The following is a 72,089-nucleotide window of genomic DNA, read 5'->3' on the forward strand; positions in this document are numbered from 1 at the left end:
TCAAGGAAAACTGCCCTGATGTTATAGAATCAGAGGGCAAAATGGATATTGAAAAAATTGACCCATCACCTCCTGAAAGAAACTCGAACAGAGAAACTCCTAGGAATATTGTGCCCAAATTTCAGAGTTCCCAGATCAAGGAGAAAATACTGCAAGCAGCTAGAAAGAAACAATTTGAGTACTGTGAAAATACAATCAGGATAACACAGGATCTGGCAGCTTCAACATTAAGGGATCAAAGGGCTTGAAATGCGATACTTCAGAAGTCAAAGGAACTGGGATTGAAACCAAGAATCACCTACACACACACACACACACACACACACACACACACAGACACACACACACATACACATAGTTATAGTTATATGAAAATGCTCTAAAATGCTCTAAATCACTTTTGGTAAGAGAAATCCAAAATTAAAAGAGCTTTGAGACATCATTTCCCATCTATCAGAGTGACAAAAATGATAGAAGGGGAAAGCAATTAATGTTGGAGGGGATGTGGAGAAATTGTGACTTTAATTCACAGTTGGTGGAATTGTAAACTGATCTAACCATTTTGTAGAATGCCAGGCCTAGAGGCCTGAGGGCTACCCGAGTCTTACCTTACCTGTCCCAGGTCTTCAGTTGGCCAAACCGGATAAACGTATGAGAGAAGAGACTTTCCGGAGTCGAACAAGGGTTAGGCTTTATTCAGGGTCCTGGTTACATGTGCAGGGGGAGCTCTTCCTTAGGAGGGAGAGAGAAATCTCCCAAGGAGGCAAGATCTTACAGTAAGAGATTGGAAGTAGAAGTGTAAGTGGGGAGAGAGGGGGAGGGGAGAGCGAAGAGAGGAAAAACGGAGCTTTCTGTCCTCTAAGGGCCCCTCCCACGCTAAGAGCGCCTTCAGGCTTTCCTGACCCTAATTAAGCTCTCCGGCCGTGTAGTTTGCACCTGAATACCGTGCCTGTTAGATAACAATAGGTGTGCCCAGATCCGGGACAGTCTCGAGGGCGGGGATGCTCCTCCCATCACGTTTCTCACGGGAAGAGGCGGAAATACACGAGATAGCTCAGTCTCACTCCTCGATTCCCTGCTGTTTTCTGGGGGGCCTCATGAGAACTCTAAGATTTAGAAGTTCCCACCTTTACCCGCCCGAGACTGTCCACATGGAATTGAGCTTCCATCCTCAATAGTAGAACAATGTGGAATCATGTCCAAAGAGTTATAAAACTGTGTATACCCATTGACCCAGAAATAGGTCTGTTTTCCAAAGTGAATGGGCAAAAAGGCAAGAACATATATGTTCTAAAATATTTATAGCAGCTCTCTTTGTTGTGGTAAAGTAGTGGAAATTTAGGGGATGTCCATCAATTGGGTAATGGCTGAACAAGTTGGGGCATATGATTGAGATGGAATATTATTGCACTATGGGAAATGATCAGCTAGATTATTTTAGAAAAATATGGAAAGATTTTCATGAAATAATGCAAAGCAAAATAAGCAGAACCATGAGAATGTTATACACAGTAACAGCAATATTTTTCTAAAGACAACTTTGAATGATTAATTCACTTGTGCATTATAAATACTTAAATCAACTACAAAGGAGCTATGAGGAAGATGCTATCCACATCCAGAGAAAGAAGTGATAAAGGAAAGCTTATATAGTATGGTTTTGCATGTGTGTGTACACATACACACACACATACATACATGTATGTATGCATTTGTGTCTAATAGTGATGGTGGCCTTTTCTAAGGCAAGGTGGGGAGGGAGAGAGAAAAAAATGAAAAGTGCACAGCAGAGAACAAAATAAAACTTAGAAGGAAATACAGAAATTCAGGGTATCCTTGAAAATAATGTATAGTATTTATTACATAGTTTTTCCAAAAAAAGCAAACAGTGTGAAATGAAAATTCATGGTTTAATATTGAATCTCCTATTATGTTGTACTATATATATATATGGAAATGTTCTTTTTTGTCTTTTTGTATTTAAGTTTAAAATTAATTTTAAAAATTTTAAGTGAGAAAAAATATAGAAATAGCTCAAAATAGACTAGACAAATAAGAATCAGAAACAATGAAACTCACTACTCCAGTGGATGAAAACATAAACTGAGTAAGGAAAAAAAATTTCTATTTGATAAGAACTGCTGAGAAAGCTCAAAAACTCTATGGGATAAATTAAAGTTATGCTAACATCAGACACCCAGTTCCACAAAAATTTCACAATGAATATGTGATTTTAATATCAAGGATCATATCATTAAAAACATGGAAGAGAAACAGATCATATATATTTTTAGCTATGGGTAGGAGATAGATTCTTCACCATGCAAGTGACAGAGGCTATTATAAAAGAAGGACTAGACAGTTCTGATTATGCAATATTGATATACTTCATACAATTCAATTTAACGGACCTAGGGTTATGAAGGGAAGTGGTAGAATTGTGGGGGGAAATCTTTCTTATCAAATCTTTCAGTTAAGGGCTTGAAATCAAGATAAATAGAAATGTAATACCCATACATGCATACACATTTCACATTTATGTACATATATATACCCCACACATATGTACATAAATCATACCCCAATAGAGAAGTGGTGAGAAGGGATAACAATATAAACAAATAATTCTCAAAAGAATTTCAGACTTTTAATGGCTAAGTGAAAGAATCCTCCTAATAACTAATAATAAGGGAAATGCAAATCAAAACAATACTTTCTCACTTCATATCCCCCTCCAAAAAAAAAGGATGACCAAAAATGGGAATAGTCATTATTGGAGGGGTTGTGAATTATTGCCAGTCAGTTATTGGTGGATCTGTATATCAGCACAAACGTTTTGGAAAACAATTGGGAATTAATACAATAAAGAGATTGAAATATCCATACTCTTTGACAGGCAGTTCTACTTTTAGGCATTTACCCACAAGGAGGTTACTGAGGTGAAGAAAATCCTCATTTACACCAAACTATTGCTAATAGAAGCAGGCAGCTAAATGGCACAGTTGGATAGAGCTGTTGGTTCTGGGGGCAGGAAGGCTGAGTTCAAATCCAGTCTCAGACATTTACCAGCTGTGTGACCATGAACAAGTTACTTGATTTCTCTCATCCTCAGTTTCCTCATCTGTAAACTATATGTAATAATATTACCCATCTCTCAGGGCTGTTGTGGGGTCAAAAGGAGATATTTTCTAAACTAAAAACATTATATAAATGCAATTATTATTTTAAAATATGATCTGTCATATGCAATGGCTCCCTGGGAGGGAGACACATTCTCACTATCTCTCATTCCCCAGGGAGAGACACTAGGAGAAATTCTGGCAATGCAGAAATAAAAGATACCAATACAAACTTATTATTTTAAATACAATTGAATTGAATTTGTCATGTTACTGTTTGAACCCCAATGTAAAGCTACAAGGGTCCTTATTCAATTGCATCATATTGAACTTGGCTCCATGCTCTGGCATTGGCTCTTTGGCTGTTGACCCTAAGCACTCTCTAAGGAGTAATTCTGTCCCCCCCACCCCAGTCAGCCCCATCCCCCAGCTTTGTATCACTGGCATTGTACATGATGCACAGCATGGTCTGCCTGATCCTTGAAGTCTTTGATAATGATGTTAAGAGCACAGAGACATGGCAGCTTAGGATCCTGGGGCCTAATTTGCAAGTGTGTCTCAGAGACCAAGCTTACTCCCCTTGGGGCCCTGGGCAGTTTTTAAAAGGGCTTCAGGTGTCTAGGTGCCAGGGAAGGGCTGCACTAAATCCAGCATGGACATCAGAGTGAGGTAAGCAAAGATGTGAGGAGGTAGGTGTAGCAGCAAGCACCCTCACATACACAGGAGAACCTGTGACACAGGTTCTTACATCTGCTTTTCTGAAAGGAAAGCAACTTTCGAGGGATCAAAAATCTATTTTCATTACATTCAAACAGAAAATACAAGCAGAGAAATAAAGGCCAGCAGTCAAGGTTTCTAACTACCTGACCATAACAAATACAAATATCACAGATCAACAGATAGATCCAACTGTCTGACAATTACATAGAGTTAAAGATCTTTCCCACCCATTAATAAGCCTGAGATACCTTTTTGTTAATTTCTAATGAGGCACTGGGTCACAAGAGTGGTGATGCTCTCTGACTCTGAAAAGAGTATATATACTCTGAGGTGAGGTTTTACTTTCAGGCTTACTCTTTGGAAGAAGGTTTGTGTGCCAGATGAGACTCTGGGAAGCCATTAAGGAGCCCCCCAGCTTTGAAAACTCAGATGTTGGTGCTTCTCTCTCTGGTAACTATGTATGTATGTAATGGTCAGACAGTTGGATCTATCTGTTGATCTGTGATCTATGTATTGCTTATGGTCAGATAGTTAGAAGCCCTGTGTGTCAGTCGTTATTTCTGTGCTTGCATTTTCTCTGTTGGTAAATGTAATTAAAGTAGATTTTTGATTCTTCAAAAGTTGATTTCATTTTAGAAAAGCAGATCTAGGAATCTATGCAACAGACCCTCCTGTGTATGCCAGGATGTTTGCTGCTACAGTAGGTCAACTAGTCATGTGCCTGGCACCCTGAGGAGAGTTGCCCTGAGGGCACATCTCCAGGCCCCATCTTCCTGTGCCTATTGCAGATTCCTAGACCAAGCCACAGTTAGTGTCCCTTCTGCCTCAGCAACCTGGGCTGGAGATCTAGGAGATCTGTTCCTGGGGCCCAAGTATTCCCTCTCATGATCTGTCTCTCTAGATCCTGCCTGACCAACCCCTTTGAAAGAGGGAGAGAAGTGAGATGCCTAGATTCTAGGATGACCACAGAGAACAAAGCAGAATAAAATCCAGCATCCTACAATAAATGATGGTGCTTCAGGGATAGAATAAGATGAGACTGGAGAAAAGCAACCTGGGGATGCAACTGATGGAAGACAGGACAACAGAGAAAAGGACAGAGGAGTGAATTCATGGTTTCAGGAGTGTGCTAGTAAATGTTTAACAATCAGCTTACCAAAGAAAGCTGAGAACCAATTTTTGCTCCATGTCTCTGATAAAGGCCTCATTTCTCAAATATATAGGGAACTGAGTCAAATTTATAAGAATACAAACCATTCTCCAATTAATAAATGGTCACAGGATATGAACAGGCAGTTTTCAGATGCAGAAATCAAAGTTATCTATAGTCATATGAAAAATGCTCTAAATCACTATTGATTAGAGAAATGAAAATTAAACAAGTCCGAGGCACCACTCACACCTATCAGAATGTTTAATATGACAGAAAAGGAAATGATAAATTTTGGAGAAATTGTGGGAAAATTGAGACACTAATGCATTGCTGGTAGAGTTGTGAACTGATTCAACCATTCGGGAAAACAATTTGGAACTATACTCAAAGGGCAACCAAACTGTGGACACATTTTCATACAGTAATACTATTACTAGGTCTGCATCCTAAAGAGATCATTAAAAAAGGGGTGAGACTACATGTACAAAAATATTTGTAGCAGTTCTTTCTGTAGTGGTAAAATATTAGAAATTGAGGGGATGCCCATCAATTGGGAAATGGCTGAACCAGTTCTGGTGTTTGAATGGAGTAGAATGCTAGTTTGCTATCAGAAATGATGAGCAGGTCAATTTCAGAAAAACCTGAAAAAACTTACATGAATGGATGCATAGTGAAGCGATCAGAGCCAGGTGAACATTGTACACAATGACGGCAATATTGTATGATGATCAGTTGTGAATGACTTAGCTATTCTCAAAAATACAGTGATCCAAGACAATTACAAAGGACTCATGACAGAAAATCCACATCCAGAGAAAGAACTGAAGGACTCTGGATGCAGATCAAAGCATACTATTTTAATTTTATTTTTTTCATGGTTTTTTTTTTTATTTTGGAAACTGTAATTGTTTTTTGGAAACTGATTCCTCCACAATATGACTAACATGGAAATAGGTTTTACATGACTGAACATTTATAACATATATCTAATTGCCTACTGGGTTAGAGAGGGGGGAAGAAGGGAGAGAAAGAGAAAACTTTATTTAAAATGAATGTTAAAAATTGTCTTTACATGTAATTGGAAAAAATAACATACTATTTAAAAAAATCAGTTTCCCAGAGGGAAAAAAGTACACAGGACATACTTTTCAGTTTAACCTGCATTATCAGTGTTTTCTCCATCTCCTTCTTCAGTCTAGACAAATTAATAAGACAATGAATCAAGCCATGATTTCTAGTGTTTACCAATTTCCAAGATGTGAAGGTTCAAGGTGAAAATTTGACAGCAGAAGCTGTTTTGAGCTGGCTCCAGCATGGTCTTGGCTGGATGGACATCAGCCTGCCTGACATGTCTATCATCAAGTAGACACTAAATAAACATTTTCTGAGGTCAGTGAAGTAAACCTTTGAAGGGAAATTTCCAATGAGTCATCCACGTTACATGGTCAAGAGCAGGGGTCCCTTGGATGGGTGGAGATGGCACCTCTGTCCACCACTTCCTGCATTCAAACTACTGATCTGACCCATCTTTCCTCTACATCAGAGTTCAAGCAGCTTCAGACCCTGCTGAGGGCTTACCATGTCTCCATTGCCCATGGCCCTCCTCTGCTTTGGTGAGTACTTGAAAGGTCTTAAAGATGCAAAAAGATCTTGAGAAGGAGTTTGGGGAGAGAACCCCTGATGGTTTCCTTTGTCCTGACCAAAGATGACTGAATGGGAATGGGGAGAAGAAGGGTGTTTGGCAGGGCAGAGGGGAAGCCGCCTATAATCAGTCTCTCTGACAGGTCTGTGTCTGGTCAAGAAGATGGAATCGAAGACAGGTGAGTCCTTCTTTCCAATCCATCACCCCACCCCACCCCAGTCCTCCTGCTGGCCAACCAAGAAGGAAGAATTGAACATTTAATACAGGTCTATGGGTCCTACCCTGAAGAGAGACAGCGAAAACAATTCTTCCCCAAATTTCAGGATCTAGGCTCTTCCAAAAACATTCCCCAGTTCTTCTCTTTCTCTCTGGACTGTGTCCAGCTCTGAAGTCTCTTGATGCCAGGAGACACAGGAGACTGAGAGTTCAGAGACCAGTATAAGATCATATCAATAGCCTTACAACAACCCTGAGAGGTATGCACTTATACAATCTCTATTTTAGAATTGAAAAACTGAGGCAGAGGTGAAGTGACTTGCCTAGTGTCACACAGCTAGGAGGTGGAAGAAGGTGGATAGGTAATGATAATGCTGAATTTGAACTCAGGGCTTGGTGACTCGAGGTCCAGGGTTCTGGGTATGTTGGCACCCTCAGCTGCCAATATGGCAAGGAGCCTACAGATGGAGAAAATCTGGCATCACGTAATTGAACCAGATGCCTCCCTTCCAGACCAATGAAGCAGTCAGCAAGCATTTATTTCATGTGTCAGACAATGTGCTAGCCTCTGGGAATACAGAGACCAAACTGAAAAGGTCCCTGACTTTCTACAGGTGACTTTCTTGTGGGGAAGACAATGAGTGCAGCCATCAGTGCACAGATTACATAAGAGACAAATACAATAGTTTGAGGGCAGAGGGAAGCTCCTTATAAGAGGAGACTCTGAAACAGAACTTTGGAGAAAGCCAGGGATTCTAAGAGAGGGAGAACAGTGTGTGCTGCCAGGGAGGATGACCAGAGGCAGGCAAACCAACAAGGACAATTGTTTGCCTAGGCCTGAGGGTGTGAAGAACATGCAGGAAGACTGGAAAGAGAGGGGGAAGAAAGACTGTGAAGAGCTGTGCCTACTGCACACGAGTTTATCTTCAGTCCTGGGGGTAATAGGGAACCACTGGTGTTTATGGAGTAGGAGAGTGACAGGTCAGAGCAGCGTTTTGGTAAAGTCACTGACCTGGGAGTCAATGGAACTGGGAGGATTGTCACCAGAATCTTCACAGCACCAGCAGCAACAATGCTCTGACATAGTCAAAGTCTTTGGGGACTGAGCTCAACAGCTTGTGGAGGGAGGGAGAAAGGGGAGGAGGGGTGGGGAGAGGTGGGCCTTCTCTCCCCAGTCTCCTTTTCCTTTCAATCGCAGCACTCTTCCAAAGCCTCCAGCATCTTGTGGTGCCTCCCTCCCTCTCTCAGCTCCAGGCACCTTCTCTGGCATCCCACAGGTCTGGAATGTTCCCCCTCCTCATCTCGGCTCCCTTAGAGTCCCAGCTAAACCCTGTTTCCTACAGGAAGCCTACCTCTCTCCATTGCGGTGCCTTTCCTCTCTTCATTATTCTTGATTTATCCTGTACCAGCTTGTTTATACATGGCTGTCTGCTTGTTGTCTCCCTCGTTAGAGTGTAGGCTTCTTGAGGGGAGGAACTGACTTTTGTCTCTTTTTGTACCCCAGTGTTTAACACGATACCTGGCACATTCTTGTTGTTGTTCATTTCATTGCATCTGGCTCTTTGTGACCTGATTTGGGGTTTTCCTGGCAAAGATACTGCAGTGGTTTGCCATTTCCTTCTCAAGTTCATTTTACCTATGAGGAAACTGAGGCTAAAGTTCAGTGACTTGCCCAGGGTCACACAGCTAGTAAGGATCTGAAGCCAGATATGAACTCAGGAAGATGAGTCTTCCTGACTTCAGGCCCAATTCTCTGTCTGACCACCTAGCTGGCACATAGTAGGCAATTAATAAATGTTTAATGGCTGACTATTGTGTAGACTCAGTCAAGCATCATTACTCTCTCTCTCTCTCTCTCTCTCTCTCTCTCTCTCTCTCTCTCTCTCTCTCTCTCTCTCTCTCTCTCTCTCTCCCTTTCGTCAAGAGGTGGACGCCAGGGGGACCGTTTAGCAACCTTGTAGCTTCCACCTCTGTTTGAAGGAATGGCACGGAGATGGAATGTACAGGTTGGAGAAGTGACTATCAAGTAAAGGCTAGGATTTGGGTTTGGAGGCCCTGGGGGGTAATCTCCTCTCTCCTATTGACTGCCCTTTGCAACCTTTTTTAGTTTATCATGCAGCAGAAACTGTTCTCTCCAAAGTTATGAATGATGCTTTCTCAATTCTTGGCCTTCTTGACATCTCTGAAGTATCTGACTCTGACAACTGTCACCATCTCCTAGGTACTCACCCTTTCTAGGGCTTCTGGGACACTTTCTACCTGTCTGATCACTCTCCACTCTTTGGTGATTCATCCACATCATGGACCCTTAACTGTGGATGTTCTCTACAGTTCAATTCTGGCCTTTTCTCCTCCTGTTTCTCCTTCCTCTTCTTTCTCCTCCTCCTCCATTATCTTCTTATTCATCATCTCTCTCTCTCTCTGTAATCTCTTCATCTTTCAGGAGTTTAACTATTATCTGTATGCAGATAACTCCCAGATCAATATATCTAGCCCAATGACAGAGAGAGCCTCAGTCCCCCACCACCAACTACCTATCGACACTTCAGAAGAAATGTTCCAGAAACATCTTAAACTCAAAAAGAACCCAATAGAACTTGATATCTAATTATTCATCAATTATTCCTCTCTTCTAGATACCATTCCTCATGTCCAAAGTCCCATCAAAGTTCCCTGGTTCATAAACTCTGCCTTATCTTGGCCTCCTCACTCTCCCTCACTCTACATGTCAATCAAGTCCCAAATCCTGCTGTTTCTACCATCACAGTACCTCTCAGTCTGACCTCTTCTTTCCCTCCAGTAGCTGCCCAGCACTTCACCTCAGACCCTCATCATTTCTCACATTCATTATGGCAACACTGTCCTAGCTGGCCTTCCTGCCTCTAGCCTCTCCCTGCTTCAGTACACCCTAATCACTGCTGCTAGATGAATGTTTCTTAAGTCCAGCTCTGACCACGTCATTCCCCCTTCACAAATGCTGATGACTCCCCATTGTCCCCAGCTGTCCGTCTAGATGTTAAAGCCTACATGGCCTGACCCTAGCTAACTGCTTCATCTTCACTGGGCATGACTACCTGACCTGTTCCCTGCAATGCAGCCAAACCCTCATCCGTGACATTCTAACTCAAGCTCTTTGGACTGGCCATCCCCCGAGTCTGGACCACACTCCCTCTTGTGACCTCTACCTCACAGAGTCTCTGCTTCCCTTTAAGACTCAGCTAACACACTATTTCTCATATGAAACTTTTCTGGATTTCCCAAACATGAAGGGCCACGGTGTCCCAAAAATCTTAGTGCCGATTTAAATTTTCATAGCTTAACGTTCTGTATGAATATATATCACTATTAATGTTTATTCACTGGAGAGTCATGATCTATACTTGTCTCCTCTTAAAATGCCCCCTCCTTTCAAGCAGACTGTTCCATTCTTTGTACTTGTGTCCCCAGCACCTAGCCCAAGGCCAGGTACATAGAGGTGCTTAAATATTTGCTGCTGAATTGATACTTGTGGCCTCAGACAAGCTCAATGAAGCTCAGTTTTCTTTGTTTTTCTTTTTTTTATCTCCGAAGTGGTGAAGTGGATACAAAGGGACACTTGGAGACAGGAAGCATTGCTCCAAGCCTTGCCTTATCACTTCGTAAGCATGTGACGCTGGACAAGTCACGTAATTCAGTTGTAGTTTGCTCATCTAGAAAATGAGGAGTCTGCCCTCCCAGGCCATCCTAAGTCTATGAGCTGATGATCCTTTCAGAAGCTTGGACAAGGCTCTGTCTAAAGACCCAGCCAACCTGAGGTCTCTGATCCTCTCTCCCTCTAATTCTCGAAATCTCTTCCCTCCCAGATTTCCTCCCTAAGCCATTGCTCTGTGCTTTGCCCAGAGCCATGGTGGTCCCAGGGTGGAATGTGACCTTACAGTGTTGGCAGCCTATCCAGTCTTCCCTCCAGAGGCTGAGGTTTGCTCTGATGAAAATGGGGACCGCAGAGCCCTTACAAAGTCATGATCTTCAAGGGACCCAAGCTAACTTCTCTCTGCCATCTGTGAGTCTGGAGAACATCGGGAGTTACAACTGCCTTTACTATGAAATGAGCCCCCCCCACAGGACATCAGAGCCCAGTGAGATCCTGGACCTGTTGGTGACAGGTGATGAGGCAAGGCTGAGGACCACTCTATACCAGCCCCACAGAGACAGGGTTGGGAGGGAGTGCTCACCTGGGAGGAGACTTTACCCTGGAAAGCCCCCAGGGCTAGTTCCTACCTGGCTTCCCCAATAAAGTGAGGGAAGGTTCTCCCCAGATCCCTGCAGAACCTGGGAGTGGGGGGAGATAGGACAGACCCTGAGCTACTGTGATTGCTCCTCTTCTCAGAACTATGTTGAATGCCACTGAGGGTCTAGGAATAAGACCAGGGACTTCCCCTTTGATCTCTGGTGCTTCCTTCTTTCCCAGAATATCTCCCCAAACCCTCTCTCCTGGCCCGGCCCAGTCCTATGGTGTCCCCAGGAGGGAATGTGACCCTCTGGTGTTGGCGGCCTCCCCAGGCAGACCTCCGGGAAGTGAAATTTACCTTGCTCAAGGCTGGGACACTGAAGCCTTTGCAACACCACATCTCTGCTGAGATCCAGGCTGCCTTTTCCCTCCTGTCTGTCAGAGCTGAGGATGCTGGGAGCTACACCTGCACCTACTCTGAGACAGAGTCCCTTGGCATGATGTCAGAGCCCAGTGATGGCCTGGAACTGTTGGTTACAGGTAAGAGGAGACATAAGCAAGAGCACCTGTGGATCAGATATGTCCCCCTCCCCAGCACAAGGGCCCTGTAGAACCAAAGGGGACTGTGTGCCCCTGGAGATATCTTTGCTCTGAGAACATTTGGAACTCGGGGGTTCCAGAGGAGATGAGGCCTGTATAGTCAAAGTTAACCCAGCTAGGAAGGAGTAGGAGGGAAGGAGAGGGGAGTCAGGATTAGAATTTTTAAGCATCAGAGTTATAAAGGGGCTGCCCCTTGCACAACAATAAAGGAACCAGAGTCTAGATTAGGGGAAATTATTTGCCCAAGGTGATAGAGAAAGTGGGGCTAGAACCCAGACTATATTTTGACCTCTGGCATTAGCCTAGGTCCTAAGCCTACCTGAGGATTCACCATTGACCATGTGAGAGATGAAGAGCCACATCTGAGATCAAAGTGGATCTGCCTACAAAGATCTCAGTTGAAAGGGGAGAAATGAAAACAAACATGTATTAAGCACTTCCTATGTGGTGGCCACTCGGCTAAACTCAGGATACAGATGGAGAAGCAAGACAATGCCTCCTCACAAGGATCTTACAGTTTAATGGAGGAGACAACATAGAAAAGAGAGGTCAGCTGTAGGGCAGATAGGAGTGTCTACAAGTACAAAGGGATCAGCAGAGTTGACGTCAATAAGACAAGTAACACTACCAGGGGACTTTAGGGGAATGAGGATCAATTGTCCTCCAATTCACCTGAAGAAATAACCTTGGTGACTCCCATCTCACCTAATGTCCTATGAGCAGTAAAGTTCACATGGGTTTAGGACTGCCCTGTCAGAGAGGGGGAAGGGAGGATGGCTAGAGGGATAGAGGAAGGGATTTCAGAATGGTAATGGGTTTTCCTGCTGGTCACTCATCCTGGTTGGGTTTGGGGATGGCCTGGGCCTGGGAGGAGGAAAGAAAGGGAAAGTGAAAGAGGAGGGATTCCTGAGTGGAGAGGGGGACTGGGACTGGGACTTCATAAAAGTTAGTTGGAAAGGACCTTTAGAGAGTACTAGGTGCCATCCGTGATGAGGCCAAAAGGAAATGGAAGAAAAGGACAGATCAGAAAGCCATCACCCTGGGAGGGGAAGGAATTTGTCCAAGGAGCACAACTGGTCAGCAGCACAGGTGGGCCTTGATCCCAGTTCTCCTGATTTATTTCCATCATCTTTCTCTCACAGGTTCTCTCCCCAAGCCCTTGCTCTCAGCCCTTCCTGGTTCTGTGATAGCCCCAGGGGGTCATGTCACACTTGAGTGCAAGCAACCAACTTGGTCTTCCCTCTGGGGGGTTGACATTTGCACTGTTTAAGGCTGGTGTCCCTGAGCCTGTGCAGCTACAGAAACCAGTAAGGACTCAGGCTTCCTTCCCCATCCTGGCTATGAGGACCCAGGATTCAGGGAACTACAGCTGTATGTTCTACCATTCAATGACCCTTCCGTACAAAGCCTCAGAGCCCAGTGATCCCCTGGAAATCTGGATGACTGGTGAGTGAGAGAAAGGAAGAAGACTGGGAGGTGTATCACTTCTTAAGGGTGGAGGCACTCAGGAGCCAGGTCTGAGAGAAAAGTGGGGAATTTGGAAGGCCTGTCATAAGTAAATTCAGTAAGTAAAGCATATATGTTGAGCAAAACCAACTTATTAACAGTGATATGGATAACTATTAACAAATCAGTCAGACTAACCAATCAGCAAGGTTTGTGACCCAATAAGAAGGGCAGGGGAGGGGTAGACCTCTTTATTGTCATACAGAAAAGGAGGGGGTCTGAGTAGTTGGAAACATTACAAAAGGCTACACTAAGAAAACTGGGCTGACATTCAATCGTGGCTAATCACACCTTTCCCTGACTATAAAGGAATATTAAATCTTCGTGGGACCCATATGCTTCAGGTAATCTTTGCTAAGGGATCAGTACCACCTTGCTCAATGTCCCATTGAAAGAGATCAAATCTTCAAATGCAGGACAGGAAAGAATGGAGATGTATCTTTTGGGGGAAGACACCAGGTTAAGCTGGTTGGGGCTTACAGAAAGCAAGAGGTATTCCCAGGAGCTAATGGTGTGAGATAATAACATCCCCTTTCAACCACACTTTCAAACTAACATAAAGGAAAAAACTGCATTCCTGAGCTTAACTTAAGAATGGAGAAATGTGGCTTGAGAAAATGTGTCAATAATATGTGATGAGGTCAGTTGTGGAATAGAATCAATTATTAAATGATACAGAATATCTTTAATTCCCTCAATGTGAAGGGTGAGGGGGGAGCATCAAAGTAATGGCTGGAAGGGCAGGTGTAATCAGAGAAAGAAATGGGGATATAGGAAGTATTTTTTCTGTCTTTGACCATTGATCAGTTCGAGAATGACTTGTATTCTTATAAATTTGACTCAGTTCTCTATATTTTTGAAAAATAAATCTGTTATTAGAGATGCTTGCTGTGATTTTTTCCCCAGTTTTCTACTTTCCTTTCAATTTTGGTTGCATTGGTTTTGTTTGTTCAAAAACTTTTAAATTTCATATAATCAAAATTATCCACTTTACATTTTGCAATGTTCTCTATATCTTGTTTGGTCCTAAATTCATTCCCTTTTTCATATATCTAACAACTAAACTATTCTATTCCTTCCTAATTTGTTTATGGTGTCACTATGCATAAGCCATATACCCATTTTAACCTTATGTTGGTATATGGTGTAAGATATTGATCTATATCTAGTTTCTGCCATACTGTTTTCCTTTTCCCAGCAGTTTTTGTCAAATAGTGAGTTTTTGTCTCAAAAGCTTGGATCCATCAAACACCAAATTGCTATGGTCAGTTACCACAGTATGCTGTATATCTAATCTATTCCACTGATCCACCACTCTATTTCTTGGCCAGTACCAAGTTTTGATGATTGCCACTTTATAATATAGTTTGAGATCTGATATGGCTAAAGTACCCCCCTTCACATATATTTTCACTGATTGCCTTGATGCTCTTGACCTTTCTTTTCCAGATGAATTTTATTATTATTTTTTCTAGCTCTATAGAATAATTCTTGATAGGTTGATTGCTATGGTACTGAATAAGTAGATTAATTTGGGTAGAACTGTCATTTTTGGTCATTTTTATTATATTGCCTCAGCCTACTGTTGAACAATTAATAGTTTTCCAGCTGTTTAGATCTGAATTTATTTGTGATAGAGGTATGCTGTAATTGTGTTTAATATAGTTCCTGGATTTGTCTTAGCAGATAGACTCCAAAGTATCTTATATTGTTTACAGTTGTTTTAAATGGAATTTCTCTTTCTATCTTACTGCTTGATTTTGTTTGTAAAATATAGAAATGCTGATGATTTGTGTTTTTTATTTCATATTTTGCAACTTTGCTGAAGTTGTTTATTTCAACTACGTTTTTAGTTGATTGTTTAGAATTCTCTAGAGATACCATCATATCATCTGCAAAGATTGATAGTTTTGCTTCTTCATTGCCTACTCTAATTTTAAATTTATTTTTCTTCTCTTATTGCTGTCACTAGCATTTCTAGTATAATTTTAAATAATAGTGGTAGTAATGGATATCCTTGCTTCCCCCTTGATCCTATTTGGAAGGCTTGTATCTTATCCCCATTGTAAATAATGCTTGCTGATGGTTTTAGATAGATATTTCTTATCATTTTAAGGAAAGCTCCATTTATTCCTATACTCTGGTGTTTTTCATAGGAATGGGTGTTGTATTTTGTCATGAGTCTTTTCTGCATCTATTGAGATAATCATGTGATTTTTGTTGATTTTGTTGTTGATACAGCAGTTATACTGATAGTTCTCTTACTATTGAACCAACTCTGAATTCCTGGCATAAATTCCATCTGGTCCTGGTGTATAATCTTAGTTTTTATTTATTTTTATTTATTTATTGCTGTATTTTATTTAAAATTTTTGCATCAAATTGGTCTATAGTTTTCCTTCTCTGTTTTTATTGTTCCTAGTTTAAGTTTCAGCACCATATTTGTGTTAGAAAAGGAATTTTATAGGACTTCTTCTTTGCCTATTTTTCCAAATAGTTAATATAGCATTAGAATTAATTCTCTAAATGTTTGGTAGAATTCACTTGTGAGTTCAACTGGTCATGGGAATTTTTACTTAGGGAGTTAATTGACAACTTGTTCAACTTCTTTTTCTAGGATAGGATTGTTTAAGTATTTTCTTTCCTATTCTGTAAATCTGGGCAATTACATTTTTGTAAATATTCATCCATTTCCCTTAGACTGTCAGGTTCATTGGCATATAATTACACAAAATATCTCCTAATAATTGCTTTAATTTCCTTTACATTGGTGGTAAATTCATTCTTTTCATTTCTGATACCAGAAATTTGGTTTTGTTTCCTTTTTTAAATCAAATTAACCAATGGTTTATCTATTTTATTGAATTTTTTCATAAAATCAGTTTCTACTTTTATTTACTAGTTCAATGATTTCTTACTTTCAATTTTATTAATCACGTCTTTGATTTTCAGGATTTACAATCTGGTATACCTACAACAACTAGGTAACTTGAGAGGGAGAGCACTAGAAGTTGAGAGGTATGAGGAAAGGGTTCTTGAAGATGATCTGTATCTTAAATGAAGGCAGAGAGAGTATGAGAATTTAGGGAAATATTTTATATTTCATAAGAAAATCATACTTATTATAGTGTTTGAAGCTACCATTATGTGGCTAAAAGTTGTCTAACTCAAAAGCTTGCTCTACAGATTGACCCCAGAGACCTCAAAGGAAGCAAGATGGCTGCAGAGAGTGCTTAGGATGCACCCACATCTTGTTGTGGGTTCACTCAAAGCTTCTCTCCAAATTTAAAAGCTTCTGTTCAGACTGCCCTCTGGAAACTGCCTACTGCCTATCCATGGTCAGTTTGATGAATTATTATGCTCTCACCTGAACTTTATGTAATGTAAATCTCTCAGAGATTTGACAGGGAGACACACCTCCTGGATCTTTTTTCTTTCTTTCTTTCTTTCTTTCTTTCTTGTTTTTTTTTTGCTAAATGACTTAATAAAATTATTTTTTAAACTTTCAGATTTTGGGGTCTATTTTCATGACTAACAAGAGTAACATGACAATCAAGGTAAGAGAAGGGTGAATTCCTGCCAAAGTGATCATCCAATGGAATAGCGCCAGGATAGGAGACTGTCACATGGAAGGATTAGTTTGAATGGTTTTCAGAGTGTAAGCAGTGGAGCAATCAATGTCCAATGAGGAAAGATTCCCTCCAGGACATATTATCAAGGTCTTTAGAAACTTACCAGAAGACTTTATATTTGGTTTTAAAGGCAAAAGAAAGACTCTAGCATTGATTAAGTTAAGGAATCACCAGGTCAGATCTGTGTTTTAAGAGAATTCCTTTGGAATCAATGTGTAAGATGGACAAGAATGATAAAAAATGAGAATCAGGGAGACAAATTTGTTGTTGTTGTTCAGTCATTTCAGTTGTATCTGAGTCTTCATTACCTCAACTGAAATTTTCTTGGCAAAGATCTTGGAGTGATTTACCATTTCCTTCTCCAGATCATTTTACAGATGAGAAAACTGAGGCAAACAAGGTTAAGTGACTTGTCCAGGGTCACACAGCTAGTAAGTGTCTGAAGCCAGATTAGAACTCAGAAAGAGGAGTCTTTAAGTGGTTCTGCAGATATCACAGCTGGAGTGTTTCTGTAGAACGTGAGTGAGAAATGGGAGGTCAGGTTTTAGATAAATGGATAGAGAAGGGCTATCACTTTTATCCTCTCTAGTCTTCAGACTCCTAGAGGTGTGGAGACTTGGGCTGGAAGTCATTGATGGGGTTTCAGCCTAGCTAGGGATAAGATAGTAGCTTCACTGCTTGAGCCTGGCTCTCTGATCTCTACTATGTGATCACTGGGGAAACTAAAATAAGCCATTCTTGGATCAGGACTGGGCTCAGGATGTCAATGGCTTCATCACACTGTAAATTCTCACTGAAGGCTGAGATGGGAAAGGACACACAGTTTGGATAGAAGACAAAACAAAGCAAAGAAGATCACAGGATGCCACATGGTACTTATTATTAGAATAGAGGCAAGAATGATAATGCTCAGAATGAACTGAAGTCTGATGGAAAAAGTGGAGAATCAAAAAAAGCTCTAAGGATGCTCAGAGTGGAGAGAGTAAAGACAACAGACAGAACAAAAGGAACTGTCATTGCTACTACTTTCTCTGCCAAGGAGAATGACCCTCAATGGCAAAAATATTACAGGGAGCTAACACCCAAGTGAATGAGAGGATGGATGAGAAGATGGATGAACTTCTTGAGTGTTTACTATGTGTAAGGCTCTGAGTTTAATGTCTGGGATAGTCATTCAGAAGCAAGACAGTCTGCTCCCAAGGAGCTTACATGCTAATGACTGAGGTAATAGAGAGATACAGAGAGAATGGTAACTAGATAAAAGTGATTTGGCCTGGAAAGTCATAGAAATGGTGAGTAGATTACCAAATTCATTACCCTAGATGGTATGGACTTGGTTCCTCAGAGAAAGAGGTAAACAACAGTGGAAAGGGGGAGCATATGTGCTGGCATGGCATGAGAATGCCATGTGGAGAAATGTACTTGAAGATAGTGTTAGATAGACAAGATAGATAGGCAATCCCCAATAAGGAGCACATGGTCTGGTGACAACAGAGTTAAAAGGGTGACATAGCAGAAATATGGACAAAGAGAAGGTGCATTAGTTATCAATAAGAGAGAGTGGGCTATGTGAGACCTTCCCAGTCATACGAGCACATCCACAGGAAGGAAAGCAGCTTAGATCCTCCAAGGTATGGTCTCTGCAGGGCCTGTTGGGGGCTGAAACAGCAGCAGAAGTCAACATAGTGATGACAAAGCAGCATGCCAGGAAGGTGGCCAAGCAGAAGTGAGGAAGAATACAAAAACATGGCATGGCCCTATAAGAATAATGTCAGGACAAGTAAAACCCAGAGTAAGGAAGTCCAGTGAAGACATCTAAGCCCCACTCCACCTCTAAGGTTTCTTTCTAAGAAATGTGAATAAAAGTAAAATATCATCAAAAAAGACTAAGGACCACTGCTGAGGACAGAGGGATAATGGTAATGGATGGTAGAGGGAAGGCAGAGCTGCTCCAGCATTATTTTGTGTTCCCTCTCCACTCCCTTCTCTGCCCCCTTCCCTCCTTCTCTCCTTCACACTGCCAAAGAAAATGATCTTAGATCTCCAAAGGATGGAACACAAAGTCATTCAAAGGAAGTTGATGCACAAGTCATCAAAGGAAGAAGAAAGAACACACTTTGCTGCACAAAATGAGTTCAGGTCTCCAGGTCTAATGAATAAGGAACACTGTTCCTTCTCATTTCTCGCTCTTGGCTGGTTCTTTGATTTCCTTCAAGTTTCAGCTAAAATCCACCTTGCACAGTAAGCTTTGCACAATTTCTCTTAATTCTAGTGCTTTCTCTCACTTATTTCCAATGTGTCCTGTACATATCTTGTTTATAAAGACTTATTTCCAAATTACCTCCCCACCCAACCCTTTAGATTGTGAGATCCTTGGAGGCAAGGACAGGGTTTTGTTTGTTTGTTTGTTTGCCTTTTTCTGTCCTCAGCACTTAACACAGTACCTGGCAGATATTAGAGGATTTATAAATGTTTCTTGACTGACTGAAAGATCCAGTGGATGAGAAGGTTGGGACATTATTTAATATCTATGAAACATCATGGAAAACAAATGCATAATGATGGGACTGAACAGCTCAAGAAACATTAAAGAAGAGCCTACTGTGTGCCAAGCACTATTCAAAGTACTGGGGATAAAGAGAAAGGAAAAGTACAGCCCCTGCTCTCAAGGAGCTCAAAGTCTGATGAGGAAAACAACATACAAAAAAACTGTACAAACAATACATGCAAGGATAGATGTCACCAATGAACAGGAGGATGTAGTTTTAAGGAGGACCAGGAAAGGCTTCCAGTGGAAGACAGAATTTAAGTTGAGACTTGATGGAAGCCAGAAAAAGCAGGAGGTGGAGATAAGGAGGGAGAGCAACCCAGGCATGGGAGACAGCCAGAGAAAATGCCTGGAATTTGGAGATGGAGAGTCTTCTTTGAGGACAAAAAAGGAAGCCTTGTCACTGGATCACAGAGCACGTGGGGGTAAGAAAGATGAGAGAAGATTGAAAAGTGAGAAAGTGGCTGGGTTACTAAGGGCTTTAAGAGCCAAAAGATTTGATATTTTAGCCTAGAGGTGATAGGAAGCCACTGGTGTGGGTTGGGCAGGGAGTGACATGGTTAGATCAAAGCTTAGGAAGATCACTTTGGCATCTGAGAGGACATTGTACTGGAGCAGGGAGGGACATGAGGCTGAGAAGACCAATCAGAATAGTTGCAATAGTCCCAATGTGAAGTCATTATGGTCTACATCAAGGTGGTGATAGTGCCAGAGGAGAGAAAGGAGAATATGAGACATGTTGTAAAGTGTCAACTAGACCAGAGGCGGTTTCCAACCTGTGAGTAGCTGGACCTAAACCAAACAGGCCAGAGACAGGAGAGTCAGGAATCAACCAGAAGTTTGATTTCAAAGTGAGAAGAATGGCTTGCAAGCAAGGACATGTGCCTGAGCCCTGCCTCTAGAGGAAGTGTGGCAAGATCTCAATACTTATGCCAATGGCTACACACTGAGCTGTAGCCCTGGCAATGAGGAGTAACATCAACAGTGAGACAAATTTGATTCATAGCAGGACTTTATGACTGAAATATGGATACTACAGGTGCTTGTGCAAGCTCAGAGGCCACCTGATGCTGGTGGGAAACAATTCTGAGATTTCGCTTGGCTGAGGTCATCCAAAGAGTGAGATCATCTGGAAGGTGAGCACAAAGGATTGTTGTTATGCCAAGCTCAGCACACAGATGGCTTCCTGGGCCTTAGCTGTAGGAAACAGACTGTCTCCTAATATTTTGACAGAGGGGAGGATTTGGCAACAGACTGGATGTGGAGGAAGTGAGTGGGGAAGGAGCTAAAGATGACCCCTTGGTAGCAAACCTGGATGATCTTGAGGATGATGGCACTCCTGATAGCAAGAGGGAGGTTAGGAAGAGGAGAGAGTTGAGAAGAAGGAGAAATAATGAGTTCAGTTTGGGACATGTTGGGTTTAATCTATCTATGAAAAATACAGTTTGAAGTGTCTAATCGGCAATTAGAGATCAAAGACAAAGTCAACAGAGAGTTTGGGCTAGATAAGTAGACCTGCAAGTTATCAGAAACAATAATGAAATCCATGACAGCTGACAAAATCATCTGGTCAAATGTCCAGATTTTTTTTGTAAAAAAGGGAGGGAAAAATGGATATGCAAATAACAGTCAAGGAGCTTGACTTCAACCCCCAGCTAGCATATTCTCAAAGACCTGGTTGGTGAACATCCAAATATTGGGAGATTGCAGGGTTTTGTGTTGGATGAGAAAAAGTTCTAAAAGTCAGGACTTTTTATGGCAGAGAAGACATACATGATAAAGACAGGAATATGGGCTGGGTGAATGGAGAGCACAAACCTTCTCTTCTTCACCTACCTTTGATTCTTGCTCAGCTTCATTTGCAGGCCAATCAGACACTAGGTAGTGGGAGTGAATTGGACTTCACTGCCTAGATTGCCCCAGTCTGGTTGAAGTTCCTTTTTGGAAAGGTGAAGATGTGGAGGGAGTGAACATGAGCCCCTGGAATGTTATTAGGGTCACAAATTCTCTATAAGTGTTTTTTTCTATTTTCTATTTTTCCATTTCTATACATTTTTTCTATTTCTATAAATTTCTTATTTTGCTATAAATATTCTATTTTCTATAAAATTTTCTATGGATTTCCTATTCCTAAATCAAAGTAACCTGAACCATGCATTTTGAATTATCGAATTCAGACATAGGAAGTCAAAAAAAAAAAGACAAACAAACCAGCATTAATCTACAGACTTAATCCCTGTCTTTTCTGGGCTGTTCAAGGTAAAGTGTGGCTCATAGCTCATGTGGAAAGATCTCAGAACTGATTGGCCTGTCCTTGTCAGCTCAAGACTTTCTGGCCACCACAACTTAGTGGATGTGAGTAAAGAGTCCATAGATGGTCCTGGAGAGTTGAACTTTTACATCAGGGAGGCCCTCAGTGTCATGGCAAGTTAATAACTTAGCCTTGCAGACCTTGTAGGGATATAGAATCAAAATAGACTAAGGACCACTGCTCAGCATGGAGGGATAATGCTTAGAAAGTCACATAATTTCAGCATTCATAGAGTTCTCAACAGGAGGATTCCCAACCTCTTGAGTAACTGTCTAAAAGGGAAATCTGTTCAGAGTGGGATGACTTGTTCTTGATGAAGCTATGTTTAGGACCTGACTGAGGACGGATCCAAGGAGCCTTCTGGGAGATGGGTGAACTCTTATTTCTAGGCCTCTGGGAAATATTCTTACATTAGTAATAACCCCATTTCCTTTTCTTCCTCAGACTCTACCCAATCAAGTTATACTGTGCACAATGTCTTTCGCATCAGCCTGGTTGGACTGATCCTTGTTATTATCGGTATACTTTTGGGCAATGACTGGAACAGCCTGAGGAGTTGAGAAGGGACCAGAGGATTTCTGCCTAGAGCAGCAAGACTCCCATAGCAGGAGGAAAATACAGTTCACAGTGATCCTGTTGACAGCCTGCTCCTACGCTCAATTCTTCAGTCAGGATTCCTAGCTGCTGAAGGGATGTGTTGAGGCAACGATGTTGATCAGAGAGCAAAGGATATCTCCACGTATCAATCTCTACTTCATCACTATTAGCAAAAACTCTTGTATAAAGTTTCTTTTATGTTCATAATCTCTCTACTTCTTTGGATTCTTGGCTCTCAGTGGCTTGCATATCAATTTTATTCTTGACTTCTTTTCCTTACATTCAAGGCCCTCTAAACCCTGTCCAGACTTTATTGCCACCATTCCTGTCTTCACTGTCATTCTGTCCACCTAGATGGCTATACCATCTCTCATGGTCTGCTCACACTGGTTTGGTCACACCTGACCTCTCTACCCATTCAACTTGTTCTCCCTGTCTTACCAGAGGAATTGTGGGAGGCACTTTGTCAAGTGACTCCCTGAAATCAAGGCAAATGAGACTCTTAGGTTCCCTTGAGCATGCAATTGAAAAAGTCTGCAAAGGAGGGAATGAGATTAGTGTTAGTGAATAGACAGGCTCTTAGATATAGACACTCCCTTTTCTTTCTCTGTCTCTACACCTACCCTCTTCTCCAATATATAATCTACTTTAATGTCCATTGAGAAGTTATTTTTCAGTTGTGTGCCACTCTTCATGACCCCATTTGGGGTTTTCTTGGCAAGGATACTGGAGTGGTTTGTCATTTCCTTCTCCAGCTTATTTTACAGATGAAGAAACTGAGTCAAACAGAAATGCCCAAGGACACACAGCTGGTAAGTGCCTGGGGCCAGATTTGAATTCAGGAAGAATATTTCTGACTACAGGTCTGGCACTCTATGCACTGTGTCACCTAGTTTTCCTGCCATTGAGAAGTATGTCTTAAAATCCATAAAACGAATCCCTTCTGACTTTTTTTTAAAAAAAGGAAAAATGAGCATATGAGATGAAATAACAAATGAAGACCATTGGTCAGAGGACCTGGACTCAAATCCAACTCTTGTTACTTATGCTTGAGGGATCTCTGTGACTATAAAGTGGAGTAGAAATGGAATAGATGAGCTCTTAGCTTCTTCTAGTTCTAAATTTATGATCTAATAAATAAGTGGATGAGTGTTTGCCTGTAAAGGAAGAGTGGTAGATGACTCTGAAGCTAAGAACTTGAGGGAATAGCAGAACCCTGGTGCGCTCCAAAAAATAAGGACTTAAGAAAGAGCTGTTCAATTTGAGATGCCTGTGGTTCACATGGTTAGAGATGGTCAGCAGTTAGGTGGCAGTAAGACAAATAATAATTGATAAATTCCTTTTTAAGATTACTAAAAAAATAAAAAGTATTTAATAAATTCTTGTTACCTGCCTACCTTCCTGATACTGCTTTCTTCTGGTTCTTCTTCTATCTCTATGACTGCTCCTTCTTTGCAGAGTCTTCATCCCAGCTGAACCTGTTAATCCTGGGTGTCCCCAAGGCACGCTAGTGGCCCCTAGTTCATGTTGTTCCATACTATTTAACTTGGTGACCTCAGCTCCCGTGGATTCAACTCTTTATCTCTATGCTGATGATTCTCAGTTCTATTTATCCTATCAAACCCTCTTTCCTGATCTCCAGTTTCTTATCTCCAACTATGTATTGGACATCTTAAATTGAATGTTCAATTTTAAATTCAAGATGTCCCAAACTGAATTCATAATCTTTCCTACTAAGCCCTCCACCTTTTTGAGCTTTGCTATTTACTATTGAAGACACCACCATCCTCCCAGTGCCCTAGGCTCACAAACTATGAGTCAGCCTAGACCCTTCACCCTTTCTCAACCACCAATATCCAATAAGTTGCATGATCCTGTTTATTCTCTGTTACATGCCTTATATACAAGCTGTCCTCTCCTCTGACACTGCTCCCCTAGTGGAAACCCTCATCACTTCACACCTAGACTATCACAATAGCCCTCTAGTCGGTCTCTCTGCCACAAATCTCTCCCTACTCCAGTGAGTCCTAAGTTGTCAAACATTGTTCAGTACTAACGGATCTTCCTAAGCACAGACTGGCCATGTCATTCCTTTATTCAATAAACAACAACTCCCCGCTCAGTGTAGGATCAACTATAGAATCTTCTGGCCTTTAAAGTCCTGACCTCTTCCCATCTTTCCATCTTCTTACATATTCCTTCCTCTTGGTACTCCACAGTCTAAATACACTGATCTTGCTGCTCCTCAAACAATACACTCCCACCCTCAGACTCTGGGCGCCTTCTCTGGTTGTCCTTCATGATTGGAATGTTCTTCCTCCTCATCTCTGCCTCTTGGCCTTCCTCATTCTTTCAGGACCAATTAAAATCCAGTCTTCTTGTAAAAGAAGTCTTTTACATCTCCCTTAATGCTAATGCCTTCTCTAGGATGAGTTCTTCCAAATTATCCTGGATGTAGTTTGCTCATATACAGTGGTGTGCTTATCATCTCCTCCATTAGACTGTGAGCACCTTGAAAACAGGGATTTTACCTCTTTTGTATCCCCTCTTCTTACTTAGCACAGGAACTAGGATATAGTAGGTGCTCAATAAATGAGTATTGACTCAAAAAAAAAAAGAAAAGGAGGAGAGAACAGAACACATAGTGGAGAAAGGAACTGGTCAGCACAGGTGCGGGAAGGAACTGGGAGCCAAGGGGCAACTTCTTCTTAGACATTGGAGCCATTGGAAAAGGTGTTCTCCTTCAGCTTGTCACTGCAACTTAGAGAAAATCTGGCTGAGGGGACTGCCTCTCCCAAGCCAGATTCCCTCTGCCAGTGTGGAGGCCAGGTCACCACAATCCTCCAAGGACTACAGGTGGTGGAGAGGGAAACAGTCAGAAGCACAAGTGCTCACATATTCTCTGTCTCTGTTTCTGTGTCTCTCTGTCTCTGTCTCTGTGTCTCTGTCTCTCTCTGTCTCTCTACCTCTTTCTCTCTGTGTCTCATGACAATCCAGCCACCAAACAACCCAGCTCAATGGTGCACTGTTCCATTACCTAGGACACTGTACCCTGAAGAGATCAAAGAGTCATCAGTGTTTCATTCATCAACAATTCTGAACTCAGAAATAAAGACAGTGAAGACTTCAAACAGAAAAGAAATAGAAGAGTCAGGAGCCACTGGGTGCCTCTTCATCCCAAAAGTTCCCCAAAACTGTTCTTACTACTTTGAACCCACTTTGCCAGGGACCTTGTGTGTTTAGTGTGTCCCTAGATTAAAGGGTGTTTATGCAACTTCCGTCCTCACTAGCACTTACTAAAAGTTAATTGATAATAACTGGTTAGTTGATTATGGGTAATTGATGGGGACTCAGGGTCTGCAATGCTTAAAGTCACAACACCTTGGCTACTCCTGGAGGGTGGGGGGTAAAGTAATATTCATTCTCCTGGAGGTCAGTCCAAGTGCAAGTGGACTTGGGGGATGTGTTGCACATGTTTGCAGATGAGTAGAAAATAAAAGGGATAAAATGCATGAGAAATGTTAGAGAAGGCAGAAAATACTAAAAGGCTGGGGGTGGGGAGGCACTCTAGGGAAAGCTACATGGAGGAATTGACCCCTGATCTGAGTACCAAAGGAAGATGAGGAATCTAAAGTGTTCATGTGAATTTCTCCCATGCATTTCTCCCAATCTCCCTACTTTCCAAATACTTTTGAGAGCCAAACAATTCCATAATTTACTGTACCCATAGAAAGAGAAGAAAAAAGGTGCTATGTCACAAAGTATTATCTTATTTTATGGGTTCATTAGAATTTAACACTAGATGGTAAAAGTCATATTGTATTTTTGTAACTCTAAGACAAACACTTCTTTAAATTTTTGTGGCTATTGTTGCCAAATCAGGGACAAGAGTTATTGACAGTTATATATTTGCACATGTTATACCACAAACTTGATGGAAGAAAGTTGATAGACTTCTGTGCCCTCTCCATCAGGTGCTCCACACAGGGCAAACTTGTGTAGCCTACCCTCTAGAATCATTTTCCCTCCTTGCACATTGGATCCCCAACCCTCTGTTTGAGGTTCATGCTTTTCACTTTTCCAACTGACCCATGTGTCTCTTCTTGCCCCTTAGTGCCAAGCTAGAGTGCTGTAGAATATGGTCTCTTTGGGTGTCTCAGAGATGATTGTCTTCCCCTTACCCAGGATCTCTACATTCAACTGGCTGTAGATCACTTCTTGCTGATCTTCAGACCTTGAATTCTGCAGGAAAAATAAAAGGGTGAAGAAGAATCAATGAACATCTCTTAGGGGTAAGAGGAAGAAGCAATAATGGGTCTATAATTAATAAACAGATGATACCAGGGACCAGATCATAATGTTGGGAGGTTGGGGTTAATGTGTTGTTTCTGAATTATTTCCAGGAGGAGGATGGAATAGGGATTACTCACTGATATGTCGGTCTCTTCTTGACCATGTCTATACCTGGCATGGAGAAAAGGCTCTGTCAATTCCTGAGGTCCCCAGTCATGTACCATATATCCCTTCTCCCTTTTTCTTTCCAGAACACTTACTCATGGTCTCTTCTTTCAGTAGCATTTGCTTGAGGGGAACTGGACACATTATGAAAGACTTCATCAGCCGGGGATGCTATTAGACAAGAAAAGGACCAAGGCAAGAAGGTCGACCTGGGACCTACACTCATTATCTTTGCTCACCATGGTTGCTTTCTGGTGGGTAGATTCTAGGGTCACTTGAAGGGGAGTGTAGATAACTCAAGAGATTAGGGATGTGAGCTAAGTGTCTCTACCTCCTAAGTAGCTTCCTCTTGTGGGGCCCCTGCTGAGAATGATGACAGGAACACATTCTATCAGAATCATAGATGGAAGGGGCATTAGAGATCACAGCACTTCATTTCACAGATGAGGAGGCTGAAACCCCAGCCCTCCCCCCACTGTTTGTTTTCTCATGTTTTCACACCCTCCTCCAAAACTCACCAATACAGGGGTGTTGACGACAAAGGAAAACCAATAAAAAGAAGAAGAAGAGACTGATGATACAACCAAGGGTGATGAGAGTGCTTCTTGATACTGAGGCAAGGAAGAAAACTAATTTCAGGCTCCATTGTCCTGAGGGAGTTATGACCTTTGAGCATATTCCCATACCTCCTCTCATTATCAACCCTCTAGAATATGTTTTAGATTTGAACCCAGGGAGCTGAGGAGATATCACTTCCTTTTTCTGGGAGTCCTAATTTCTCCCTGAAGTCTCACCTATTCTGAGAGGTATATCCTTTGCACCTGGAAAACAGAATGAAAAAAGTAGAATGAGTTATAAGGAAGAGATAAAATATCTCACAAGTACGTGTGTCCAAGGACCCACTCTGGTTCCCTTTGACCATGGAATAGTGGGAGAGAAAGTCTATGATGTCTCCAATTCTCAGTGTTAGAGGGAAGTTCTGGGTGTTAATTCTGTTTTATTGGGGAAGTGAGAGGATATCAATCTCCATAGTTCACCATCCTTCAGAAATGGCCCTCTCGTTTCTCAGGGGGTCAATCTCCAGGGGGTCACCAGACTCTACTATGACTAAGCTGACAGCATCTGAGTGATGTCAGAAACTGTAACTCCCAGTGTAGTCAGTAGTCTGGAGAAATTTAGCCCCAGCCTGTATGGGACTGTGAGCCCCCAGTGGTTTCTCATCTCCTTCCTTATACAAAGCAAAAAATGCCCCAATGACAGTCACATTCCCACCTGTCACCATGACTCTGTGTGGCCAAGTTGGGGGGAGGGGGAAGGACAGGAGTCTAGAGTAGCATGTTTTGAAGTTAAACCAAAAAACAACGGTAATAAGAACATTTTTGAAAGGCTGTGGTTCTCTATCGTCTCCCCTGGAGGAGTAAAGTATGACCATCTCAAAGAAGGGATACCTGTACCTTTTGCCAGTATCTTTGATGTCTTTGTCCTGTCATGGCTCACCACAGAGAGGACGTGTGAAGAAACTTCCATCCTCACTTGTCTTCTCTGAGAATAAAAATCCTCCTTCTGTCTCTAGTTCCCTAGATCATGGGGCATTTCCCGTTCAAACTCTTCCTTTACCACCATCATTCAGCCATCTCTCCCCGTCAGTTACATGCTATTCAAAATGATTATTAAATTCAGAACAGGGCAGCTGTTCTCTTCCAAATCACAGAACCTTCCTAGCTGAAGCAGAAATATACCCTGAGGAGGAAATAATAGGAAACATATGGCAAGGAAGACAAACTACAACTACCACCACCTTAACCAACATCTCCCCTGGGAGACAGCCCAGGACACTGAACCCAAGAGCCTTGGGAATAGAAAACTACCAGATCAGCTTCCAATTCCATCTCCAAAAACATGGTTAAGGGAAAAAATCATTGTGGATAATACCTTCCTCCTCACCATAGGCAAAAACTGATAAGCCACCAAGAAGCACTGTAGTAGTACCAACATCAGCACCAGTCCTTATAGCTCTATCCATTGGGCCACCTATCGATGTTCAGTTGTGTCTGACTTTTCATGACCCCATTTCAGGTTTTCTTGGCAAAGATACTGGAGTGATTTGCTGACTTTCCTTCTCTGGCTCATTTTACAGATGAGGAAATTGAGGCAAACTAACTCACCCAGTGTCTCACAGCTAATAAATGTCTGAGGCCAGATTTGAACTCAGGAAGATGAGCCTTCCTGACTCTATGCCACCTAACTGTCCTTAGTTTAATTCCTAGCTTACATTCTTTCCCTCTACCTCCACTCCTGTTAGCATCCTGGTGGACTCCAGTATACACATAGATGTTTCTTCAAATAGTCCAACTTCCCGGTTTTTCAATTTACTCAAATTTCATGAACAATCTCAACTTTCCACCTCATGAACACACACAAATGGCCATAGCCTTGATCTTGGCATCACCCACAAGTACTCCATTTCCATTTTCATGAACTCTGAAATTTTGTTATATGATTATGATCTTGTATCATCCTACTTTCCCTCCATTTGACAACCCTAACTCTTGTTTTCATCATCACATCAACCTCCATAGTCTTTCCCCCTCAATTCTTTCCCAGGAGCAGAAAGGGCAGTATCCTAACTCCTCCCTTCATGTAGATTAGGCTAGTTTTTCCTTAAAAGGTATGGAAACATTCCTCCATGCTAAATGGGCTCAGGACTAAGGGCTTAGTCAGTAAATACCATTTCTTCAAAACCCAAGTACAAAGCAGTCCCAAGAGTCTTGGGGGCTGTAAAGAAGGGAGTCTCAAATGCTTGTCTGGTCAATTTCAATGGGAGCTTTACTTACCTGAATCTACTCTACTCAAGGGATTCTCATTGTCCATCCTTGTTGAACACCCTCCTGCTTTGGCCAAGCAAAAATCTTTTTGTCAACTGTTAAATGACTTAGGAGTGTCTGATTTTGTTCCAATATCTACCTAACCTACCAGAGTCCTGGCCAGAGGCAGGCTGAGTTCTTAACAATTGGTATAGTCTGGTAGGAAGACTTGGACTATGATGAAAGCATTGAAGTGGAATCAGCAGAGCAGAAGGACAGCCAGGATTGACCTTCATAGTCCCTGTGGCCAGTCAACAAGAAAATAACTTCTGTGAACGCTTTTGTGGGTGATCCAACCTGGTAAACTAGGTCTCCACCAAGTTCTAATAATAATAATATCTTGACATTATATAGGGCTTTAAGGTTTGAAAAGTACTTTGCAAATATTATCCTCACAACAACTCTGGAAGGGAGCTGTTAAGTTATGGAGGTTAAGTGACTTGCCCAGAGTCACATAGCTAGAGTCCAAGGCAGGTCTTCATGATAACAAGTCCAGAACTCTATTTGCTATGCCAACTGTCTTCTACTTGGGGATTTCTTCAGAATTTGGTTTATCTTAAAAGAAGCCTGTAGAGACTATATTTTGAGGTAGGGACAGGAAATTTTTCTGTAGTAGAAAAATACTAGTTCTGAATAACTAATTAGGTCTATACTCCAAAGAGATCAAAGGAAAAGAAAAAGAATTCATATGCATAAAAATATCGCAGCAGTTCTTTTTGTGTTTGCAAAGAGTTAGAAATTAAGGGGGTGCCCATCAATTGAGGAATGGCTGAACAATATATGATTGTGGTTGAACTGTATTGTGCTATAGGAAATGATGAGTTGTATTGTTTCAAAAAAAACCTGGGAAGACCATCATGAAAAGTGAAATGAGAAGAAGCAGAAGATCCTTGTACACAGTTAACCGCATTATTGTAATGATGATCAACTGTGAAAAGCTTAGCTACTCCAGTTAAGACAATGATCCAAAACAATTCAGAATGACTCATGATGAAAATTTCTACCCACTTTCAGAGAAAGAACAGATGAATTCTGAGTATATCATTGAAGTATAATTTTCTCAGTTTATTTTTCTTATGTTTTTGTGACATGGCTAATATGGAAATATGTTGAGAGGATTCTGGGAAGATTGTTGAGAATATGTTGGGAAGATTCTTAGTTCAGAAATTCCAAGAAATTCCAGATTGCTCTCACAAAGGAAACAAAATAGCATGGTCAGAACATGGGGTCCCCCTAGGATAGAAAAGATGTGAAGACAAATCTCAGGATGAGGTTTGGTCCCTGTGAAGAGTAAGCACCACCAGGCTAGGTCTGCTTAAACGACAAGCAGTAAGCCCTGGGGTTAACTGGGCTAGGAAGGTGCATTGGTTCCAGCCACAGAAACTTTTACCCCCAGAACAGTGAGAGGAGTTGTACATTTGGGTCAGGGAAGATCTAAGGAACCTACACTGACAAGAAATACTAGAGTCAGCTGTGCTGTAGAGACATAGCTCTGGGGAAGAAGGAACCAGTACATACCTGGTGAGTGTAGAAACAGTGGAACAGGGATGCTGCTGGCTTTGGTCATTTACAGGAAACTAGAGGTCTTAGTTTCTGTTCCAGGCCAGAGGGGAGAACTGAAAGAGGATCTGAGGCTCGAGGCACCATTCCCCATACCCCAGGACTAGAAGAGATTACAAAAAACCAAGCCACTACATATAAAAAATGCAAAGGTCAAAGAAAGAATTCAACCATAGAGAGTTACTATGAGAATAGAGAAGACTGGGGTTCATCTTCAGAGGAGGATACTGAAAAAAAGAAACCCTCTTCTACCCCAAAGAATAAAATCAAATAGTCACCTACCCAAAAAGAATTTATAGAAGAGCATAAAAAATATTTAAAAATCAAATGAGGGGGACGGAGCCAAGATGGCAGACTAGAAAGACACACTTAAACAGGATCCTCCCCACAGCCCATAAAATATCTGTAGAGAGGGACTCTCAACAAATTTTGGAGCAGCAGAAGTGGAGAACAACAGAATGGAGGAGATTTCCAGCCCATGGTGATCTGAAAGGCCCATGGAAACGTCAGTTGTGCTGGACATGGAGCTGAGCATGGAGCCCAGCCCAGCCTTGGCCAAGCAGCATGGAACTTGGGGACTCTGGGAAGGGACTCTGGGAGGAGGCCACCTCGGGGACAGAATCTCCAGTTGCAGTAGCGGGTCCTCATATCCCTTGGCTCACATGCTCCAAAGGTCAGTGACAGGGTTTAATCAGCAGGCCAGGAAGGGAGAAAGGCCTTCCCATAGCTCCAGCAGCAGGCAGCAGCCACAAAGCCTACACAGCAGCCCCTATGGAAGCTCCATTGTTGGAGCGTAAAAACCCCTGAGGGCATTGAAGAGCTGAGTCTTGCCTCCACCCTGTGTGGAGGCTCTGGGGGAGTTGGTCTTTGTCTCACGCTGAATGGCAGCCCTGCCCATCCAGCTTAATCTGAAAATCAGCCCCCAGTGCTGACTTGGGAAGTGGAGGCCAGGTGGCTGTGGAGAGGTAACTGCTAAAATTCTGGGCATAAAAATCCCTCTCTGCCTCCACACACTTGATTGTGCCACCTTCGAGGAAGTGAGATCTCACAGATTGCCCGAGTATACCCTACTCTTGATAAAGGACCCAAAAGTCAAGTAACTGGTTGGGAAAATGCCCAAAAAAGGGGAAAAAATAAGACCATAGAAGGTTACTTTCTTGGTGAACAGATATCTTCTCCCATTCTTTCAGATGAGGAAGAACAATGCTTACCATCAGGGAAAGCCATAGAAGTCAAGGCTTCTGTATCCCGAACATCCAAAATAAATATTCAATGGGCTCAGACCATGGAAGAGCTCAAAAAGGATTTTGAAAATCAAGTAGGAGAAGTGGAGGAAAAATTGGGAAGAGAAATGAGAGAGATCCAAGAAAAGCATGAAAAGCATGTCAACACCTTGCTAAAGGAGACCCAAAAAAATGCTGAAGAAAATAACACCTTGAAAAATAGGCTAACTCAATTGGCAAAAGAGGTTCAAAAAGCCAATGAGGAGAAGAATGCTTTCAAAAGCAGAATTAGCCAAATGGAAAAGGAGGTCCAAAAGCTCACTGAGGAAAATAGTTCTTTCAAACTTAGAATGGAACAGATGGAGGCTAATGACTTCATGAGAAACCAAGAAATCACAAAACAAAACTCAAAAGAATGAAAAAATGAAAGATAATAGGAAATATCTCATTGGAAAAACAACTGACCTGGAAAATAGATCCAGGAGAGACAATTTAAAAATTATGGGACTACCTGAAAGCCATGATCAAAAAAAGAGCCTAGACATCATCTTTCATGAAATTACCAAGGAAAACTGCCCTGAGATTCTAGAACCAGAGGGCAAAATAAGTATTCAAGGAATCCACCAATCACTGCCTGAAAGAGATCCAAAAAGAGAAACTCCTAGGAACATTGTGGCCAAATTCCAGAGTTCCCTGGTCAAGGAGAAAATATTTCAAGCAGCTAGAAAGAAACAATTCAAGTATTGTGGAAATACAACCAGGATAACACAAGATCTAGCAGCTTCTACATTAAGGGATTGAAGGGCGTGGAATATGATATTCCAGAAGTCAAAGGAACTAGGACTAAAACCAAGAATCACCTCCCCAGCAAAACAGAGTATAATACTTCAGGGGAAAAATTGGTCTTTCAATGAAATAGAGGACTTTCAATCATTCTTGATGAAAAGACCAGAGCTGAAAAGAAAATTTGACCTTGAAACACAAGAATGAAGAGAAGCATGAAAAGCTGGCTCCTCCCTTGCTTATCCTCTGAGTACCTTTAAGAGAAATGCAACTTATAAATTGCCTAACTCCTCTGGCCCTACCCAGTGATACCACTCACCAGTCTCCTCAACCTACCTGTTTATTCTTCACCACTCTGTTCACATAGTGTGCACTCAGAGAGCACCTGAGATCAAACTGGAGAACTAGAATTCAACCACAGCCAGTAGTCCCTTTGCCAAGCATTCTAGCCTTTGTTTGTGTCATGGACGACTTTGGTAGTCTGATGAAACCTATGGATCCTTTCTCAGAATATTTTTCTAATGCATCAAATAAAATACATTTGGGACTACAATGTAAATTAGTGGTATTGAAATACAGTTATCAAAATAGCCAATAGGTATCAAAAAGTCAACTTCATGAACTCCAGGTAAAGAACTATTTATACTAATGCTCAATTAATCCTTATAAGAAGCACTCTTTAAACATTTTTTTGCTGTTTTATTCACATACTTTTGTTCCCAAATATATTCTTCCCCACCTAGAGAATTATCCTTTGTAACAAAGAACAAAAGAGGGGGTAAAAGCAGTTCAGCAAAACTAATCAATACTTCAGCAGAATCTGACAGTATATACAAATAGTCCACCATCTCCAAAGGGAAGGGGGCAAAGTATATCTTTCATCTCTTATTCAAGACCATGTTTTGATATTAAGAGTTACACAGAATTCAATCTTCCTTCCTTTTTCCCTTCTTCCTTCCTTCCTCAATTCCTTCCTCCCTCCATTTCTTCCTTCTTCCCTTCCTCCCTCCCTTCTTCCTTCCGTCCTTTCTTCTTTCCATCCTCCCTCCCTCCCTTTCTTCTTTCCTCCATCTTTCCCCACCTCTATTTCTTTCTTCCTCCTTTCCTCCCTCCTTTCCTTCTTTTCTCCCTTCCTCTTTTTCTTCCTTCTTTTTACTCTTTCCATGAACATCAGGCACATTGTTTTTCTCGTTCACAAGTATAATTTGAAAGAGAATGAGAGAGACAAGGCAGATAAAGACAGAGACATAAAGAGATAGAGATAGAGAATGTTTAAATTGTTTATAAACCAGTACTTTTTCAAAAAATCAAATTTTGATAAACTAGCTTAGCATTTTATAAACATTCAAATACAGTACTTAAAGATGATATTAAAAGACAAAATTCACATTAAATAGATTGATGGGAAAATTAGTAAGCTCTAAAGTTTGTTATACAGGACTTTTCACTTACTAGATTTTTCTCTATACACAACAGTGTCTATTGATGAAAATTGAAAATATTCTTATGATACAGAGATAGAAATTCTAATAGTATTTACTAAAATGGTATGCTACCAATGTCTCTGTCCTTGACTATTTTCCTTTACATACATTAGTTTATATTTTCCCCAGTGAATTCTCAATTTTTCTCTTTTATTTATACTTCTAACTAATTTGCAGCTGATCTATTTTATTTGCTTGAGTTTCCTGATGTTTGCAATACTTTACAGGTTCTTCTGTAGATTTCATTACCATGTCATCAATTTTCTAATCTATATCATCAAGAGTACAAAATAAAGATGAATGCTACTTTCAAAAAAAATCAAATGAGACAGACTGAAGAAAAGCTAAAAAAAAAAAAAAGATAAGAACAATCCAAGAAAAACAAGATGATTATGAATAGAAAACCAGTCAATTAGAAAAGGAGATCCAGAATCCTAATAAAAGAAAAGAACTCTTTGAAAATCAGAATAGGGCAAGAGGAAGACAGTAAAGTTATAAGAGACCAAGAAATAATAAACCAAAATAGAAAGAATAAAACAATAGAAAACAATGTGAAACATCGCGTAAGAAAAACAACTGATCAGGAGAACAGATCAAGAAGACAAAACATAAGAATAATCAGACTACCTGAATGTTACGATCAAAAAACAAAGAATTTTGTTACAATAATACAAGAAATAAGTAAAGAAAATTGTCCTGAAGCATTGGAACAAGAGGGAAAAGGAAAAATAGAAAAAATTCACCAATTACAACTTGAAAGAGATTCTCTAAGGAAAACTCACGGGAATATCATAGTCAAATTCTGAAACACCCCTCCAACCTAAGAGTAAAATATTATGAGCAACAAGAAAAAACAATTTACATATGGCAGTGCTATAACTGGAATCACACAAGAGCTAGTTTGTGACACTAAAAGACCTCAGGTCTTGGAACATTGTATATTGAAGAGCAAAATAACTGGGATTCCAGCCAAAAAATTTCATTTGGCTAAGCGTAATCCTGAATGGAAAAAAAATTGACATTTAATGAACTGTCAGACTTGCAGGATTTTGTTCAAGACAACTGAACTTAATAGAACAGTTGACATAAAAGAGCTAAGAGAAATTTAAGGTTCATACCAAAGACTAATTACAAGGGACCCAATAAGGACAGACTGTCTACCTTTTGCATATGTAAAATGTAAAATGGAGGTCTAATATTCTTATTAGTAATTGGGAAGTTTGTAAGAAAGATTGGGGTAGATCTGAGTAGGATATGGTTGTTAAAAAATAAAACCATTTAGGAACAGCTTAAAAAAAAATAATTATCTTATACAAATGAGGTGGGAGAGGAAGAACCAACACAGAGATTAGATGGGAAGGAGGGCTGCTAGTTCTAGAAACCTGCTTTCATTGGGAATGGGTTCAAGAGGGAACTATATATATATATGTGTGTGTGTGTGTCTGTGCGTGTGTGTGTATGTGTCTTCTAAATTCATAAATAAATAAAATGCTAAGGTAATAGGGAGGGGAAGTGGTTAAGGGAAGGATCTATAGAGGAGAGAGTGAGAGAATAGGTTAAAGGGTGATATAGAAGGGTGTTTAGACTAATGAGAAAAGGAGGATAAAAGAGGGATCCTGAAGGAAAGGGGAAGTTAAGTAATAAAAGGGCATGGTAGTAGATAGAAGTAAAGTAGAGGAGTCAGGAGGAATAGGAAATAAGAGATACTCATAAACATAAAATAGAGATCAGGAGTAGAATGTGTTAGGGGAAAAGGAGCAGGGATGGTAATCATGATCTTGGACTAACACTAAAATAGATTTAATCAAAAGAGAAAATTAGGGGAACTACACTATATGTCAGCCATATGTATCAATGTTGGTTTGGAATATTTAAAACAACTACTAGGTGGTATAAAGTGGGAATATTGCTGTGATATAGGAAATGACAAGTTGATGGACTTGGAAAAATATGGAAAGAATTAAACTTATGAAGGAAGAGGTTATCCACCCCCAGAAAAACAGAGGATAAGTAAGTATAGTACAGTCTTACATAGATGCATATGAATGTATATGTCTCTACATGATTACGATTATCAATATCTAAGATATGTATAAATAAGTATATAGTGCACAGGTATATGTGTGCATATGTATATATGTACATTTTGTATGTATGTCTATATATGTATGCGTGTGTATTTATATGTATGTATGTATATACATATACATACATGCACATATACTATATACATTCATATATATAGTGTGTGTGTGTTTCCATACATAGCCTTCTGGGGGGAAGGGGAAGAACAAAGTAAAAGGTGCACAGCAGAGAACAAAAGAAAACTTACAAGGAAGCAAAGATGGACAGCTCTGAAGACAATGTGTACTCTTTGATATATAGGCTTTCTGGAAATAGAAAGTTATTGCTGTACATTTTGAATTCTCTCTCATGTTCTGCTGTACACATGGCAATGCTTTTTTTTCTTTTCTAATTTTGTATTATTTTAGTTTTAGTAATTGTTTCTTTTTTCTTTTCTTATTTTGTATTTGTTTAAAATTTAAAAATTAATTTAATTAAAATTAAATTAAACTTCTTATTAAATGATATTAAAAATTAAAATTAACTTTAAATTATGTTTTAATTATTTAGAATTAATATGGATTAATTAATTAGGTTAACTAATTAAAATTAAATTATAAATTATGGAATTTAAAATTAAAATTCAATTCAATTAATTATATTAATTAAATAAAAAATTAAAAATTAAATGCTAAAATTAAATTATTTTTAAATTAAAATTAATTAAATGAAATTTAAAATGCGGAAATATGCTTTGCCTGATTTCATATGCATAATGGGTATCATATTGCTTGCCTTCTCAGTGGATGGGGGAGGAGCTGAAGGGGAAAAAAAATTTGGAATTTTTTTAATGTTAAGAATAAATAGGAATTTTTTGCATTACAAATAAAATCATCATCATTAAAAAAAGAATTAATTGTCCTCAGTTCCAGTAAGAATACTTGATTTTTGTATTGTTAATGGCCATTGTGCCTAGTTACATCAGGGGAGAACTCCTAAAAAAAGTCCACTCCCAGCTTTAAGTAACTTGGTTTTGAATTTATTTTTGTAAAGACCATGAATCTGCACCAATAGACTTCGTCCTATCATTGTATGTGGACCTAGTTAGCCTTTATGGGGTGGCATGAGGGATGCTGGAAGAGCAGTCACCTCAAGACTAACCTTTGGAATTTTAGGATTATCACACAACTATACAACAACTATTGTTTACTTTGGAATTTGGGATCTAAGAGAACAACCACAGTTTTGCTACATGAATCTTGTGTCTTTGGTGGCACTTGCAAAGAAGATGCTAAACTCTCCCCAAGATCCCACAAGCCTTTGTGAAACTGGGGATATGGACAAATATACCAATTGCATCCCAATTTAATTAGCTGAGGACAGACCAGGGTACTGCATCAACTGGATATTTCTACTTTCACTTCCCAAATGTGAACAATGATAGCCATGATCCTGTGCTTCCAGTGAGGGGACCCTGACCTCAGGCCCCAGGCCCTAACTCCAATGGCAATGGCTCCCATCAGAGAGGAATCCCTGGTTTAGTTACTGTTTGAGTTGCTTTATGTCTTTCCTCCAGGACAGCACAGAAGGGCAAATTAAGGATCTGGTAGTAGCAACACTCACAAATCTTCCTGAATGCATCTCAGGGCCCTAACATCTTTCTACAGAGAGGGGCAGAGTAGGACCTGCCATTCCAAGAAAGGGATATTCAAAATAAATGTCTTTCCTCATCACTGAAGGGATAAGAGTCAAGACCTGATTAACGAAGCATCAGATCTTGATGAGAGTGCCTAAAGTCCCTTTGATTATTTCAAGTCATCTGGGCCAGCTTGAAGGGAGTGATCCCTCAGAGTGGTTTTAGGAAATTGTTTCTCCAGGAGCGTTCCTGAAAAACTAGATGATCATTGTTCTTTTAAAAGAAGTTAATCATAAAATGTTTTCTCATATTGTCTTATTTCCTTCTTCAATATTCCTATAAATGTTTCTTCAAAATCTTTTCTGAGACATGCCAAAGGGCATGAAAGAGGCTCTGCCAGTTTGGACATTTCTCTCTTTAAACTAGAATGATGAATTGATTTAAAAAATTATTCCTGGAAGACTTGGGCCAAACTGGAATTTCTTCAACATATTTTTACTTTGCCATGCCATTGGTCATGGCTGTCTTCCAAAACTCTATCCTTCTCTTTTCCCTCTGTTTCAACATCTCATTTGGTAATACCATTGGTTCCCAAAGGTTCAATCATTACTTCTATGCAAAGAGTGATTAGGTCTATTTTTCTAGCCCTGTTCTATCTTTCCTAAACTACAATCCTATCCCATTTCACCAACTATCTTGGTAGCTAGGGGGTTCAGAGGATACAGTGCTATACTCAGAGTCAGGGAGGTGAATTCAAATGCTGTCTTGAACACCTACTAGCTATGAGACTCTGGACAAGTCACTTAACCCGCAGACTTCAGTTTCCCCTTCTGTAAAACAGAAAGAACAATAATGTCTACTTCCCAGAATTGTCATGAGAATCAAATGAAATCATTTCTAAAGCATTTCACAAATCCGAAGGAGCTATAGAAAAGGTGTGATTGTTCTAGGCACTGTGCTAAGAATTGAAATACCAAAAACAAAGAAACAAACAAAAATTAAGTGAGAAGGGTTTTCAATAGGTCACCCAGTACAAAAATCATGGTAAACACTAAGTTTTTCATTGTCAAAGAAGACCAAAATGACATCGTTATGTTGGGGTCAAAGGACTAAGTGTCTGACTAGGACTGATCGAATATGAACTCAGAAGGTTCTACCACAGGTCAGGCACAAATAGTCCATATAAACATTTGGAATGGAAACTTTGCACATCTCATATTTCTAGATGACTACAATACATATATTTCAAAGGGACCAATACTAAGAAATAGTAGGACTATATATTGACCTGGAAGTCATCTGAGTAGAGATGATGGCTTAATCAAAAGAGATAATAAAATGGCTATGTGAGCATAAATAAGAGGACCAGTGATGGAGGTTTGAGGAATATATTCATTTGAGGTCATGAAATAAATGATGACCCGATGAAGGAGACTGAGAAGAAGCAACCAGGTAGGAGAAGAGCAGTCACCAAAACCCAGGGAGGAGAAGGCATTAAAGAAGAAAAGATATTCATCAGTGTCAGAAACTGGAGAGAGTCTGAGAAGGATAAGGAATGTGAAAAGTCCATCAGATTTGTTACTTAAGGGGAAACTCATCTCTTTAGAGATTACAATTTTGACTTTTGGGGTCTAAAGTCAGATTGAAAAGTAAGAGATGAGAGAGGAAACCGAACAAGAAGGGCAAACAACTTTTGATATTCATTCAGCTGTGACTTAGAGGAGAGAAAAAAACCATAAGTGAAAGGAATGCTTTTGTTTATTTTCTTGTTGGGGGTTGGGTTTTTTTGTTTTTTAGACAGCAGGGAAAGGATAAAGTGATCAGGAGACACCGAAGGTTGGAAGGTTGGGAAGAGGGTGATCAGAGGGAGGATTTCTCGGAGAAGATGGGATGGATTGGCCAAGATGAGCAAATGTACCCATAGAAGGAAAGAACGTCTCCCCTCTACGGACCACAAATGGGCACACAAACTGGGTGGGGAAAGAGAATTAAAGGTAGAAGCTAGAGAAAATGACTTCCAAGATAACTGTTATGTGATGCCTTGGAAAGGGCACTGGACTTGAAGGCAGATCACCTCAGTTCAAACTCCAAGACTTCCTCTTATGATCAATGTGACCATTGAAGCCTCTGGGTCTTTTCATCTTCATCATGAAAATGAAAAGCTGGACAAGCAGATCCACAAGGTCCACTTTCCACTCTATATCTATGCTCCCCTCATGTTGTATAGTTGGGGGAATTCATGGCACTCTAGTTTTCCCTGCCTGAAAAATAAGAGGATTGAACTTGATCAATGTATCCATCCATCAACAAACATTTATTAAATGACTACTATATACAGGGTGCTAAACATTTATTAAACACTTATCATGTGCCAGATACTGGCTGGGTATTAGGACAACAAAAATAAAAGCATAATGTTCTTTGCCATCAAAAGACTTATATGTTAACACGGTAGACTAGAGGAACATAGATAAGTCTGTATAAAACAAATGAAAAGAATGCAAACTAAAACTTGGAAGCGAACATATGAGGGGTATGGGGGTTGCAGTACACAATGTGATTCTCCAGCTGAATCTTGGAAGAAAACAGGGATTCCAGAAGGCAGAGACATGGAGGTAGCCAGGACAAAGTCATGAAGGTGGAAAATGGAGTGTTGTGTGTGAGAAAACAGCAAGTGAATTTCTATTTGGGTAGGAGTTACTTTGGACCATTGATTTGTACCAGAAAGGAGCATCAGCGGTCGTTTCACCCAACCCCCTCATCTTACAACCGAGGAAATTGTCTGGGAGAAGTGTGATGGGCCCCAAGTAATAGAGCTAGTAGGTGTCAGAAGCACATTTGAACACAGATCTTTCTGACTCCAAGTCTAACATTCGAACCATGGGGAGAAGGGATCAGTAAGAGTTTCAGTTACTCGTTGAACATAAGGAAAAGACCTTTTGGGCCTCAGTGGGACAAAGGAAAGCAGAAATTCCCAGAATCTGAGCCAGGTGATCTGGAGGACATGGGGACATCTCCCAGGACCGGATAACAGCAGCAGGGGGCAAGGGGGCACCATGCCAACCCTGGAGTCTTCCAGTGAGGCCTCTGGGGCTCAGCTGCTAGGACCACTCTACTTTCTCCCATGCCTCAGGTGTTTTATCTCAATTTCTTCTTCCCTGGCATCCTGAGCTACCATACCATACCCTACCTACCATTCAGAGGCATTGGCAGAAACACACTGTACCTAGCTATGTGAATGTGACTTTTTACTGTGACACTCTATTGGCATTAGCAATATCTTTTGCTTTAGGTTTCACTGAACCATTATTAGGGAGTCCTCTGATCATCACACCAGCTAGAACTCTGAATTAGGAGCTCCCATACTCCTGAAAGGAAACTCTTTCTCCGGTCTGAATCTAATTATTTTGTCTGTAAATTCTCTGATGAGATACTGAATCTAATGTTGCTGGAGCCTTTGGAACCAGAGGATGCCAATTTGAGTCCAGGAAGGCCAAAGATGTGATCACAGCACAGGGAGAGAGTGTGTGGAAGGGAGCTACAGCCTGGAAGCCTGGGATCTCATTCATTGCCAAGCTCCTGCAGCCTCTGGGAGTGACTCATGCCAGCTCAGTACAGACACCCCCTTAATCTTCACTTTTCTGGAGCGAGGACTATCCTTATCTACACTAAGACAGGAGGAGGCGTAGGGAGTGTGTAGGGAAAAGGACTCACCCTCCTGTGCTCGGATCCTCTGGCCCAGACATAGCACTATGAAAGAGACACTGGTGTAAGACAAGACCCAAAATGCTCCCTATCTCACCCCACATTTTATCCCCATGTCACTAAAGAAAACAGGCTTCTAGGTTTTCTGGGATGCCAGAAATTTTTACATCAGTGGCACTCAAAAGCATGAACAGTCTGCTCTTTTCCCCCACAACCCCCTGTCCATGGATCTTCTCAAAATTATCCCATCACCCCCCACCTTCTCCTTCTCTATCCCTGGCCCCTTGTACTCACCAAGACAGAGTAAAGAGGAGAGTCTGGAGGCCATGGTACAGTCCAAGTTCTATCCTCAGTTGAATGATTTCAGCTGTCCAGAGGGAAGGAGGAGGGACAAGGGCTGATGTTTGCGTCCAGGATGTGGTGGCAGAGGCTTCCGTCTCCACCCCCCAAAAACATTTCCAACTGTTTCCTCTCTAAAACAGGTGAAAGAGGGAACATCTCTTTTATGTGGCCTTCTCTTCAGCCTTTCCTGATCCATCCACACCTATCTGTCATAGTTTTCTATTCTTCATTCTTCCACACTCCACCCCACCCTCAGACTTTCTCCCTCTTAGATATCATGGGAGTTAGTGAATAGAGAACTGGATTTTGAGGCAGAACACCTGAATGGGAATTCTGATTCTACCTCTTACTAACTATGTGAGCAAAAACGCTTCAATCCCAGGATATAATAATACTGTCATACTTACCTCAGTGAGTTGATGCTAAGAACAAATAATTTATGCCCAGATCTTTCCAAAACTGGAGAAAGATCATCTCTCTTTAGTACTAGGGGAAGGAGCAGTGCTGGAAGCAGTGAGGAAGCAGTGACAATATCCCTGTATGATGCAATTCAAGGGATTCTCAGGCAGACATGCTTGTACCTAAATTGACCCAAAGACTCCTTCTAGCTTGCTGAGATGAATCCCAAACTAAGTAGATGGCCATCAAAATGGAAGTGGGACAGCTGTGAATAGAAATTTTGCATACAGGGGATTGATTTGTTGCTTCATCTAATTCAAATTCAAAACAAAACATTTAATAGGTGTCTACCATTTTCCAGTTACTATGTCTTGATGGGGAAGGAAAAGAATAAACATTTATTAAGCACCTACTATGTATGGGCCTTCTAATAATCTGCATCTCAGAATGTGATCCTGTGAAGGAAAAACTTATTCAGAAAATCTTTTAGGTAGAGAGGAAGTGCACTGGTAACTGGAATACATAATATTCCAATTACAAGCTCGTGGAGGGAGTTGGGAAGGATGTCTATTAAAGTTTAAAACTGCACCAAGACTTTGGAATGCCCTCTATAAGACTTGACTGTGTCAAAATAAACTGACTCTCAGATACTTTATGCATTTTGCATTTTTTAATTTTACATTTAAATGCAAAATGAGAAAAGAGAAAAAAGCATTGCCATGTACACAGCAAACTGTGAGAGAGAATTCATTTTGTATTTATTAAAAATGAAGCTTTCCTTTCTGTTATTTCCTCATGGTTTTTGTTATTAACATGTGTGATGGGTGAGAGATGAGATAACTGAGGAAACAAAGATCCAAGCTTCTGAGTACATATTAAGCATTACGTGCCAATTGCTTAACAAATAGGGGCCAGGACTCCTCCGTTTCATACTAGACCCCTAATAGAAGGGGAGACAGAGGCTTCCTCCTGGTACTTGTTCCTGTGTACCACTATCTCCAGAGATGACTTCCTGCACCATCACCTGCTTCCAGGATTGAGGGCAATGTGAGGCTATCCAGATACTCCTGACTGACCAGGACCAAGTCTAGAGAGAAGATGAAGTGACCAAAGACATGAGGATTCAGGGGGACCTCAAGGCCAGTTATCTCTTTGGCCAGCTCCCCAAATTCACAGATGGAGACTTGACCTTATACCAAAGCAATGCCATCATGAGATACTGGGGCATCAATATGGTCTCTATGGGAGAATACTCAAGAAGCTGTTCTCTTGGATGTGGCTAATGATTCAAGTATCTTCTCCTCATCTACCAGAATTATGAGGAGGATAAGGACAAGTATGTGAAGGAGCTGCCCATCAGTTAAAACCTTTTGAGACCCTAGTGAGCCAGAACCAAGGAGGCAAGGCCTTTATCATAGGGGACAAGATCTCTTTTGTGGATTACAATCTGCCTGCCTTGCTGGTCTCTGGCTGTCTAGACACCTTTCCCTTGATGTTGGTCCATGTGGTTTGACTTTCCTCCCATAGCACCTCCTCACCACAGCACACTGGTCTCCCCATCAATGGCAGTGGCAAACAGTGGCCCAACCCTTGTGTTGCCATAAAGGCTTTAAAACAACAAAAAGAGAAAGGGAGAAAGATGTGTATATGTTAAAAGAAAATAATTAACAAGATATAAACCAGGATAAATATTAGGTAATCTGATTTCTAATTGGATAAAAGATTAGGGACTTTCCAAGTTGGGAGGGGAAGAATGAACAGGTGTAATTCCCTGAAATCCGGAAAGAAGGTGTCCCACTCCCCCCATCAAATTCCTGTAAAGAATCAAAGGAACAAATAGTAACTGATTGACCTGTATGGTGCCACTTTTCAGATAAGACATATATAATTGTGAAAAAGAAAACTCCTTTCATCACTCTTTGGATCTGACTGAGTTTCTGGTCAATATAACCAATGTCCTTAGTTAACGAGTCTCTAAGCAACAGGTAGAGGTGGTCCAGTCATGCAAGGAATTCAATGCAAGTCCAAACAATGCAATAAATTTTTCACAATTCCCATAATTGAATAAAGTTTTACCACAAGATAGAAACTAGCCTAGACTCATAATTGCATAGAAAGGGAATTGAGATAGCTCCAGAACTGGGTCACAAGATGGAGTCAGTGTGGTTCACTCAATTCTTTCAATTCCTTCACATATAAGACCCTTATTCTCTGATGAGGGAATATGATCTGAAGGGGGCAAAGAATAGATGAGCCTAAGTACTCTAAGAATATGAGTTGAAGAGGACCCTAAAAGTTGAAATTATGAAGGAGATTAATCTTGCAGGGAGTAGGAGAATCTAAAAGGAAGAGATGAAGAAGGGATGCACTCTAGGTATCTTTCTCAATTTCCTCCACCAACCTAGAACTGGAATCTTGATGTATTCCAGTCACCATTGAATATCTTCTCTGCCTAAAATATTTTTTAAATATGATTTTCCTTCATGGAGTGATGTCTTGAATTGCAGATTATTAGAAGATCACCACTCCACCTAGTAAATATGATGCTGTGTTTCTGCATGTAAGTCTAAATGGATTTTTTTCAATACAGACAACAATTACAAAAGTATGGATATTTGTAGGACCAGATAAATTGAATTCTCACAAACCACTTTAAGAATCTTCTGGTCCCTTTCTCTGTTAGTCCCTTATACTTGTTCTCTACTGGAGAGCTTCTCAGGCTAGTAGTGAGATAAGCATGGAAAGCTTGGGAGAAATAGGACTGGTGTGACAAAGTTATTAAAAGGCCCACTCATCATTGTCATCAAACCAGAGTTTCTATCCAGCGTAAAATGTTCTAGAGGCATATTGACTATAGGAGGGTGGGGGGAATAGATCAAGGACATCTAGGAAGATGAGATGAATCTCCCTACCTTTGTGGCACTCTCTTCATAAAAGATCCCTGATGGAAATTACAGCGGAAAGTCAAACCAATCCAGAACATAGAATTTAAAGTGGGAAGAGACTTTAGACATGTTCCAACACTAATCTGTCATTTGGAGACGAGGAAACTGTAGCTCTATTCCTCAGCTAATTATTTCCTCAATCATCATGGGCTGTCATCTCCTCCTATTGTATCAGTAAGCACCTCAAAATACACAGAGGGGACCTGCTACCACAGATTCTTAGATCTGCATTCATAAAAGGAAAGCAACTTTCAAGGGGTTAACAATCACTTTAATCAAACACAGGTATCAGAGAAAATCAAAATCAAAATTTCAGAGAAAATACAGAGAAATCAAAAGTCAACAGACAAAACAGCAAAAGATCTTAGTTTGATTGCCATCACACCTGTGAAGAGGAGTGAAGAAAAATAAAAGAAGAAGGATGAATGTGATGATGAGGGTGGCCCTAGATACTGAGAAAAGAAATGGTAGCAATCAGTCTTTGGGCTTCATTGTCCCAAAGTTATCTTCATCTTGTGCCTCTACTCATGATGGTTCCACTCCCCTACCCATAACTTCTATCCTACAATGTTCTGGAGTTTCTGATGGCCTTGATCCAGATGGGTGAGCTTACAAGGCTCTGGGAAATGTGCCTCTTTCTTAGTCTTACCTACTTCTAGAGAAGAGTCATCTTTTTCATCCCAAAAAAATAATGGGGAAGAAAAGCTCACTAGGAAGTAATGAGGGATCTTCCTCAGGATCATATAACAAGAAAAGACCTCTGGTCAATCCTCTCATTTTCCAGATGAGGAAACTGATGCCCAGTAACTTACTCAGGGTCATAAAGGTAAGACATAGCAAAATCAGCATTTAAGCAGTATTAGGCTTTTTTCCCTTAAATCCAGCACCCTTTCCACTTCATCATACTACCTTCCTCTGATAAATCTCCACATATCATTTCCCACCCACAATTCCCATATCCAGGGAATACATCATGAATGGGAAATGGTTCCACTCTCTCTGATCCTGTGGACTACCCAGGTTGGAGCTCATTCCTTGGGGTTAATTCCCTGGACTGAGGTGAAGAATGTGGAATGCTACCTTCCAAGAACACATTCAGGTTTGTCTCCCTCACTATTTACTATGAGCACCAGGTAGGCACTGGTCATGTCTAGACATGACTTTTAACACAAGAGAGATGGGGGTAGCTGCAATTGCCTGTGTGGTTGGAGTTCTCTTGAGTCAGTAGGAACTCAGCTCCAACCTGGGTGGTCTCAGGCCTCTCCTCTCCTTTCTTATACAAAGCAAATCTTGTGGCCCATGATGGCTCCTGACACAGAAGGATCATATTCTGACCTGGACCCATAAATCTTCCTGACCAGGCCCAAAGGAAAGTATTTATAAGACAAAGCAAAAGTCAAAGGTTTTTCCCCATGTCCCAGCTCTAGAACAAAGGTCAAGACGACTCCAGAGGAGGAGGATCCAATCATTCTCTCAATTTCTGCCTTTATCCCCTCTGTACCATTTTGCCATTGCCCTCATGTCCTGTACCCTAGAGGAGGTACCCTGCTTTCATCTAGCTACTGCTTCGTTTTTTTGTAGATGTCCTGTGAAAGGCCAGTTAGGTAAGATTTATGTGGAAACACTGGGAATCTCTTACCAGGGTTCATATAGGGCTTTTCTCCTCCAACCTGCAAAAATAAAGCTTACAAATCAGAGGATTCTGGGTAGATGGTGGAGTAGGTCAGAAAATTCCAAGCTCTCAAGATTTTCCCCCACAAGAGTTAAAACAGTACCTTAGAACTAACAATGTGTGGGTGGAGATAAATACTAATAGGGGCATAGCTGGAGTCTTCCACCGACAATTTGGGAAGATAGGAAGAAAAATCCCAGGATGAGACTTGGTCTGGGTGAAGAGTAAACACCTCCAGGAGAGGGTCCATTGTAACAACATGCAGCAAGCCCTGAGGTTAGTTGCTTTGAGAGGCTGCCTTGGCCCGAGCCAAAGGAATTTTCACCCTGAGGATAGAGTTGGGTATTTGAGCCTGGGAAGGTTGAGGGAATTTCTGCTGACAGGAATAACAACTCCAGCTGTGCTACAGAAGAGAGATGGGCAAGAAGGATCCAGCACACACCTGGTGAGTGCAGAAGCAGTGGGGCAGAAACGTTCTGGCTGTGGGAACTTGCAGGAGACTGGAGGTTTGGTTTTGGTTCCAGGCAGGAGGGGAGAACTGAAGATCTGGGGCAAAATGCATGATTTCCATTACTCCAGGGCTAAAGGTGATTACAAAAAGTAAGCTATTACAAAAAAAAATGCACAGGCAAAGGAGAAAGAATTCAACTATAGAAAGCCACTGTGGGAATATAGATGACCAGGGTTCATCTTCAGAAAAGGATGTTGAAGTAAAAAAAAAAACAAACCTCAAAGAATAGCATCAAATAGTCACGTACGCAAAAAAGAATTCTTAGAATTTCTTTAAAAAGACTTCACAACTTAAATGACAGAGATAGAGGAAAAACTAAAGAAAAAATAAGAATAATCCAAGAAAAGCAAGAAGGTTATAAAAGGAAAGTCAACCAATTAGAAAAGGAGATCCAGAATCTTTTTTTAAATTTATTTATTTATTTAACTTTTAACATTCATTTTCACAAAATTTTGGGTTCCAAATTTTCTCCCCTTTTGTCCCCTCCCCCCACCCCAAAACACCAAGCATTCTAATTGCCCTTATCACCAATCTGCTCTCTCTTCTATCATCCCTCTCTGCCCTTGTCTCCATCTTCTCTTTTGACCTGTACGGTTAAATAGCTTTCTATACCCCTTTACCTGTATATCTTATTTCCTAGTGGCAAGAGCAGTACTCGACAGTTGTTCCTAAAACTTTGAGTTCCAACTTCTTTTCCTCCCTCCCTCCCCATCCCTTCCCTTTGGAAGGCAAGCAATCCAATATAGGCCAAATCTGTGTAGTTCTGCAAATGATTTCCATAATAGTCTTGTTGTATAAGACTAACTATATTTCCCTCCATCCTATACTGCCCCCCATTACTTCTGTTCTCTCTTTTGATCCTGTCCCTCCCCATGAGTGTCGAACTCAAATTGCTCCCTCCTCCCCATGCCCTCCCTTCCATCATCACCCCTCCCGCTTATCCCCTTATCCCCCACTTTCCTGTATTGTAAGATAGGTTTTCATACCCAAATGAGTGTGCATTTTATTCCTTCCTTTAGTGGAATGCGATGAGAGTAAACTTCATGTTTTTCTCTCACCTCCCCTCTTTATCCCTCCACTAATAAGTCTTTTGCTTACCTCTTTTATGAGAGATAATTTGCCCCATTCCATTTTTCCCTTTCTCTTCCCAATATATTTCTCTCTCACTGATTGATTTCATTTTTTTTAAGATATAATCCCATCCTCTTCAATTCACTCTGTGCACTCTGTCTCTATGTGTGTGTGCGTGTGCATGTGCTCTGTGTGTGTGTAATCCCACCCACTACCCAGATACTGAATAGTTTCAAGAGTTACAAATATTGTCTTTCCATGTAGGAATGTAAACAGTTCAACTTTAGTAAGTCCCTTATGACTTCTCTTTGCTGTTTACCTTTTCATGCTTCTCTTCCTTCTTGTGTTTGAAAGTCAAATTTTCTTTTCAGCTCTGGTCTTTTCATCAAGAATGCTTGAAAGTTCTCGATTTCATTGAAAGACCAATTTTTCCCCTGAAGTATTATACTCAATTTTGCTGGGTAGGTGATTCTTGGTTTTAGTTCTAGTTCCTTTGACTTCTGGAATATCCTATTCCACGCCCTTTGATCCCTTAATGTAGAAGCTGCTAGATCTTGTGTTATCCTGATTGTATTTCCACAATACTTGAATTGTTTCTTTCTAGCTGCTTGCAATATTTTCTCCTTGACCTGGGAATTCTGGAATTTGACCACAATGTTCCTAGGAGTTTCTCTTTTTGGATCTCTTTCAGGCAATGATTGGTGGATTCCTTGAATGCTTATTTTGCTCTCTGGTTCTAGAATCTCAGGGCAATTTTCCTTGATAATTTCATGAAAGATGATGTCTAGGCTCTTTGTTTGATCATGGCTTTCAGATAGTCCCATAATTTTTAAATTGTCTCTCCTGAATCTATTTTCCAGGTCAGTTGTTTTTCCAATGAGATATTTCACATTATCTTCCATTTTTTCATTGTTTTGGTTTTGTTTTGTGATTTCTTGGTTTCTCATAAAGTCGTTAGCCTCCATCTGTTCCATTCTAATTTTGAAAGAACTATTTTCTTCAGTGAGCTTTTGAACCTCCTTTTCCATTTGGCTAATTCTGCTTTTGAAAGCATTCTTCTCCTCATTGGCTTTTTGAACCTTTTTTGCCAATTGAGTTAGCCTATTTTTCAAGGTGTTATTTTCTTCAGCATTTTTTTGGGGTCTCCTTTAGCAAGGTGTGGACCTGTGTTTCATGCTTTTCTTTCATCTGTCTCATTTCTCTTCCCAGTTTTTCCTCCACCTCTCTAACTTGATTTTCAAAATCCTTTTTGAGCTCTTCCATGGCCTGAGTCCATTGGGTGGGCTGGGATACAGAAGCCTTGACTTCTGTGTCTTTCCCTGATGGTAAGCATTGTTCTTCCTCATCAGAAAGGAAGGGAGGAAATACCTGTTCACCAAGAAAGTAGCCTTCTATAGTCGTATTTTTTTCCCTTTTCTGGGCATTTTCCCAGCCAGTGACTTGACTTCTGAGCGTCCTCTTCACACCCACTTGGCCTCCAGTTCCCCCCAGCCAGCACTTAGGGGCTGAGATTCAAATGCTGCTTCCCAGCCTCAGGGCTTTTGGCGGGGCAGGGCTTCTAATCAGTGTGAGATCAAGTTCAGCTGCTCAGGTGGGGGCAGGGCCACCTCACAGGCTCAGTTCCCTCAGGGGGTTTATACAGAGACCTTCAACAATGGATCCAGGCTCCTGCCTGCTTGGGGAGCCCCAGTCTGCTCCCACCTCCTCTGCTGCCTCCCGAGGAGGCCTGAGTTATGGGGGCACCCCACTCCCCTGTCGACCCGCCAAAGAGACCCTCTCACTGACCCTTGTCACCTGTGCGTGGAGGGACCCATGCGGCTGCTGGAGATTCCATCCCTGAAGCCTACTCGGATCCGCTCCCCTTGGTGCCACGCAGCCAAGGAGGGCCGGGTTCCACTCTGGTCTGGTGCATGAAGGACCTTTTGCGAGAAGTTTTCAGGCTCTCTGGAACAGAAATCTCGTCTGTTCCATTGTTCTGTGGCTTCTACTGCTCCAGAATTTGTTGGTAGTTCTTTTTTACAGATATTTTATGGGCTGTGGGTTCAGAGCTAGGGTATATGTGTCTTTCTACTCCGCCATCTTGGCTCCGCCCCCAAGATCCAGAATCTTAAGGAAGAAAATGACATCTTGAAAATTAGAATTGGGCCAAGTGAAGTCAGGGAAATTATAAGAGATCAAGAAATAATTAAACAAAATACAAATAATGAAAAAAAAAGAAAACATAGTGAAACATCTTATAAGAAAAACAACAGATTTGGAGAATAGATCAAGAAGAGAAATATAAAAATAAACAGACTAACTGAATGTTATGATAAAAAAAAAAGAATCTTCATGCAAGAAATAAAGAAAAAAGTCCTGAAGCATTAGAACAAGAGGAGAAGGTAGAAATAGAAAAAATCCATCAATCACTACTTAAAAGAGATTCTATGAGGAAAACTCAGAATTATCATGATCAAATTTCAAAACCCCCAGCTCAGTGATGAGTAGAACAGGTATATTTAACGAAGACACCTCAGTGAATAGAATAGGTATATTTAGTAAAGGCTTCTCAGGGGCCCTTTGTGTTAGCTGGCTTATCTCACCCAGCCCTGAGAAACTGAACGATAGAAATTGTGATTTTCTTAAAATTTTTTAATTGTCTTTGACAGAGGCTGCTTTCTGCCTACTCCCAGACTGCCTTTACTCCCTTATCTCCTTTCCTAGATAGCTACTCCATGTTACATAACACTCCTTGATCAGGAGTTGCTCACTCCCATATCCCCCCCTTTTTCTAAAAATTACTCTTGTACACTTATTCTTTGTTGCTGGAGTAGATTTTCCATGGATAGATTGTACCCTCAAGTCCAGCCAATGGGCTAAGAGGAAGGGGATTAGGGTGGGGGGATTGTGGTCATGATCTATAAAAACTACTGTGCAGGGCACACCCTTGCCCTCCTCAGCCAACACCATCTTGAGCTCAGGCGGGAGTGCCCTTTCTCAAAGCTGAATAAATATCTTTCCTTTGTATTCCTTTGGTCAAGACTCTAATTTTATTAAGGGGTTCATCCCACACAATGATAAAATATTAAAAGCATCAAGATTAAAACAATTTTAACTTGATGTAACCACGATTAGAATTACACCAGACCTAGCAGAAGAGACATTAAAAGATCGCAGAACTTGGAACACAATATATCAAAGATCAAAAGGACTGGGACTCTGGCCAAAAAGATCATATCCTGCAAAGTTAAGTATTATTCAGAATGAAAAATGGATATTTGATAAATTCTTAGACTTTTAAGACATCATTAAAAAAAATTCTGAACTTAATAGAAGATTTGATATACAAGAACCAAGGGAAATATAAGGTATATACCAAAGACTAAGTATAAGGGATTCATAAATATAGATTGCTTACCTTTTATATATGAAAAATGTGTGTCTAAGACATACATTATTATATTATATTAATTATATTATATCATAGTATATCATATTATGCCATATTGTATCATATCTCTTATCATATCATATTATATTTTAGACATACATTAATAATTGGGTAGCTCATAACAAAGATTGAGGTAAACCTGACTATGATACTAATTAAAAGTAAACCATTTAGGAATAGCTAAAAAGACTAATTATTTTGTACAAATGTGGTACAGAGGAATTAGATGGGGGAGGAGGGCTGGCATTTCGGTAACCTGCTTTCATAGGGAATGGGTTTAAGAGGGAACAATACATATATATTTAGAACACTATAAAAACCTTCTAAATTCAAAGGAAATAAAATGGGAGGGCATAGGGAGAGGGGAAAGGACAAAGAAGGGATCTTCAGAGGGGAAGGTGAGGGAATAAGTAAACAAGGGGTATAGAAGGGTGTTTATATTTATGGGAATGGGAGGATAAGGGAGAAATCTTTGGAGGGAGTAGGCAAGTAATAGGAGAGCAAGGTGGTAGGTAGAAGTAAAGTAGAGGAGGCAGGAGGAATAGAAAACATAAAATATGCGCAAACATAAAAACCAAAGATCAGGAGTAGAATATGTTTGGAAAAATGTATGTCTATATATGTATGTGTACATACATATATACATATGTATATATATATACATATGTGTGTGTATGTATAGATAGATAGATAGACAGATGTAGATATAGATATCTACAGCAAAAATATCTAAACTTTATTGTAGCCTTCTGAGGTTGGGAGGGAGGAGAAAAAACAACAAAGTAAAAGAAGTTCGAAGCACAGACAAAACAACTCACAAGGAAGCAAAGAAAAGATGGACAGTTTTCAATGCAAATATTATTTATTATACAGGCTTTCTTTAAATGAAAATAAATTGTTACATAATTTGAACCTTCTCTTATGTTGTGCTTTTCACATAACATGCCTTTTTTCTTCTTTTTAACTTTGTATTTAAGTTCCAATATTTAAATTTATGATGTCTGTTTCTTTTCTCTATTCTGCATTTGTCTTCTGGTGTTTGAGTCTAAAATAAAATGGTATGCTTTTGGTTAAAAAAAAAATAAAGCTTACAAAGAAAAAAATGTTTCATCAGTACTTTGTGACCCACCCATTGCTTAATATAAAACTTTCTCCCCTATGTGTGTGTGGTAGGGGGAGAAGGGGGAGTTTCAGTGTGGATGAGGAGGGATGGTGGTGATGGTAGTAATGGTCAGGTGGGGAGACTTGAGTGACTCAGTACTTTAGATACTGGTACCAACTGACCAGAGATGGTCAAACTCTTGACTTTGTCGTCACCCACAAATCTTCCACATGCATGTTCATGAGCTCTGAAATTGCTCTCTCTCATCATAATCTGTTGTCATTGCACCTCTCCTTCTTCCTTCCAACCCCCAAACCCTATTCTTTGTTCATATTATGACCTTTAGTCCCTTCGCTCCTCAGTTCTTTCCCAAACCATTGCCTCTCCACTGGTGATTATCTACCTCCCTCTTCATCTTGACCCCTTGATGAACCAGTTTAACTATACACTGTCCTTTTCTCTCAAGTCCCTTGCCCATTTTGCTTGACTATACATATTTGTAACAGCAGTTTCACTTTTATTTCTTTCTTAGTTGGGGGAGAGAACAGAGTAGAAGGGGAAGAGAAGGCAATTTTTTGCAAAGTGAAAAAATAAAACATAATAATTATAAGTGGGTTTGGAACATATTTTAATATGACTCTTGATAAATTGAATTTCTTCCTTCAAAAATTGCATGTTCATAATTTGATTCCAAAACTGCTAATAGGTCAGGATGGAATCAATTCATTTATCAACGGAGAAATGGTTCTTGTTCTTGTAAATTTTAATCGTTTCTTTATATATTTTGAAAGTGAGAACTTGGTCAGAGAAACTTGCTAAGAAGATTTTCCCAGTTTACTGTTTCCCTTTTAATTTTAGCTACCCTGGCTTTATTTCAATATGAGTGTTTAATCTTATATAATAAAAATGACCCATTTGGTCTTCTGCCCACTCATCTTATGATGCGTTTTCTCCCTTTTCTGGCAATGACTCTCCTTAGTGATGCATCAGAAAGGAAATGTCTTCTTTGCTCTTCTAAACCACAAAGGAGATGACCTTTGCTATCACAGGCATGTGTCCATTTGGAGCTTATCTTGGTATCTGGAGGTAACACATATTCACTGATACTCACAGAGATTATTGCCTTAAAAGAAAAGTAAAAATTTAAAGAAGGGGATGTGGATCAAAGGGTGAAACAAACTTTGTGCAATACAAACTCCAGGGCTGCTTATCCTTCACTTTTGATTGTTTATTTTTTGGAGGGGGGAAAGGCAAGGCAATTGGGGTTGAGTGACTTACCCAAGGTCACACAGACAATAAGTGTCAAGTGTCTGAGACAGATTTGAACTCAGGTCCTCCTAACTCCAGGATTAGTGCTCTATGCACTGAGCCATCTAGCTGCCCCCATTGTCATTCACTTTTGAAGAGGACCAATGACATCACAGGGTGATGTCTTGACTAGGACATAAATTGGATTTAAGCAAGGCAGAGTTTGCATAGTCATCAGCCTCACTCTTTCTTCCAGAGTCATTGAAGTCCAATGGCAGAACAAAAGTCTAGTTGACTGATGATGGCCTGGGATACAGTGGATAACCTTGGCATCTTTGATGTCTGATAAAGTTCTAAGCATTCTACAGCACCTGCTTCAGTTGCCTTCATGGCTGTTCAAACAAATTGTTCTCATCCACCCATTCTTCTGGGGAAAGTCTTCACATGCTTGGATAAACTTCTGAGTAGGGACCTGCTGAAGATCCAATCCTTCCAGCTCTGAATTCAATTAGAGGGAGCTCTTCATCTCACCAGAAAAGTGATGCCTATGTCATGTCAGATGAATCAGACTTGCAAAATTCCATGTGTTTGATTGCCAGTGTATAGAGAAAGTCTGTGCATGTTTTGAGGTTTCACCCTTGTCCATAAGTTCCCCCACTAAAATCTCATCAGGTGATTGGGTAGATTCTAGTGTAGAAATTTTGTGAGATTCAAAATGGATACTTCAAAATGAATATATTCTCAAAAAATGAGAGAATTTTGAGGTTCTGTGACTGTCTATATGATTCAAATGACAGCATTTCAAAACCTGAAATTATAAGATCATAGAGTTCAAGCTGGAAAGGACATTAGTGGTCATCGAGTCAAACCCATGATTTCACAGTTGAGAGTTGAAGAGGTTACACGGGACAGTGCCATGTTTTGAACCCAAGTTTTTGGACTGCAAATCTAAGGCTCTTTTCACTGCAAGAAATTGCCTCTCATTTTAAGGAATTCAATTCCACAAATACTTATCAATTACATATTATATACAAGACACTGTCAGAGTCCTCACTGAGGAATAAGGTCAAATGAGTCAATCCCTGCCTACAAGGAAAACAATATCAACATGAACAGGAAGAAGTCTGTGTTGATTCCATTGCTACAGAATGACCCACTGATACCACTACTAGGCCTATGACCCAAGAGGATCAAAGAAAGAAGGAAAAGACCAAAATATGTGAAAACAAATCTTTATAGCAAATCTTTTTGTAATAGCAAAGGAGTACCTATAAATTGGGGAAAAGAAAGGAATGGAATAATGTTTATAGGAAAGGAATGTAATAAAATCCTATGTAGTGTTAGAAATGATGCCAAAGATGAATCTCAAGAAAGTTGAGAAGACTCCTATGCACTAATCCAGAGCAAACAGAACAATTTATAAAGTAATATATACAAAAAATAGGAAGATAATGATTCATAAACATTATGGATTTTAAGAACTAACTACATACCTGGCACTGTGTTAAATGTTGGGGATGCAAAAAAAAATGCAAAAAACAATCCCTGCCCTTGGGTAACTTACTAGTCCAAACTAATGATGGAGACAACATACAAAAGCAAGCTATAGCCCCTCTCTACATGCCCTTTTTCCCAATAACTACCTGCCCTGGCCCCTCCCCAAATGACCTCAGGGACCCCCAGTGACCTCCCCACCCCAGCCAAGCCTTCTCCAGTCTTCTCAGGGAAACCAGAAGCTCCATGGGTCCCTTGGGAGCACTAGAGATAGCAAAGACAAAAGTGAAGCTGTTCCTTCCCTCTAAATCTAGCAAGGGGAAACAACATGAACATATCTAGGGGGGACAGTTGGTGGCGTACTTGGTGCTTGGATGACTAGTGGACAATTTAAACCAATTCCTCAGATCATAATGAAACTGCCCCCTATTGAGCAACAGAAGCTTTTTAACAAAGCCTTTGCCATTATCAGAGACTTGGACTGGATGGATGTGGTGCAGTTGACAGCATTGGTAATGGGGAATGACACCCTTCGGCAGAAACTGGCATCAGAGGTCATAAATTGTGTCACACAAATGCTTCAAGCAGAAGTACAGTATGGAGACTAGCTTTCTCCAGTGAATGGTTTTTACTTTGTGATGCAAGAATTTTCATCTGAATGATTTTGATGACTTCAGTGTAGAAAAATAGCTAGTAATTGCTCCTACTTATGTTTGAGGTACCAGAACACCTTCTTTCTGGGTGAGTTTCTCCAGAAACTCTTGATCTTTGAGTTATCACAAAATTGGGTCAAAAAACCTAATTTATGTTAAGTTACTGAGGAAGTATTGTTATATGTTCCCAAAACTATCTGTGAAACAACCGTGGTTCAGGATCCTACTCAGAGTGATGCCCATTGACATGCTTTTGACTGTGAAGTTGTCAAAAAAAATCATCAGGAATTTTTGCTTATTGCAAGCATTAATTGCATTTTTCTAAATTCATTTCATCTCTCACAAGGCTGTTTTAAAAGATGATCATACTTAATTGTGTTTTGGACTACTTTTCAGTTTTCTTTCTTGCAATCACTGTTTTTTAACACCTGGGTACTAGTTTTCCTGTTGGTAGTGCCCCCTCTGCCTTCACGGTTTTTAACAGAAAACAATTGTGAAAATGTGTTTCACTTCTTACTTCTCCCTGTCATTGTACACCTCCCTGACTTAAGAAGCTCAGTCACCGTGAAATTCTCAGCAAGGGGGAAGGGTAATCTGCTAATTTCAATGAAGTCCTACTGCACTGAAAAAAGAAATATAACAGAGGCTGTTCAGTATTTGTGTCTAAGTCTTTGACCTTTCAGTGCCTCATTTTCCTCATCTATAAAATGAGGGTAATTATTTTTTTTTTAAATTTTAAGTGGTTATTTTTAGAGCAAACTCTTATTACTTCTTCTTTCCCAGGATCATGATCTCACAAATAGTTCCTATGTTGAGCTTCTGCAATGCTCCACTTAAAACATTTTCTAAAGGGGCATTTCTTACAACAAAGGAAAAATGCAGATTAATCTTTTCTGAATAAACCCTTTTTTCTCACTTATTTAATGATGACCATTCTGTAATGCTTTCCAGAACAGTTTACCAGATGAACTAGATACTACCAGAACCTGGAATTAAGGACTGTGCTGTAGCATATAAATCATCCTTTTATATTGAAAACATACACAACAAAACTCCCTTGAGTTGGTGTGAACTTAACTTAGACCCAAGTTTTTCGGAAAGTTTAGCCTTCCCCATCTGGGCTGCTGCTAGGATATATAAGTGTAGTTTCCTCAGTACTGCCACCCCCACACCCCCAATTTGTAGTAGTTGCTGAGAGGTAACTGAAATTCTGCCAGGCCTAGAGGCCTGAGGGCTACCCGAGTCTTACCTTACCTATCGCAGGTCTTCGGCTGGCCAAACCAGATAAACGTATGAGAGAAGAGACCTTCCGGAGTCGAAAAAGGGTTAGCCTTTATTCAGGGTCTTGGTTACATGTGCAGGGGGAACTCTTCCTTAAGAGAGAGAGAAATCTCCCAAGGAGGCAAAGATCTTACAGTAAGAGAATGAAAGCAGAAGTGGAAGTGGGGAGAGAGCGGAGAGGGAAGAACGAAGAGAGAAGGAAGAGGGAAGAGGGGCCTTCTGTCCTCTAAGGGCCCCTCAGCGCTAAGAGCGCCTTCAGGCTTTCCTGACCCTACTTAAGCTCTCGGGCCGCATAGTTTGCACCTGAATACCGTGCCTATTAGATAACAATAGGTGTGCCTAGATCTGGGCCAATCTCGAGGGCGGGGATGCTCTCTCCCATCACGTTTCCCACGGGAAGAGGCAGATATGCACGAGATATCCCAGTCTCACACCTCAATTCCCTGCTGTTCCCTGGGGGGCCTCATGAGAACTCTAAGGTTTAGAAGTTCTCACCTTTACCCGCCCGAGACTGTCCACATGGAACTGAGCTTACACCCGCAACAAAATTCCTTCGTACATTCCCAAGTCCTTTGGGTAAGAATAGAAAATCAGGATGATGACTGCACTTTAGTAGCAACATGCTGAGAAAGACACTGTAGCCCAGGTTTGTCTCTGCTAAGAACTGCTGTAGTGATATGAAGATGGTCAATTTGTGGGTCACAGCTGCTTAGAGCCTCAGTTTTTCAATTAGTTTGTGGGTTGTTTCTTTTTTAATAAAAAAAAGTTCAGGTTGACCCAAAGCCTGGGTTAATTTATATCCACAGTATAGAAAAAAGTCAAAGCTGGAAAATACTGAAGATGATGCTACCTTGGAATGAAGCCTGTGTTTCTCATGAAACCTTTCTTCAAAATGACCTTTCTCTTCCACATATTAGAATAGCATGTCATAGGCTGCGTTCTGGCAGTTTATATTCTGTTTTTTCCCACATATGTGCCACTGACATGACATAGCCCTGATGACATTTGAATGTGTTTTGATAATCATTCTGGACATTGCTTCACTTTTCCTATTCACTTTCAAACTTCCATGTGCAATCACTAAAGATTTGTATTACCTAAAATAAGAATTTGAGCTTTATAATGTTCGAAGCTAGGTTGTTTTTTTTTTCTAATTTGTAACAAACTTGTATAAAGTTGCTTTCTTTTCTATGTGAAAGGAAAACTTACCATCGTGGCTTGACTTTGAAGAAACAATAAAGACTTTTTAATGTGCAAAAAAAAAAAAGCAAGCTATATGCAAACATGAAAGACTTGACCATACAACTCACCATAAGAAAAATGATGAACTAAAGATGAAGATTGAGAAAAAAGATATTCTTTTGACATAACCAATGCTGGAATTCGTTTTATTTGATTAAACATATTGGTCACAAGAGTTTATTTCTGTATGAGGGAAAGAGATAAATGGTCATTAATTTAAAAAAGCAAAATAAAATAAAAGTTTTTGGGTTTTTTTTTTTTTGGAGTTACAAAGGCATTCCAATCTTAAACTGTAAAGAGGATACTGGTAAAGGTTCTAATCTTGGTAAGAAGCAAATATCACTTCTGTTTTGTTTTTTAATACCTTAAGCCTGAAGGCGAGGATTTCCTGGGACTCCTTGTTATTCAAAGAGCCTGGCTTCCTAGAGAAAAGGTGCTATATTTAATTGGAAAGTAAATTTCAATTACAGCCAAGGCTTTTAGAACTGAATTACTCTCCTAAAGGAAGAAAACTTTACTAAGTGTTTTTTTTCCATTGATCCAGTGAATGGGCATGAGAGAACTTTTTCTCTGCTTAAAAAATAAAAGCTGGGGATAGAGCCAAGATGGCAGAGTAGAAAGACTCACATATGGAGGCTGCCCCTACACAGCCCATAAAACACCTGTAGAGAGGGACTCTCAACAAATTTTAGAGCAGCAGAAGTGGAGAACAACAGAGTGGAGGAGATTTCCAGCCCAAGGTGACCTGAAAGACCCATAGGAAACATGAGTTGCACCGGACACAGAGTGGAGCGAGGAGTGAGGAGCCCAGTCCAGCCTTGGCTGTGAGCACATGGCTCATGAACAGCCCTCTGGGGCATAATCTCCAGGTGCAGAATCCCCAGTGCCAGCAGCAGCCCGATCGCAGATCCCTCAACCCACAGGCTCCAAAGGTCAGTGATGGGGTTTATTCAGCTGGCCAGGAAGGCAAAAGGGCCTTCACTTCAGGCAGGTGGCAGGAGTTCTCAAGGCAGCCCCTACAGCAACCTGAGACCACAGCTGGATCGTAAAAACCCCTGGGGGCACTGAAGAGCTGAGTCTTACCTCAGCCCTATGTAGACACCCTGAGGCAGCGGGTCTTTGTCTCGCACTGAATGGAGGCTTTGCTCCCTCCACTTGACTGAATCCCACCCCCCAATGCTAGCTTGGCAGAACTGTGGAGAGGAAACTCTGCTAAGATTTTGGGCACAAAAATCCTTCCCTGCACCCAGACCAGTACACACTTGATTGTGCCACCTTGGAGGAACTGAGATCTTACAGGTCCCCAGAGTATGCCCTACTCTTGACAAAGGACCCAAAAGTCAAGTAACCGGCTGGGAAAATTCCCAAAAAAGGGGAAAACAATAAGACCATAGGTTACTTTCTTGGTGAATAGATATCTTCTCCCATCCTTTCAGATGAGGAAGAACAATGCTTACCATCAGGGAAAGACATAAAAGTCAAGGTTTTTGTATCCCAAACATCCAAAATAAATATTCAATGGACTCAGGCCATGCAAGAGCTCAAAAAGGATTTTGAAAATCAAGTTAGAGAGGTGGAAGAAAAACTGGAGAGAGAAATGAGAGAGATGCAAGAAAAGCATGAAAAGCAGGTCAACATCTTGCTAAAGGAGACCCCAAAAAATGCTGAAGAAAATAACACCTTGAAAAATAGGCTAACTCAATTGGCAAAAGAGGTTCAAAAAGCCAATGAGGAGAAGAATGCTTTAAAAAGCAGAATTAGCCAAATGGAAAAGGAGGTTCAAAAGCTCACTAAAAAATAAAAGCTGGCCTCAGACACTTAGTAGCTATGTGACCCTGGGCATGTCAGTTCACCCTTTTTGTCTCAGTTTCTCATCTGAAAAATAAGCTGGACAAGAAAAAGGCAAACCACAAAGGTATCTCTACCGAGAAAACCCCAAATGGGTTTCAAGAGTTGGACACATCAGTATAAAAGACAGAAGAACAGTGAAGTCAAAAACAGTTGGCAGCGCCCATTTCTCCTCCAGCACCTCAGCTGAGGACTCCAGTTGAAGCTAGAAACTCCATATCCTCATCTCCAAAGGAGCCATATCTGCCCAGGGCAAATAGCAACTGTGAAATCAGCTGAACAGTACCAGGCAGCTGCCAGGTTAGACCAACAGGAGGAGAAGGGTAAAACTTGTGAGAGTAGTAGGAATTACACTTCCCCAAAAAGTAATGTCTCTGGACATATCTTCCTGACCTGTGGGCCTCTATGCAGGTGCTTTGGTCAGATGTGTTTCCTATGTGTACATCCTAGTCACACACATCCCCAATATTAATCTACTCTGGTATATATGTGCATTAGAGTACGCACAAATTTTCTAGAGAAACATTTTATTGATACCATTTTTTACTGTGTTCTCTCATTAAATGCTTTTGCTCTGAATTGTAGTGTACTTTGATGTGAGTAGAAGTAAAAACATTAGCGAAGGCTCATCAATTACAGTTTCTGAGTATATGTGGATTCATAGTATACTTGGAATCTAGGATAACTTCCCTGGGTGACCTACTGTCTGACCCTGGGAATTGCCTCAGTTGTTAGAGTGCTATGGAAGAATTCTAATAAGGAGTGCTTGTTCCTGAAGCCATGTAGTTTGAAAGCCCCCATGAGGAGGTAGCATCTGTTGTTCTTCTTCCTTCATTCCCCAAAAGGACCAATGACATAATGAGGGTGATGCCTTGACTTGCATCTGACCCCTGTTTTGAAGGAAGGTCAGAGTTCTTCCAGGTGGAGGTAAAGATGAAACCATTCCAGAAGCAGGAGACCACTTGGGACACCTCACAGGTCATGGATCCCACATAAGGAAATATCATTCAATAGTCAGTACTACTGGAGTTCCCAAGACATATCACAGGCAGGAAGAGGAAGTCAACTTCACTGTCCGCTAATCCCTGGTATTGGGAGGAATTATCAAAGCTTTCTCAAGTTTTTTCCTAAACTTCAGGGTCATACTTTCTTCTGGAAGCCAGAACATAATGAGAGGAATAATTTGCCACAGAAACCAGCAAGAGAAGGACACTGGAACAGTTAAGGATAGGTGTCTCCACTCATCTCCCAGAAGTTTATTTTGAAATGGAAGAGAGTAGAACCGAGAATCCATTCCACTCGTCTTTTCCCCTTTTGGATTCAAAGGATAAAGAAAAACCTCTTTAAGGTTTATGAATCACTTCCCTCACCCAAACCTCAAACTGTAGCTAGGGCAAGTATTATTATCCTCATTTACAGAAAAAAGAAACAAATGAACTCTAGCTACAGCCACTTACAGAAGAGGCATTGTAGCTGAGACTGATATTAAAAAAAAAACAACAACAAATTTTGATTATCTACTGCTTCTTCCTGAATGTACTGAATATTTAAAACCCACTGGAGTTTTCAATTCCCCTCTGCACCCCATTGCCTATGTCAGGCTGAAACTTCCAATCCTTGACTTTTCCATCTTGGCCATAACTCTTCTATTCCATCCCATTCTATTACCTCAATAAGAATTTATCATATGGTTGGGATGTGCCAGGTACCACATATGCTAAATAGGAGAGACACAGATAGAGACAGTAGACATTCCATGCACTCAAGAAACTTTGAGTGCAGAAGTATCATAAGTAAGAAGTAAAGCATAGTGCCTGGAACACAGTAAACACTTCATGAAACCTTAGTGATTTGCTTGCTTATTGACTATTTAAAACAAAATTGCATTAGTAAAACGTACTCACTGAAAATCGCTTAAATTATCAACAAAGTGCAGTATAGTATCTTCAGACAATTGCACCTGAAAAAGGGTTAGGGTCTCTTTAAAAGAAGGCTGTCTGTATCAGAGAGTGAATGAATCTCTGACAGTTGCTATGGCAACAATTGAGTGTTGGTTTTTTACTGTACCTTTCTAAGTTATAAATAAAAAGACAGGAAGAAGCCAGAAAGTGTAATCAAAAAGGCCCTATTCCAGCACAACAAAGGAATTCTTTGAGGACATAACGATGAGATTTTATATTCACATCCTGTACAGTGAGGTAGTCACACTATGAGAGGTCCTTGGGAACTGAGACTGAGGAGTGGAAGGTTTACATCTCCCATCTCATGCTTATTATACAACAAATACATATTGAATATAATGCTGGCTATATTTAAATTATTCTGCCTCTGTTTTTATCTCTTTGTGTCTGTCTCTGTGTCTTTGTGCCCTTTTGTCTCCCTCTGTCTCTACCAGTCTCTGTCTCTCTGTCCTCTGTATTTATCCCTCTGATTTTCTGCCTATCCCTCCCTGTGTCTCTTCCTTCATGGTTCTTTGTCTCTGTCTCTCTATCTTGTCTCTGTCTCTGTCTGCCTCTGTCTCTCTGTCTCTCTGTGCTTCTTTGTCCCTCTCTGTCTCTCTCTTTCTCTGTGTTCTGTGTCTGTCTATCTCTCTCCTCTGTCTGTCTCAGCGTCTGTCTCTGTGTCTGTGTCTGTGTCTATCTCTGTCTCTCTTTCTCTCTCTCTCTCTCTCTCTCTCTCTCTCTCTCTCTCTCTCTCTCTCTCTCTCTCTCTCTCTCTCTCTCTCCCTCTTTCCCTCTGTCCTCCTTATCCCTCCCTCCTCAATGTTTCTTTTTTTCTCCCAATGGTGAATCTAAACAAGTTAGATGTATCTGGGATGTGATCCCAATGTACACTCCAGAGAAAGAGCAGAGATAACCTCAAGTATACAGAGAAATATTCTGCTACTTCAATGTAGCTGGGATCTCATGCAGGTCAGTTTTCCACCTAAAAATGTGGGTTTATATTGCATCCTTAATTGCTTATCCTATTAGAATTGTGTCTACGTCCTCCTATAAATTCAGTCAGACAGGTAAGCAGTCAGTAAACATTTATTAAATGCCTACTGTGTTTCAGACCCTGTGATAAGTGCTGTGGATACAAAGAATGGCAAAAGGCAGTCCCTATTCTCAAGGAGCTCCCAGTCTAATGGAGAGAGAACATGTAAGCAACTGTAACGGGACGAGTTAGAGCCGACCCCTGTCCATTGCAGGACGCCACACTGAGAGCCTGCCTAGATAACCTGGGGGCTTGTCAGTAGGGGTGGAACTAGATGGATTTCAGGAGGAAGGGTCTCGTCTTTGTTTGCAACGTGGCAGTTCTTTGTCCAGCTCCGGATGTCCAGTGGAGAAGACACCCATATAAGGAAAGGTGTTAGGTGATAGGTTCAATGTATAGGCTTAGGAATGTTCACGTAATTAACACTATATATGCATATGAGCTAGCTGGAATAAACGGAGTTCTCACCACCTTGTCTCCCGCCCTCATTCATTATTCCCTAGATCAAGGCCTCTTGCTGGATAAGAGCCTTGGGTCGGGTTTAGGGATCCCCGTAATGGTCTAGGGGACCCCAACATTCTGGCGCCCATTCGCGGGGTGGGAAAAAATCCACGGAACACAGCATGGGGCCAAAAGTATAGTCCTTTAGCAGGGGAGAAGACACAACCTGTGCGCCCTGGGGTGCCTCAGACGGACCAATCTGAGAAGAATTCTGTGCACTCAACTTAAAGAAGACAAGGAAAAGAAGACACCAGTCTTGTGAATAACCTGCTTCTAGAGCAGTGAAGTAAGAATAATAATCTTACTATGGGTCTAGTTGAATCAATAGAGACGGCCGACAGAGAAACTTTTGTAAGGTAATTTACAGATCAGCTAAGACACAGGGGGTCGTCATTCAATTGAAAGTGATCAGGGAGTTCTTAAAGGAAGTAGAAAGAATTTGTCCCTGGACAAAGCAGAGACCTCCGGTCTCTATAGGCTCGTGGAAAGTTGTAGGAGAACAGTTAACTAGCTATGACTCCGAAATTCCTGGGGATCTGGAGCTCACAAGTTTCTTTCTGTATAATATGGTAAAAGCGGCCCTTCAGGCTGCGGATGGCTGTTGTGACCGGCAACCCAGGCAATTCACAGCCTCCACACAAACAACGCCTTCCCTTTCACCAGATTCCTCCCCCGAACCATCCCGTCCTAATTCTCCCAGTACACCTTCAATTTATCCTAATTTAGGACAGCTTCAGGAGCAGAATCGGAGGGAGGAGGAGAGAGAAAGAATGCAACAGGAGATAGATGAGTGAAAAAGTAGATTACGGGACTTAGAAGTGGAAAAGAAAAATCAGTTAAGTTCAAAGAGCAAGCGAAAGTTCCCGCCAGAAGGGAGGACACTGAAACAAAGAGAAGAGCAGAAGTGAGTGGGAAACAAAGGGAACCTGAACGGTTTCCAAAGAGAGAGAGCGCAAGGGAGACACCTAGTGGACAAGTAGAGGTGTTACAGAAAAAGAATTTTTTGAAGGAATATGAGGAGACCCCTAGTGAGTACTTCTCGCCATTACAACAAGGGATAAGGAAATTACAAAAGGAAGGTAAAGATGAGGTTCTAGAGTATCTTGGCTTTCAAAATGTTTTCCCCGTATTAGAAACACCTAGAGATGATAATAATCCGGCACAAAGGACACACTGTATGGTATCTCCATATCTGATAAAAGAGCTCAAAAGAGTCATAACAGACTATGGACTTAAATCACCATATGTGAAAGTCAGGATTAAAGATTTGGCCTCACGTGTATTTACCCCCAATGACTGGAAGCTTATTATGAGGGCCATCCTCACGCCAGGAGAGATGGTAGTATGGTTAGGGATGTTTTCTGAAGAATGCAGATTAATGGCAGTATGCCATAATCCTGATAACCCTCAAAATGTTCAAGGATATTATGAGATGTTATTCGTTGGTGGACAGTATAGCACAGATAGGGCACAAATTCAGCACCCTGTGGAATTATATGAGCGGCTAGCACAATGTGTAAAGAGGGCTTATGACAAGTTGCCAGTTAAAGGTGAAAGTAAAATTTCATTGAGTGCCTTAAAGCAAAAACCCGATGAGCCTTTCGCTGACTTTTGTGCAAGAGTTCAAGATGCTGTGACAAAGATCATGGGGGAAGTAGAAGGGACTGTAGTTGTAATCAAGGATATCTTGAGAAACAGTTGTAATACAGACTGCAAAAAGGCTGTGATAGGATTGAAAAGGGATGCTGGGGTGGAAGAAATGTTACAAAGATGTGAGATAGTGGGTAGTGAGGTCTATGCTGCACAAGTTCTAGCCCAGGCGTTTCATGATATGGAAAATAGGCCTACTAAAAAAACAGACAAAAAATGCTTTCAATGTGGCAAGTTGGGACATTTCAAAAGGGATTGAAAAGTAAGGCCGACACAAAGTGGAGGAGCCAGACCCAAGACACCCTGCCCAAAATGTAGAAAACCGGGGCATTGGGTATCAGAATGTCGTAGTGGCCTGCCTCAGCAATATTTAAACACCCTAATGGGCCCCTCACCAGCCCAGGAACAAAGGGGAGGAATGGGCTTTCTACTGCCTTCTGCCGACCAATGGCAGGACAATCCCAATGCCAGCACGATGGCACTCCGCCAGAGATATCAGGAATTGACAGGAATGCGTCCCTTCAAATAGAGGACCTACATAGTGCTGAATATTTTTCTATTAATCCAGTGACTACAGTCATGGTTCCCATACAGGAAAAAATCAAGCTCAAACCAGATAGCATAGGAATACTGTTAGCACCTGCAGCTCATGAATATACAGGCATGATACCCATAACACATATGTTTCCACCTGATATGGAGTTTCAATATATTCCAATGATGAATACTACTAATATGGAGAGTTTATTAGATGCAGGACAAAAAAATAGCAGTGTTATTACTATTTCCAAAAATGTCAGATTTGCAAGTATTCTTGACACAGCAAATTACTCTGGAGAGGGTACAACTTACAGTCATTAAAGAAGGGAGGAGATGTACAGGCCTCATGGACACTGGGGCTGATCATACAGTCTTTCCTTTAGAGCAGTGGAATTCTGCCTGGCCTTTACGGCAAGCACAAAATTTATATGGTATAGGGGGTGTTCAGGCAGCAGTTGAAACAAAATGGCCGTTGAGATGGGAATTTGAAGGAAAAACAAGAAAGGTTTGGCCACATGTATTACCAGGACTCCCAATCATTTTATGGGGTCGAGATTTGTTGTCACAAATAGGTCTACCATATCTACAATAGAAAATTTTTATTGGGGCCCCCTGGAATGGCTGAACAACCCATACCTGTTCCACAATTACAATGGATCAATGTTGAACCCATTTGGGTTGACCAGTGGGCCTTGACTGATGATAAAATAGCAACCTTAAAGGAGATTGTCAAAGAACAACTTAGTGTAGGACATATAGAGGAATCTTTCAGTGCTTGGAATTCACCTGTGTTTGCTATTAAAAAGAGATCAGAAAAATGGAGAATGTTAACAGACCTAAGAAAAGTTAATGCATCCATGCTTACTATGGGTTCATTACAACCAGGACTTCCTTCACCAAATATGATACCAAAAGGTTATAAAATATGGGTTATAGACATTAAAGATTGTTTTTACAGCATTCCCATTCATCCTCTGAATCGGCAGAGATTTGCTTTCTCCATACCTTTCATCAATTTTCAGGAACCCTATATGAGGTATCAATGGAAAGTACTGCCACAAGGTATAAAGAATAGTCTTACATTGTGCCAATGGTATGTGCATAAAGTGCTTCAACCTATGAGAGAGAAATATAAGGAGTCCATAATAATACATTACATGGATGATATTTTGGCAGCACACAGAGATGGTGAACTGCTAGAAAAAATGTTACAGGAAAGGATACAAACTCTTAGCAAGCATGGGCTACAGGTAGCACCAGAAAAAATACAGAAGGCACTACCAATTGATTGCTTAGGGTATAAGTTATCAGACAGAGAGATTCAAGTTAAGTTTCCAAATTTTGATATACAAAAGGTCAAAACTCTGAATGATTTCCAAAAACTGATAGAAGAGATTCAGTGGTGCAGGCCAAGGTTTGGTATCTCTACCTCTGCATTAGCACCACTATATGAATTATTGAAAGGCTCTCCTGACCTTAATTCAAGTAGGGATTGGACCCCTGAAGCTCTTACATGTATTAAGAATATTCAAAATACTCTCATACAACAAACCACTCAAAGATATGATAAGGGAGAAAAAATAAATTTAACTATACTTTTCACTCCAAACTTACCAATTGGGGTTTTACATCAGCAATTAGGAATCCTTGAGTGGATTCATTCACCACAGGTAAAGAACAGAACATGTTCTCCTTATACAAACCTAGTGGCTAAGGTGATTTGGAAAGGCATACAGAGAGCACGAGCTCTTAGTGGTATGGACCCTGCAAGTATTTTTACTTCTTATACCTCTCAACAATTAGAAAAATGTTTTATGGAAGATGCAGATTGGCAAATTATAATGGACAGGATTATCATTATCGCAATCCTGTGCCATTTGCTGATCAACTCACTGCATGGCCATGGTCTTGTTCAGACAAGCATTCTGAGTCGCCTGTAGTAGGGATCAATGTTTTTACAGATACCACAAAACATCAACGAGCATCTTTATACATACCATCTGAAAAGAGGTTACAAGTGTTTTAGACATCATTTACCTCTACTCAACAAAATGAACTGTTTGCTGTGCTTCAAGCTCTTTTAATTGATGTCCCTATTAATGTTATCACAGATAGTAAGTATGTATTAGGGTTAATACCCAAGTTAGAGACTGCCTATATTCCTACACATCAGGATTCTATCACACATCTTACCTTAGAAACACAAAAGGCTATTAGAGGTAGATTTAATAAATTCCATGTTTTACATATTCGATCACATTCTAATTTACCAGGTTCCTTAACTGAAGGCAATGCAATTGCTGATGAAGCCTTGCAAGTTTTTCATGCTGAGTCATCTCCAATATTAGCTCATTCCAAATTTCATTTGTCTGCACGATCTCTTAGACATTTATTTGGCATAACAAAAAGGGAAGCAAGGCAGATTGTAAAGGTGTGCACCCAACGTGCTCCGTTTCTTCCACCACCACCTATACACCCAAAAAATCCTATAGGTGACTGCCCAAATGATATTTGGCAGATGGATGTCACTCACTATTCATCATTTGGACGTTCTCAATATGTACATGTATGTGTAGCTACTTTTTCAGGCTTTCTTATGGCAACTGCTCCCTCTGGTGAAGCAGTCAAAGATGTGACAACTTGTAAGGGGCATTGACCGCCACACCATCTGGGACGCCACACTGACAGACATCAGGTAAACTGAGTCCAGTGCAGGGAAGGGTGAACAAGATGGCGCTGGAAGGGAGGGCCCCACCCCTGGTTTGTTTTTGTCACTATAGTTCCAGCTTGTGTTTACTACTATAGCTTTGGGTTTGTTTGTGTGTGTTACCATGGTTCACTGGGCTGGCTGGCAGAGACTATATAATCAGAGTGCTTGCTTGAATAAATCAGAGTTGCTTCATGACCCGCTCTCCCGCCTCATTCTTTTACTCGCGAGCTCCACAGGAGGACAAACATCCTGCTGGTCAGGCATAAGACTTGCTCCTCTCGGTAAGCTATGCCGTCACCATAGCAACAACTCACTTGCTAGCATGTTTTGCTAATCATAGAGTGCCAAAATGTTTAAAAACAGATAATGGCCCAGCCTGTATATCAGCTGCATTTAAAAAATTCTGCTATGAATTTTCCATTTATCATGTTACTGGCATTCCTTATAACCCTACAGTCCAAGCCATTGTTGAAAGGGCAAATTGTTCCCTCAAGGTTTACTTGCAAAAACAAAAAGGGGGAATTACACAAGGCCCTCAGGCATCTCTCAATTTAGCCTTATACACATTAATTTATTTAAAATTCGATGATAAGAATCTTTCAGCAGCCATGAAATATGCTATTGCTATAAAAACATCAAAAGGAACTTCACTTCCAGAAAAAACACAAATAGAGAATGAAGGAAAATAGGCCATGTGGCATGATGCAGAAGGACTATGGCATGGTCCGGGAAAAATAATCATATGAGGAAAGGGTTATGTTTGTGTTTCCACAGGAAAAGAGAAAGAACAGTGGGTCCCAGTACACAGGCTTCGGCTGATAGAAGAAAGAGAAAACGGGAAGAAAATCACAGGGCAAGAGACTGAGAGCAGCAAAGCAGAGAAAGAAGCTGGAAGAACAAATAAGAAGTCTTTGTCTTCAAAATGAGGAAGTTGATTCTGTTTCTCTTACTGACTCTTGGGGTTGGAGGACATCCAACTCTGACCCAGGAAACAAGTGGGAATGCACATCACTGGACGTTCATCCCGAATCCTCCATGGGTGAGGGTCATAAGATGGGGTGAAAAGATACCAACACTAGTATTACATGGCAGTTTATCACGCATGTTTGGGGGTACAGGTTTTGAATCTATAGGTAAATCAAATGGTTCACAGCCAAGAATGAACTTTACTGGATTGATCGCAGGATTACCGCTCTGTCTTCAAAAGAAGGTTGATGGACGATGGACTGGCACTACATGGGTTTTTAATAATGTAGGGGCTGATATGACATGGTGTGCAAACATAACTCTGGGACATGAGACTTTGGCTTATCGAGGGACTTTAGACTTTTTCACCTATGGACTTGGGTCATTGAGGGACAAGATATGGGTCTAAAACAATAAATAGATTTGAAACATAGACCATATCGTACAAAAATGAATGGGGCACGAGACGTGGGGCAAAAATAAGAAGTGATTTCTAGATCTGGACCACAACGTAGAAAGAGGAATGATCCTAATGTCTCCATTTATCATAATTATTCAGGTTTCGTATCATTTGAAGATTGTCAGTCACATCAATGTCAACAGACTGTGTTATTCTTACAGCATTATAATGAGAGCCTTACTTCATGTCACAACTTATAGCATTTTAGGCCAGATCACTATGTCTCAGGATATCCTAGTCCTAGATATGTTATTAACAAGGGTTCTTATACAGCAGGGATTGAACGGGTGATTGCCGCTATTGGGGGGCAGACAGTACAAAGTTTTGTAGGACCATTTATTATTGTAAGACCAAACGGTAATATAATTACAAACCATATTAGTCGTATGATGCAAGTGTGTTTAGGATCATCTCATGCCTTCATGTGGGATCGTGCAAGTCAGTCTACACTCGTGCCACATATGAATATGATAGGGATATTCAATTTAACTTGTCCGAATTGTTTGGTACATGAATGCATGGGGCCGCAATTTGATAAAGGAAGGTTTTGTATCATTGCTAGGCCAAAGTATGCACTCACAGTAGTGAAAACACAAGGATGGTATCGCACTCCGGCTGACAATATTATGTCAGTATTAGATCAAAAGATAACAAGTATGATGCGATTCAAAAGAAGTATCTCATGTGTAGTGTTAGGTATAACCTTATTAGTTGAGCTAATTGTTAGTTCTACTGCTCTCGCAATGTCTGTCTCTAACACACAGAATAGTGTCCAAGAAGCAAATGCTCTTCATGATCTCATGCGCAATGTCTCAGAAGGATTTCAACGTCAGGCTCAAATGGATAAGGAATTTTACAATGCTATTCGTGCTTTACAGAGAGCAGTACTGTTCTTGGGAAATGAAGTTGCATATCTAGAATTACAAGCAAAGTTACAATGTGATTATAGGTATAATACTTTTTGTCTTACTCCAAAACAATATAATGCAACTGAAATGGCATGGGAAAAGATTCGGGCTC

At 40.7% G+C, this 72,089-nt stretch overlaps 2 protein-coding genes and 1 pseudogene across 2 annotated transcripts; all 3 read left to right on the forward strand.

Annotated features, from left to right (window-relative positions):
* The first annotated feature begins 11,239 nt into the window (after positions 1-11,239).
* On the forward strand, positions 11,240-25,529 carry LOC140503514 (osteoclast-associated immunoglobulin-like receptor). The gene is made up of 3 exons (XM_072607570.1): positions 11,240-11,597; positions 12,800-13,103; positions 22,099-25,529. The coding sequence occupies exons 1-2, from the start codon at positions 11,339-11,341 to the stop codon at positions 12,925-12,927; spliced, it is 387 nt and encodes a 128-aa protein (XP_072463671.1). The 5' UTR covers positions 11,240-11,338; the 3' UTR covers positions 12,928-13,103; positions 22,099-25,529.
* A 16,914-nt stretch (positions 25,530-42,443) lies between these two features.
* On the forward strand, positions 42,444-47,306 carry LOC140507371 (glutathione S-transferase P-like; annotated as a pseudogene).
* Positions 47,307-56,616: 9,310 nt separating this feature from the next.
* On the forward strand, positions 56,617-56,850 carry LOC140508530 (protein C19orf12-like). The gene has a single exon (XM_072616482.1). The coding sequence runs from the start codon at positions 56,617-56,619 to the stop codon at positions 56,848-56,850; it is 234 nt and encodes a 77-aa protein (XP_072472583.1).
* The last annotated feature ends 15,239 nt before the right edge of the window (positions 56,851-72,089 follow it).

The sequence above is a fragment of the Notamacropus eugenii genome, chromosome 5 (genome assembly GCF_028372415.1).
Source record: "Notamacropus eugenii isolate mMacEug1 chromosome 5, mMacEug1.pri_v2, whole genome shotgun sequence".
NCBI lineage: Eukaryota > Metazoa > Chordata > Mammalia > Diprotodontia > Macropodidae > Notamacropus > Notamacropus eugenii.

What these genes read in the sequence shown, in the direction of transcription:
- LOC140508530 (XM_072616482.1), top strand. Translation starts at nt 56,617, where the DNA reads ATGACTAGTGGACAATTTAAACCAATTCCTCAGATCATAATGAAACTG.
- LOC140503514 (XM_072607570.1), top strand. Translation starts at nt 11,339, where the DNA reads ATGGTGTCCCCAGGAGGGAATGTGACCCTCTGGTGTTGGCGGCCTCCC. An exon ending in CCTGGAACTGTTGGTTACAG is followed by an intron (nt 11,598 to 12,799) that starts GTAAGAGGAGAC and finishes TTTCTCTCACAG; the next exon opens with GTTCTCTCCCCAAGCCCTTG.